A 60,948-nucleotide genomic window follows, 5' to 3' on the forward strand; every position below is an offset into this window, starting at 1 on the left:
CTGACACATGAATTAAGTTTCCAGTCTTTAACCGATTTTTTTTATTTCTTAGTAAATTAATTTATTTGAATTCAAATAAATAATAGCACCAAATATAATTAAATAATTCCACGGCGATCTATTTTCGTTTGTCACCAACTTGAATATGTATTTTAAATGTGTGTATTAAATGCTCCCTTGTTTTATAATCCACTGATCCGAATAGACAGTCACACCTGGTAAGGTGTGCCCTAGAGGCGTGGTTAAATACCGAAGTGCGAATAAACAATTTACCTTTCAACAAGCCATCTACGAGTATTGCCACAGAACCGTGAATACATACATCGTATAAACCTAGTCATAGCAGAGACAGTAAAAGGTCAATAAGAGTACACCAACATATTGTCTTTACAGATTATTGTACTTTAATTTGTTCACCTTATCAGTCCGAAAATGCATTAATTAACAATAAATTTATAACTTTTTGTGTTGTCTAAAAAAATAATTCGAATATATACGTTTAACATAGAAAATTTATCTCATGAATCAATGTGTACAATTGCACGTCTGTGCGTTTTCTCTTCTTATTATCGGCTGGTTATTAGATAAAGCATAAGTCATCGGCGCGCTTACGATTACGTTAAAATATGATTAAAAACCAAGACTTTTAATGATTGTATTTTAAATCCCGGCATGCAAAAACCAGGAGAAAACGTCACGACCTACAGGAAATTGTTAATATTTTTTCATTAATTATTGAATTTCTCCTTTATTACTGCACATATAGCGATAAAACTTTGTGAATATATATATTATGTCATAATGAACATATTTAAACCATAAGTAAAAAATCGCAAATTTTCCCTTTAAGAAAATTAAATACCCTGTAGTCTTCAGGCTTATAACCACAGGTTAGGAATCCAGTTCTGTTCTCCCTGATTTACGTTCACCCTGATACCTTTTCGCCCTGGGTCCATTATGTTGTTAATAATCTTTTAGCTAGAAATTGTTTTTTAAAATATTTGAAACCCATCACCTTGACATATATATATACAAATGATTTAAACATATACAAATTTACATGTACATGTATTTCTATATATCTGTATATAGCTATAACTTATATAAATAAGTTTGTATACTGTGAACTTAAATATTCAGTAACAATTCAGTGCATGGCAGGTTCAGGTTGGTTGTTGCCAGACTCCACAACCCTTGACAAAAAAATCTAATGTTGGTTTCAGATGAATACATAATTATTTAGTAGAAATATGTATTTCATGTAATTATTTTAATAATTTTTATGTTTTGGTTTATTGAAATCAGATAATTAAAACTTAATAGCTCTTCATCTGAGACATAATATTTCATTGGAGTGTGCTTAAGGAATTTTAGGTATTCCAATGAGGGTGGTAAATGGTTATTTTCCTGCAACATGTTTTGCTATTTTTATTTCACATGCAGCCGTGAAAAAGGTTCGTTATTCACTGTGTTTAGTGAAATCAGTAAAAAGATCAATGTGCAAGAAATTTTTAATTGTTTGGTCATCGTGAAATGGCAATTTTATTTCGCGTTCTTCCATGCAGATACACCCTCTTTATGCCCCTCTCCAATAGTTGCATCAATAAAAACATAAAACTATCGATATAAACTGTTAGATATGGGATCCAAAGTCCATCATAAACTTTTATAAGACATTATAAGTACTGGCCTAGAGATCAACTTGGGATATTTTTTTAATTTGATCTGTTGGCCTAAAGACTTGATTTATACAGACCTAAAAGCAGGGGCTGCTAAACCTGGGTATGGTTGCAGCAATACAAATATTTGGTGAATTTTCAACAAACTTAAACATTATTTTGTTCAAATACATTAGGCAACTAGACAACAATAAGAAAAAAAATTATATCAGGGTTGAATGGACTCAGGGCGAAAAGGTATCAGGGTGAACGTGAATCAGGGAGAACGGAACTGGATTCCTAACCTGTGGTTATAAGCCTGAAGACTACAGGGTATTTAATTTTCTTATTAAGGTTCATAATAACTCTGACATACAGTCAGGGATATAACTCTATAGGGTTTTTACAGGAAAATAACATACATTTGTTATTGTAGACTAAAAAATCAAAGAACTGTGATAACATACGTACATGTATGTTACATGTTTCAAAGGGACAGTATACATCATTAGTTCCGTTAAAATTTGTAAAAACTTTTGTCTATATGTATACTTAACTATTGAAAGATATAACAGTTCATAGTTTGCCATTTTGCATAATACACCTATATGTTTTCACGGAAAAAATATGCCTGAAATAACTAAAGGGTGTTATCACAGCTTCTCTATATCACTTCAAAGGATTTGCTCAGACATAGATCATGCTTAATAGTACAAATGTACAATGTATTTTAATTTATTGTAAGAAATAATGACCAGAGCATGTAATGAGGTTCTGCGCAAGTTTCTCCGTAATTCCCAAGCCTTGTTATTACAGCTAAAATTATCCCTTAATAGCCTCGTCTCATTGATTTACCAAGGTTAATCAAAAATGTATTAATTAAACTTAAGAAATTAGTTATCAAGGCTATGCATGTAGTTTCTGTGCCAAGTCTCAAGAGTTCCCTAGAGCCCACTATAAATAATTTTACAAATAACAAACATATGTTATTACAGATTTAGAAACTTTAGGAAGAAAATCTGTAATAAAACACGGAACCCGGGTCCGTTCGTGCCCACTCATGTTCGCTCCCTTTCACTTTCGCACCCTTCATGTTCGCACCCAAAGTCTGTTCGCACCCTACGTTTGCGCCCAATTTTAATTGCTTTTTTTGTAATCATGCAAATTTTGGCAAGAGTATTCTTCTGGTCATTGTCTTAAAATAAAGTGAGACCGCATTTTATTTTTGTGTTGAATAAATTTTAATCATGTTTTGGATAGTGTATTGTTAAAAAAAAATATAATCCTTTCTATAAATAAAGTGGGATTCTGTCAACGTTTTATTTTGTGTTGAATAACCCTTAATCATGTTTCTGTTGCTGCATACCTGCCAAGATTTCAAAATGCCCATGGGGGTTTTGCGTGCAAGATGGCTGCCATACTCCTAAAAAACCTTCAAGGGGGCCTTCAAATACAGTGTAATGTTGTTTTTTGGCTTCTTCATACTTTTATAAGCCTCAATTCATTGTAAAATTAATTGTTTTGTTAATATTGTGGACATAATTGCTCTTTAAAAATTTCAATTTGGGAGCCTCCATGGGGGAAATCCCCCGCAAATAGTGACAGTTGGCAGGTATGTTGCTGTATTCCTATAACTTTGTTTAATTGACTTGTTTCAAAACAACTAAGTGAGATTCTGACTACGTTTTTTTTTGTGTGTTGAATAAATTTGATCATGTTTTGGTTATAATAGTGTATTGCTTTATTTTATTGTTAAATTGTTTCAGATCAAAGTGACCAAGCTGTCAAAAACAATTATCTTTTGTGTTTTTCATTCAAAATCTTCAATGTTTTACTCATACCAAGCTATAAATACATTCACTATTTACACCAAAGCAATTTAAAACAACAATCATAATTTCCAATTATTGAACTGGAATTTGAATTAAAATTGGGCGCAAATGTTTTTAGTGCGAACGGACCTTGGGTGCGAACGTGTAGGGTGCGAAAGTGGCGCGCGAACAGACCTGATACCTAACACACGCAAGTTATTTTCTGTAATAACCCTATATATAGAGTTATATCTCTGAAAAATCAATGAAAAAAAAAAAAAAAAATCGGGAACATAAAATAAAAGATTGGAACTCAATACAAATTCATTTTTAACAATTGTTTGATATGAAAAAAACGTTACCTGATGAAAGCATTTCTTTTGTTTACATTGAATATGACGTCATAACTTAAAGAACGTCACAGCTAAATCCCTGACAACAGAACCAAAATCGGGAACATTACGGTATTTCCGTTTCTTCAATTAACATGTTTGAATTAAAAAAAATAATACATTCGCAGGTTATTATGCCTGCCTCATATTCGATATTGTTTCTGTTAAAATGAAGATAAACGTATACGTTCAGTGGACTTTGAGGTGAGTACTTGCAAGTTTTAAAAGTAATAATAAAATATATTATGGAATGCAAAGTAACTGATTTGGTCAACAGAACAGGTCAAGACAGTTCAGTTAGCATAATTTTTCACAGCTCATGAGAAATTATATATTCAGCAATTTTGAATGTCAGTCAGGGTATAAACAATATTGTAAGTTGTTAAAACACAACTTTTATGGCAGTGTAAGATATATTTTGTTAATTTTCGACCTTACCATTCTGCAAAAAGCAGAGAATGCGAAGTATAATTTATGCACTTCCGTTCAGACTCTAGTTCTACTTCCTGTTTCAGTTGGAAAATCGTCTGCTATTGTGTTTAAAACACAATTTGGCTTTTGTAATCAGAAATTACAGTCAAATATAATGTTAGGATACAGAAAAGACGTTATACCAAGAATATATACATTAAAAAGGTTAATCTTCATATAGAAAATGCAGAACTACCAATAATAGATACACGAAACATCATTTTGAGTTACCTCCCATATGTTATGCGGAACGTTTCTTGGTTTTTCTGATTTTCATTTTGTTTACAAATGACAGGATGGCAGAAGTGTCCAGGCCACCACCCCCTAAAAGACCAACGATAATACGTGCCCAGAATACGCACGATTCTGAAAAAGGTATCATTGTTGTTGGATGTCAAAGTCATTAATCAATTTATTACTTCTTGACTTTTCTATCCTTTGGCTTTACTTTTAGTGGCTTTAATAATAATATGAGGCAGGCATAAACTGTAAATGGGGACGAAGTCTGTATGAATTATATTTTTTGTAACTTACATATTTGTTAAAAAAAAGAAATGGAAATACCGTAATGTTTCCGATTTTGGTTCTGTTGTTAGGGATTTTAGTTGTGACGTTATTTAAGTTATGACGTCATATGCAATATGCAATGTAAACAAAGAAACGCTATCATCAGGTAACGTTTTTCCATATCAAGGAATTATTAAAAAATGAAATTAGTATTGCATTAGTATTGCATTCCTTCCTATTTTATACTAGACTGATATATTTTACTCAAAGTTTCATACAACATGTACAAACGAGACCGGAAAAAGGAAGTACATTGTAGATTTCTGCGCAGATGCGGGAATTCAAAACATGACATCAATAAAATTGAACGATTTTGAGTTCATTAGTACAATGAAAATTTCAGGAAAATTTTCCTAGATTTTTTTTTTTTTTTTATATTGATTTTTCTACTTTTATTGGGGACTTTGTCCCCATAATACCAAGGATTTGTCTTACTATACAAATCCTTGATAATACGCAACTTTGCAAGTACAATTTCCCCATTCACTACATCATTACATAGACAAATTGATAGAGTTCAAAAAATGAATGACTAACGTTTATATTTTATGGAGGGATAAGCCATGCTTATTTTGTCCTCAAATTTGGCCAACCTAATATTAGAGCAAGATATATCACAACGTTTTGTACTTAAAATGTCATGTCTCATGAAAACAGTACGGGTGCCACATGTGAAGCTGGATCTTCTGACCTCAGAGGCGGATCCAGAAATTTACACAAGTGGGGGCCCACTGGCTCCTTAGAGAATACCAGCTCCAGTCATGCTTCAGTATTTCCCTATATTATCAACCAAATTTTTCCCAGAAAAGGGGGGTTTAAATATTCCTCTGGACCTGCATGGAGCACCTGAAATCAATCTAAGTTTTTGGTGGGGTTCATTTTATTCAGTCTTGTTTTCTGTAATGTTGTGTTTAAATTAGTACTGTTGTTTATATTTCAGTTGTTTTTGGATTATTTACTTTAAATTTGTCAAGGAATGACTTATGATTCAAGTTATGAACTTAAATATTCCTTTGGTATCTTTTGCCTTTTCATATATAAAAAAGGAAATTTTGTACACTATTTACACAGAGATATATTCATCAATGTTTCATTGAAGTGTCTGTAAACTTAAGACTGCACTTCAAAATACAAATGTATATGTATTATTAAAAGAAAATTTAAGAGATCCTATTGCCTACTTAAGATTTTTTTTTACTTCTTATTTAAATATTATTTTTAGGGTTTAAATATATGCATCAAACACATGACACACTTAATGCCATAGTAATGGAAATATGAAACTGTTTTACAATATGTAACTCTTTAAAAATCTAGGTAAAATGAGTACGGTCAATGTGAATCACTTGAATTCTAAGATAGAAGAGGAAGATGAGATATTTTTATAAAAAATATTAGACAAAATATTTAAAGAACATCTTAATTTATTACAAAAATATTAAACAATGATTTTGAGAATCTTTAATAAAATTACAGCTTACTTATTGCCTTCAACAATGATCTAAACCCATTCCATATAGTACCGGTACACTTTAACAAATGTTTAACAAGCATTCTTACTTAAAAAAAAAACTAACAGTTTGATACAGGGACATGCATTATACCTGTGAACAAATCACAAACAAATAACAATTTGTAGACTGCAACCAACGACCAGTGAGTCTCTTACCTTGAGACACTGGTGTAAAAAATCAAGAACAAACTGTTAAAACAGTCCTAAAAGGCTTGACTCATCAGATTAGTACTAAGCACAAAAACAAGTAACAAAAAGACAAAGGCACAAAGAACTTATCTAAGTTTACTCACAGTTACTGAAAGCTGGTTCAGGGCCAATGTTCAATAAATAAACTTTGTTTTCCAATATAGCAATCAATACACCTCCAATAGATTTACATATTGTAGTTTAGAAACATAATAAGCAGTATGAGAAAAACTTGAACCAATGCTATGCCAAATATAAATGTGAAAGGATGAAGGGCCATAAGTATGTGGAATATGGTGAATTGTTATAAATTATAAGTGGAACTATTTATATGTTTGTTTGAATAGCAGAAAGAAATGATTACACAGGATTTAAATTAACAGAGATGTAAACTGATCTTCTATGTGATTGTATGTTGTTTTTTTTAAGACAATGACAATGATGTGGTACCAAGGAGACCTGTTCCACCTACTGGGGGAGGAAGACCGCCACCTAAACCACCTAACAGACCACCATCATTTAGAAAAGGTAACATTAACAAGTGTTAGGCAATATCAGGTAATAACACCAATGACAGGATAAGCAAAATTTATTCCAATGCATTTAGCATGAGCATTAAAAAAAAGTTGAAGGAATTTTTTCAAAAATAAATCTAAATTATTCATATGTTTATCATTTAGATTATCATGATTATATTTCAAGCAATTCCAACTAATTAAAAATTTACCTCACTCTGATCCTTTGAGAGAAGAATAACTTTTTGTTGCAGACATGAAGATTTTTTTATGTGTTGTCACAACTGAGATATTGAGAAATGAAAAAATAAAACTATCCAGAAAATAATGCAAGGGGAAGGATTTCATGAACATGGAGCTAATTGAAAGCCTTGAGTTCAAAATGGTTTATTAAGCAAATAAAATGTTCATGTAAAAACTGTTTTTAGATTCACATGAAAAGAAAGAAGAAACAGAGAATGTGGAATTAAGACATCCTGGAAACAAATCTGCTAGACCTTCTTCTGTTGGTAGTAAAGTTGACGGTGCTCCTAAAAGGTAATCAAATGAATTCATATGAGTAATATTCTTTTGTGATTGTTTGTTGTAAGATGTTTTTGTTAGAAGTTTGTAAAATTTCTCAATACTTTACTCAAGCCAAAACAGAGAGATGCAAAAAGCCTGTGTTGGGAGTCATTTTAAAATTATATAAAATAAGGAGATGTGGTATGATTTTGTATGAGACAACTATTCACTCTAGTCCAAACGAAGAGGATTTTAGGCTGCTATAGTTTACTGTACTGGGTTCAACAATAAGAATTTCTTTTTGTCACTACATAATGTGATATTGTAAATATATTTTTTTTTAAAACTGACGAAGCTTTTTTTTATATTTAAACCAGGAAGTTAGAAATAACTATTGTCTCAGCAAGACCAATGAGTGAAGTAGGTTTCAGAGATACATCTGCTATCAACACGCCATCATCAAAACCAGACTACAAAAAAGAATCGCCTAAACCAGCTCTTAAAATGGTACCACCTACATCACTTGTCCCTGTAAAGGGTTCCCTTCCTCCAAGACCATCAAAACCAGGTCAGTATCTCAAGAATTTATTGACGTTAGAGAAATACTTATACTTTGAGTATAATATCACATAGTGATGTACGAGTTATAGCTTTTAATTGAAGAATCTACTAATAATTGAAAATATGTTCAGTCAACTGTAATTTTCAATAATCTATGATTGGTCAAAGTTTTAAAAAAAATCTATTTAATGTTACTTTTTATAGAAATCTTTCGACACCTCTATGTTTATGTAAGTAATGGCTTGAGATAACCAGAACTTATCCATTTGTACATATCCACATTTTGATTTACAGTAATCTGTATTTATTTATCTCTATGTTAGGGTAATAATATGACATGAACAAGTATTACATAAGATTACAGTAAGTGTGTATCTAAATTCCTCATTTATTTGCATAAAACTGAACATGATTGTATTCAAAAATCAAATCAGTGCATTCTATCTGGTTATTCAATTAGTCAGTTATAATTTTCCAGTTGATTCCAAATACTAATCTCACACTATTCAAACATAGACTAGACTTAGTGAGATGTGTCAACTCTTCAGGTATTGACAGGAGATTCCCTGTATTGAAAAAAGATCTCCACATGAAAGACCCTATAGTAGGTTACAATAAGAGAAACCTCTTTAAAGATGATATTTGATACATCAGTAAAGTGATTTAATAGATTACATACTTCTTAACATGTGTATTTGCAGAATCTTTGCCACACCACAGACCACCACCACCAGTACCTACAAGAAAAGATGTTCCTCCACAGCAAGAAAATAAAAATCCAACCATTCTCAGGGCACCTGCATCACCCTCACCAAAACCACGCCCACAGAAGTCATCCCCTGAATCTCCATTGGCTAAACCTAGATCCAGTGTTCCTGCTCAAGAATCATCACCACCACTGAAACCTCGTAAAATACCGTCTGTTTCTACTCGTCCATTACCACCTACACCATCTCCCGACAATGGTGAATCAGATCTGGTTACAGAATCTCCAGCAAAACCTCAGCGATCATATACTTGGTCAGGTGAAAATGAGTCCGAAAATGTCTCCCAGTCTTCCATCTCTGACAAACCAAGGAGACCAACTATAATTCGTCCAGCAAAAATGAACAAAAGTATTGAGAAATCTCAAGACAACGATTCTAGTCAAAATGGGATATCTGTCTCATCCTCCCATCAAAAAGATAGTTTTCCCCCTCTTCAAATTAGAAATTCTGAAAAACCACCTGAAAATAAAGAAGAAGAGAAAGAAAACAAAAAAGATGATCATATTAACCAGAAAAATAAAAAGAATATGGATACTGAACCACATCATGTTGCAGAAGCTGATGAGAAAAAGAAACCTCCAATAGCTGCTAAACCCAAACCATCAGTTTTACCTAAACCTAAACTTAAACCACAAGCTAACGTTCACACAGAAGACGATAATCAGACTGCAAGTAAAGACCAGACTGAGCTAAACAATTTTAAAGACTCGGTAGTTTCAGATAAAGTTGAAATAAAGAAAACAAGAAAACCAACAATAATTAGAGCAAATGTACCTAAACAGCCTTCTGAAGAAACTGTACCGAAAATGGTTGAGGAATCCTCCAATGAAAATTTGGAAAAAGAAATCCCTGAGTATGCTGTTGTATTAAAGCCAGCAAAAAACAAATCAGAAATAAAACCTCCAATTATTTCATCTGTTCCATCAGAAAAACCTCCACCACCAGTCCCATCTAAAAGATTTACTCCATCGACTCCAAAATCTAAAGATGACTTAGAAATCCATAGGAATACAGAGACAGAAACAGTTCAACATAGACCTAAACCAATGGCTAGAGCTAGACCTATGACAATGGTGATAACATCATCTTCTAAAATGCAAACAACTATCCCGTCAAAACCACCACCGCCAAGTTTTCTGAGTCCTAATAAACCATCTCCTAATGTGGCAAGTCTGTCTAAGCCTCCTCCACCAGCAGTGCCACAACCCGCCAAACCACAATGTAATACCAGCAAACATCCACAACAAGAGGCTCCAGATGCTGATGCTGAATCAACCAGGCAAGAGAAAGGCAAGTCTTTGTGCAATAGATTTTTACAAGATGATGAAAAAGAGATAAAACTAATTTATTAAACAATGAGAAGAAGACGTTAATATAGTCTTTAAAATGTGTATACAAACCATCAACTTCTCCAAGAGTTGCTGGAAAACAAAAGTCTCAATTGGTAACTTTCTTTAAAATAGATCTTTATACCATATCTTTTTAATGGTAGATATTGTATTACTTAAATATTGTTTTAACATATGTACAATGATATTAGAACTTGTAATGGTGTTTTGAATTGATGTTTGATTTTTTTGTTTTTTGTTTTTTCAGTTCCACCACCAAGACCTTCTCCTGCAGCAAGACCGAAATCCATGTTCCATTCACGCAATATTCATTCAGATGAAGGTAAGTTTAGCAATGAAGTTGAAATAAATTTTGTTTTATATGGGCAATTAAAGTTTGTATATTGAAATCCAAAGTAGGAGGAATTGAGTTTTTAAAAAAATGAAATTTAGAAATACAAGAAAGTTTTCCTGTATACTAGAATTGACAAGACTATATTGTATATTCCATCTCTTCTTTTTACACATGAATGGTTGACCTTTATTTTAATTATTTCATTTTCTTCATAAAAGATAAAAAAAATTATCTTTTGATATCAGGAATATCAACCAATCTTATCTTGTGAAAACATTTCTACTTTCAATACCACAAGTTTAAAATTTTATATGTGAATCTAAAAAGCAGTTTTCTTTCTTACTTGTTTTGAGGAATTTTTTAGGAACAATTTACATAGGATATTAATGTCTTCTTAGTATAAAATGTGCTTTGTGTTTCAGAAAACCTAGAGGAATCAAAAGACAAACCAATAAGACCAAAAGCTGGTCCACTACGGCCATCACATGGACCAGTTAAGTCCCCTGAAACTGACAGTGGGTAAGAAAATAATTTTCAGTTTTGAAGTAATATTAACTGCTACTTGAACAAGATTTTCATTAAAAACAAGACACCAGTCAGCAACTCAGGAGTATATCTATTTGGTGTTCTTTAAAAAATTCATGTTGAAAATAATGTAGCTCTGTCAACAGTGATTACATAAAAAAAAATTGTTTAATCTCACTCAATAAGATTTTTGTAAGAAAGAATTATATATAATAAAAATACATTGCATTTCAATCTAAAATTGCTGTTTTTTTTTTTTTTTTTTTTATAAAAGTTACTTTAAAAATCTTTCTTTTTTTTCAGAAGCTCAACAATAGAGAAAGACAAGAAAATTCCTACTCCAATAGAGGGTAGATATTTTTATGATGCTTAGGAGACTTAATATTTTGTTAATTTGTTTACTTAATTTGCATATTTTTTTTATTTTTTTTCTTTCAATTTAGATGGATTCAGTTATTTTATTTTAAATCTCTTTTATTAATATAGCTCCTCACACCTTCAAGTATTTTTAATCCTTTGCTTCAAATAATTGAGTGTCTCAGTCAGTGGAAATCCAGAAAAGAGATTCAGAATAAGGACACACCAAATAGAAAGTATTATTTCCATTGGTTTAGATATAAAGATATAATGTACTGTACGAGTTAAAGTGAATACTAATGGACATATTTCTAAAAATAACAAAAAGTATCATATGAACAAAAAAATCATCTTTAATAGCAAGGCTAGTCATTTATACTGGTTTCTTGACTAAATTCTAACCTTTGCAAGGCAGAATGATAAAATTACCTTCACTTTTTGTAATTTTGATTACAACAAAAAATAAAACAGTATAATTGCATTACACCTATAAAAGCTAATCTCCACAAAATAGCACATCAGTGCTGAAGTGGCATTAAATACCATTCAATCAATAATTATATCTACATTTTACTAACACAATTAAAGGATTCAGTGCATTTTTGTTATAGAGCCAGGACCAGATCTACCCAGTAGACCAGGACCAGGTCATCCTCTATACCACTATATGTTATGTGTACCACATGGTCAGGCTATACATGATTACGATGGAGCTGGCCCAGATGATTTGTCTTTTAAGGTTAGTACAATTTATTTTTTATTAACTTTGACCAGAATCTGATTTTAGATCCAGAAACAGAGTTCAGTCATATTTATTAATCCAGTCTGAAAACATTTGTTTCTGGAAATTTCACAGTATTGATCTTAACAAAAGATTTTAATTTGAAACTGTATGTAAATGTTATTTAAATTACTACATTTATTTTATAAGGAATTCTGCAAAGAGAAAAGAGAGATATTATATACATTTGTATTTTCCAAATTATTTGATCTTGATAGTACGTATGAAAATCATTTCTCTGTAGGCTGATGATATAGTGATATTACACAAAAGAGTAGATGAGTCATGGCTGTATGGTCAGGTTGGTGAAGCTAAAGGAATGTTTCCTCAAAGTTTTATACACATACTTAGACCTTTTGATGGAGAGGTATGTATATGTATGTTAGACTTAAATTTTTATTGTAAAAGACCTCTTTCTTTTTTATGTCCTTCACTGGGAGCTGGGAAAGTTGTCAATTTTACTTGCCTTTATGGCATCATTTACCAGGTAGAGGAGATTGTATGTATCCCTGCACTATTAACTTTCAACAAGTGATTTAGTGATTGTCATTGTGCCAGATACACTAGAAATCATAGTTGTCCTTTAGTACTGATGATAGTAGTGCAGATTATCAACTATAGGAATTTGATTTGCCGAATAATTTGTGCAACATAGCATCCTATTTCTCTTAACCACTTGCTCAACATGGAAATGAATGTAATCATGCCCCTTAATGCACGAATGATGTTCGCTATAACCAAAGTTTTTGACGGAAAAATGCATCTGTCTCAAAACTGTCTATTGTTCTTACTGATCACTCAAAGGGCTGTTATGAAATTATCTCATCACTTGACATCTTCCATCTGTTGTAAACAATTAAGTGTTTTATTGCGTCATTAGATTGCAGCTGTCTCATTAGTGTATACACATCCCAATCATTTTTTTTTTCATTTTTTAGTGGGTTTTTTTTCAATGACTTCTATAATGGCTATATCTCTACTTTCCCATGTTGCTTATGTCATTTTTATTGTAGGTAACTCCACTACCATCACCTTTAGGAAGTAAGACATCAGACAGTGATTCATCTCCAGCTACATCTGTTAAAGAGAAAGTAGATACGATCAAAACTGGTCCCCGGTGTGTGGCAAGGTTTGACTTTGATGGAGAAGGAGTAGAAGATCTTTGTTTTGAGGAAGGAGATTACATACGACTGATAGAGAAAGTAGATAGTGAATGGGTTAGAGGAGATCTGGGTGGTAAAGTTGGCATATTTCCTCTGACATTTGTGGAAGTGATTGAAGATTTGCCAGATCTTGCCAGTGATGGGATGAATGAAATGGTACAGTCGGAAGAACCATTTCATGTGAAAGAAACTGAAGATACTAATATAAGACAACATGAAGACAATTGGAATAAGGTACACATTTGTAAATGTTTTTGGAAAGATTAGAACTTGTTCTAAATCTTTACTTAGGCACCGGCCGTCCTAACAACAGGACAGGTTAGCTACTGTTACTAAATGTATTCACACTGAAATATAGTTCCCTATGGTCCTGATGTATGTGCACATAATACACATATAAACTGAAAAAAACTGGGTATATTATTGGAGCAGTTCATTCAAGAATGTATGTCATTAAGGTGTGTTGATGTGCAGGCTTTTTAAAAAACATTTTGATTAGGTAACTGGGTATTGATTCAACTAGTATGATTGACAACTGTCATTATCACTAAACAAATCAGAGACAAGGTGGACCTTTAATTACAATGCCCCACCTCCTAAACTGCCAATCAAATTGACCACATTACCTATCAACCTCAGTCTTTCATAATTATACAGACCACTCAATATAATTCTTAATACACAAGTATTTGACCTCATAATTGAATACACAAATGTGTATATTAGATGTTTGATATTTATAAGGATAATAGATTATTTATTGCCAATTACTTTTGATCTACATTACATAAAGTGATTCTGTAAATTATATCTGAAAGATAAATGATTAATGGATTAACAAGATCTTAAAAAAATTAAATATGAATATAAATATGAATAAATAAAAGGTATTCAAGTAAGGCCTATAATTTACTTGATAAATTTCCAATAATCATCTGTAATTAATCAACTTACAATTAAATTAGTACACTTTTTTTTATCAGGAATTGGCTTGAAACAGTTTAAAAATTTTAAAACTTTTAATTATAACAAACCATTGTTTATTAGTTTATTTCCCATCAATCATTATGTCTATTTTAGTCATTTGAGTTTTTATTAGAAGTGAATATATATTTTTGCAAACAAGAAAGAATCCACATTTCAATAAGATAAGTTTTTTAATTGGTTTACGTTGAAAAAGTACATTTTCAATGCCCTGTGTTGAAAAATACTTTAAAAATTGATCAAAAGGCACTCTAAAACTTTTAATCTTCAATGCCATATAACCTCTGTTTCAACTTACAAAATGCCCCAAAACAACATTTTTCAATTTTTTTGTTGACACTTTAAAGTTTTAAGCTGTTGGTCCAGATTTATGTCTTACAAGGATAGTTGGTAACATTTACTAGAAGAATTTTTGTATTTTTTTGTTTTTTTGAAACATGTTCAGAACCGGCAACATACATGACATAATTTCGATAAGATATAAACTGCAGTTTAAATAAAATTGTGCAAATTAAGAGACCCATATTATTTAATTTGACTGCTCATTTTATCCTCATACTGGAAAAGCAGGTTTCCTTCTAAAGACCTGCTGTAAATGCAATTTTCAGCAATTATAGTGCTTTATAAATGTTCATTTTTCCCCACCATACCTTAATATGAAATAATTCAAACTACTCTTCTAATCTTTCCATGAGTGATTTCCATCACTTTGATTAAATGTTATGAGCTAATTTCTTTTAAATGCATGTAGAGTAAGACTGGTTAGCTTGCTTGCTTTGTTTCTATATGTATTATACAATTATAATTGGGATAACATCAAATTTCAATATAATACATACAAGTTTAACTATGCCTGTCTATAATGTTTGCAGATGTCAATTTTAATTACAATGCTTGAGCTTACATTTATATAAGCAAAGCAAGCAAGCCAACCAAAGTCTTACTCCACAAGCATTAGGAAGTTAGCTCTAAATGCAGATTACAGCATGAAAAAATTAAAATTACTGTATGTAAAAAAAGGTAGCCAAACTATTAACATTTAAGGTGCTGAACACATGGTTTATAAGCAATAGGTTAAACTAATTAAACAGATTACAAAATGAAGAAAATAGACTCTTGCATATTAAAAACTGAATTCATAAATAAATGTGTGCATTTATCATTGCGAATCATTTACCTGTGGCAAAAATGGAAAATCTAAATAATATAAGTAAGTAAGTAAGTAAGTAGTAAGTAAATTTTATTTATATTCGGGCATGATATGTACAATTCAACAAGGTAAACATGAGCTCTGTAGAGCTCTTAACCGACTTGATATTAAAAACAAATAACAAATTACAAATTATCATAATATGGTTGCAAATATTACAAGAAATAAATCTACAGCTGCAATTTTGAATGCAAGTTTTCATTATTAGGAACCTGATAGTGTTGCATTATTAAAACATCAACCAATAACCAAATTTGCAGTAAAAAAATGCTTGAATGATTACTGTTACCAAAATTAACTTAAAAAGTATCAACATGGAAGCTCTAAAGTGGACCTAGGTTAAGTTAAATAACTCTCAAATGATTATGGTATGTTTCTATTTACTAACTTGCAACTATTGTTTAAAAAAAGGAGTTTATTTTAACTCTATTCCACCCAAATGTTTAAATAACATTGTGATCGATTGTACTCTTAAAATCATATTTATACAGTTATCTCCCTTTATCAAGCTGTTTTAAAATTATTTCTTTGTTAGGCAGGATTCTTTTGAAATTTTGAAAAATGTGCATAATCCATAAAATTTAAAAGAGACTTTTTTTTCAATTTCAGTTAGAGGATAAATGTTTGTGGTGTGAATCCATTGCAGATTTTCCTGGTGAAAGTCCAGATGATTTGAGTTTTAATGAAGGAGACATTATAGAGATCATAGCAGAAATAGATGAAAATTGGATGAAAGGAAGATTAAAAGATAGGGAAGGCATATTTCCTGCAAGCTTTGTTATAAGAATAGATAACCCTAGTCCTGAAATTATCGGTAAGGGTACATGATGAAATCAGCAAATAATTCTGTTTAGATGTATTTGATAATGTATCTTTTAAAGGCACAATTAGTCTTCTGTAAAATTTCATGTTCAAATAAGATTGAAATATTTGTATAAAGTACCTTTCAGAAACTAAATAAAAGAAGTAATCTAACAACTTTTATAACCATAAGACAGCCAGTAATATTAAAAGTTTTCTTCTTCACAGAAAAAAATGCATTTTGATAATAAATTAATTTAATCACAGCAGTGAATATTAAAAGATGATTCTAATTATTCATATTTTATACATTAAGGTTCACCAATGAAACATGAAGAAGTTGGAAAAGTGGAAGAAGAAACAATTGGAGAAGCAATATATGATTTTGATGGAGAAAATGACAAGGAATTATCTTTCAAGGTTTGGTTTTTTCTTTATTTTTTTATTATATTGTAGTGATTTAACCATATTTAGACATTTCAACAACTTCATGAATTACTCTTTCAGCAATCATTTAGATAGGTGAATTGTCTACCATGTAGATTACAAGGAAAAAAAGAGAGAAACTGAAGATGGCCAGTGGTTTAAACATGTAATAAAATTGATAATGAAAATATGTTCCCTGTTGAAATTTTTACACTTCCAAGTATTATTCAATGAAGTAGTTTTTATTATTTATCTGAAGTAACTTGGAACAAATTTTTCAAAGAAAAAAAATTACTTGAAATTGAACGAACATAATTATTTATTGCTGTTACAAAGTTCACCACTTGTTAATGTAATCACTTGAAGATTTCCTATTATAATAAGACACATCAATTTGACAAGGACTGAAATTTAGGTCACAATGAAGATATTTTATGGGATTAAGGCTTATCATAAAAAATGATCAGGTCAACCTTCTTTTGTTAAAAACATATATAAGTTTATAGCTAACAGTTACTTGACTGCCCATTGACCTTTTTAAGGAGATATTCACATACAGCTTAAGAAATGATATTTTGTTTTATAGACTGGAGACCAGATCAGACTAGGGACCAGAGTAGACGGAGCTGAAGACTGGCAGTGGGGAGAATTAAATGGACAAACTGGAATTTTTCCTGCAGCTTTTATACAAATTCTCAGCTGATTGTTGTTTCTGCTTAGCCATAAATTCACCGCTATGTTTGAGGGAACAAAACTAGGAGTTACTATTAAATTCAGAGACCAGAAATATGTTCATTGTGGGACCAATGATATAGTGAAAATTTAGTTGGACCAAAATGTCTGTGATACCATAAATCCATAAATAATAAATGTTGATAATAATTAACATTGAACCTAAAAAAAGTTAAGAGAAATATTTTGAACTAGCAATAGATTTTATGGTTATTGACACTTTTATCTCCAATTTATTAATGCAAAAGAAAATCCTGAAAATATTTTTATTTTAATTGTTTTCATGGTTATGTTGGCAGTTGATTTAAAACTTCTTTTTTTTTAAAGCAATGAAATGCTTAAATTTAGAAATGATTTTTCTCTATGCCGAAATTATTAGAGAAACAGGTTACACATGTATCTAGATTGCTCACTTTTTTTCAACAAAACTTTTTATAAAAATTTATAAGCAACTAACTTAATATCACTGAAAAAATAACCAATATAAGCCATCATGAAATTTCAGTTAAGAATGGAAACCATAAGCAATAGTTAATAATTGTGTGAATTAACAAATTTTGTATTTTAGTGTATATCTAGTCACCATTATATTGGTAAATAATAGTTTTGTAAACAAGTAATTGAAGATATGTGCCTTTACTTTTGAAAGTTATGCATTTATATGATATGAGATGTTTCAATAAGTGCTTCAAAATTTCACCATTTTTTCCAAATAAGAGCATATAATACAGTAGCAGAGCAAGTTAATCATGCATCATAATTTTAAAAAAACTTAGATTTGAACTGTAGGATTTTTTTTTTAAAGCTTATTATACCCCCGCTTTAAAAAAAGGGGGGGTATACTGTTTTACCTCTGTCTGTCCTTCCGTCAGTCAGTCCGTCCGTCCCATGAATATTTTTCGTCGCATTTTTCTCAGGAACTACAATACAAGGATTTCCGAAATTTGGTTTCAGGGTTTATCTAAGTCAGCTATACCGTGTGATGCGTTTTCAGATTGATCACTTGACAACTTCCTGTTTACCGAACACTTGTATGATTTTACACATGATAGCCAAGTTGAAAATTTTCGTCACATTTTTCTCAGGAACTACAATACAAGGATTTCTGAAATTTGATTTCAGGATTTATATAAGTCAGCTATACCGTGTGATGCGTTTTCAGATTCATCAGCGTTTTCAGATTCATCACTCGACAACTTCCTGTTTACCGAACACTTGCATATTTTTACACTATTAATATTATCCACTTGTGGCAAGGAGTATCATCAGTGAGCAGTAGCTCGCAGTTTCACTTGTTTTTAGCAGACATGATGGACTAGTAATCCTAAACAGAGGGCCCACATGGGGTTTTTGATTATGTGATTACTTGGCCGTTTTTTTAATGATTATTTGATTATTAAGCCAAATATTTCATGATTATTTGATTACCTAGGACTGTATTTTTAGTTTATGATTATTTGATTACTAAAGATAAGCAAATATTTAATGATTATGTGATTATATTGGCAAAAAAATGGTGATTATGTGATTACTAGGACCCCCCATGAGGGGCCTCTAAACACAAAAGAATAATTAACCAACAAATAGAGTTATCTTTTTTTTCCAATGTAAGTTGTGATTTTTTTCAAAAGTATTGTGAAATTTCATGTTTTTACTTCATGAACGCAAAATTAAACTTGATCTTCAAAAGAAAGCCATGAAAGTATACATGTACTTTTCTTTCCATATTTCAAAAGTAACAAGTATTGACCTTATCTTGAGCAAAAACATTAACATAGGATCTAGTCTGTTTTATATGCTTTTGTTTTAAATTTATGATGGTGAAATCAAACATAATATTCACAGTGCAATAGGCACCTGCTAGTAATAATGTACAGTACAACAAACCCTGCTCAAAAAGATGTATTTCGAGAAAATTTATATATTACCCTCAAGAAGTACATTCTTTATATTGTTTTTTGGTCACAACTTTTGTATCATCTTATACTTTTTATATTCAAAGGGATCAAAGCAAAATGTTTTTTTAGAATTTTTATGTCTTTAAAAATTATTGTGTATCAATTGTTTGATTATATTTAGAAGAATATGTATATTATCAGATATGGTGCTATAAATTCATGTTTGTATTGTTTTGAAATAATTGTATGAATTATGTTTTAAAAACATAACCAGTGATAAAGTGTGATAAATGTTGCAGATGATACACAGAACAATAATGTCTCATAACATCATTAACTTTGGAAGACAATATTTCTTAGTCTTTAGATGAAATCTCAAATTGTCTGACTTTTTCTGTAAATATTTATAATTGGATCTTCTGTCTCTTATTTAGAAATCCAAAGTTTTGGTTAAGCTTTGCTTATCATTTGATGCATCATGGCCACAGTAAAATCATGAATTAATTTTTCATTTACATGTGGTTTTGGTTGAGCTTTGCCTTTAAATGTCGGTTTAAATGAATTTAAATGAAATTAAAATTCTAATGCAACAACATTTGTTACATTCATTTTGATTGGATAATGTCACTTATTTACATGGCATCAATTGACAATTGATGCTATGGGACGTTCCCGCAAGCGCAGACAGCATAGGACAGACTTTAAATACATGTTTTAACGTTATTTTCTGTCAGTTTCATTAGAATGGAGATAACAATATTGTATTTTAAGCTCCGATGGCATCAGTTGGGGATTTGATGGTCGCAAATACCCATTTACTGTGTCCGCTAACGCGTCGCCAGTAAACTTAATTTGCGATCATCAAATCCCCAATTGATGCCGTCTAAGCTTAAAATACAATAAAGTTATCTCCTAAATAACAGTTTGGGTATAAGCTGTCAAACACAACAGCCTTCTTTCAATATTTCTTTTGGAGTTTTCATTGTGTGTAGATTATAGATTTTTCTTCCAGAAAAGACATCTAAAAATCATCTGGAAAATTGAATGTACCACTATTTCAGGATGATAGTTGTGGCAAAAATAAGAACTTGTTTCAATTATGAATTTTTTCATGCCACAAAAGAGTAAGGTATCCAAGTATTTGTATTGACTAAAAGTCAATATCTCATAGTTGCAGTATTGCAATATAATTCTCATTTTTACCAGTAAAGTGAATCGAAAACGTTTTTGTGAGTCAGTTGTTGACCTTACAGAACCTATAAAAGAAATTGGGCAACTATTCATTGTTATTGAAAATATTATCAAAGCGTAGAAGCTATTTAGAAATTAGATATTTTTACAGAATTTTTAGATTTTTTTTAGAAAGATCTGTATACATGTCAGCTTGTGCTGCTGCTTCATTGAATTTTGTTGTTATTAAGAGGGACTGGTGTTAGTGATTTTACATTGTTATTTGCTATTTTGAAAATTTTTGTTGCATTTTATAATTGTTTGTTAGGTTTTTTTTTGCAATTTCAATTTGCTAGTTTTTAGAACCATGAACAAGGGCTCTACTTTGGAAAGCTACTAACTTTAATCACTGCCTAGATGTCACACAGCCTTTGAACAATATTCTCTTAGTTTTCAGCAATTTGTTTGGTTTTTCCTTATTTCTAGTTTTAAGTATACATAAAATCACAGTAGAAAATGATAGAAGACATAGAAATTAATGGAGTTTAATATGTTATATATTTCATATGTCTATGGAATATCAGTATTCTGTTATAAATTTGTATGACCCCATATGATATCATCCTAATTTATTTAATCATCTGTGATATTTGCATGTTTCCATAGAATCATGAGGTGCATAATAAAAGCTGAAATTTGAAGAAAATTTCTTGTTTGTTATCAATGTATGGTGATGTTTTTATGCCCCATCTACGATAGTAGAGGGACATTTTGTTTTCTGGTCTATGCGTCTGTTCGTCCTGTTTCAAGTTAAAGTTTTTGGTCAAGGTAGTTTTTGATGAAGTTGAAGTCCAATCAACTTTAAACTTAGTACACATGTTCCCCATGATATGATCTTTCTAATTTTAGTGCCAAATTAAAGTTTTGACCCTTATTTCACGGTTCATTGAACATAGAAAATGATAGTGCGAAGTTCAGGTTAAAGTTTTTGGTCAAGGTAGTTTTTGATTAAGTTGAAGTCCAATCAACTTGAAACTTAGTACACATGTTCCCTAAGATAAGATCTTTCTTATTTAAATGCCAAATTTAAGTTTTGACCCAATTTGACGGTCCACTGAACATGGAAAATGATGAGTGGGGCATCCATGTACTATGGACACATTCTTGTTTTTATTTCAGTTATTTCATTGACAATTGAGTTTTCACCCTTTGATACGTCAAAAAAGTTCTCAAAAACTGAATAACCTGCAGCCATATAATGTGGATCTATAGCATATATGCCCTTCACCAAAAGTAGGACATGTTGACCTATATTTTATACTTCATAGTGAGACTGCCATATTTGTAACCTAGATACATGCTTAAGGTGGCTCGGGACTATTCGACTGCGCATAATTTCACGCATGAATTACAAAAGTATTTGTCGTAAATTTGATATATTTTTTTTAAAATATTTTGATTGATTAGAAAGGTTAAACCATTGTAGTTATGTGACTTATAAAATATTTTCTTTATTATCGGTATTTTTGAAAGGGTCAAAATGACAATACACCCATTTTCACCATTTTCCTGCCAAAATTTGGGTTTTAAGGCAAAATATTTATTTTTCCTTATCGGTGACCTATGTTTTTTATTGGCTCATTCTTTGAAGCTATATTCCAGCTTTTTATATTACAGTTTTGGACCAATTGTCATTGAACGTTTTTTTGAAATTCCGAAAAAAATATGTCAACACCTCTATTTCCCCTATCATTTCATTGAAAAATGGTCCCTTTTACATACCTGTTTAAAAGTACAATTTTGAGCTTAAATGGTCTGTGACCCCCTATTTTTTTTCGACCAATTTGATTCATTTTATTTGAAGAATAAAATGACCAAAAATACGGCACTTCTGATAGAAACTTCGAATACGCCTGAGCCACCTTAACTGGTTGAAGTAGATTCTTCTTCCACTATAATAAATACCCTTTGTTTTTAAATCCAATGTATTTAATAACAATTCAGTTAAATAATAACAAATCAGTTAAAGATAACAACTGAATGGTGCTGCTTTTATGGAATTGTTTGAAGAGAGTTTCACATTTTTCAAGACATTGAAACTTGAAGTCTTTTTTGCAGCAAAATTTTGTTTAAAAATATTGCAACCAGTCCTTTTGAGACTTTGACCTTGTTTTACATTAAAACAACAAATTCTTTTCCAACTTGCTCTTCAAAGGTTGTTTATTTTTGTAAATTTACCTTTGTCTGCCACTGTATGTGTGTATGTTCAAAGATCCCTTAATTATTCAGGGCCCTCGCGATAGCTACGAGGGTACATTGGAATCTGTGTACACTTTTTAACAGGATTAATGGACATGTGTCACAAACCTACATACATCCCATCCCTGACAATCCCAGCCCAATACCAAGGGAGCTTTAGGAAATCTGTTGAGCAATCTTACTAATAGTCAGTAGCCTATAGCTAGTTAGGGCCATTGTTGTTAAGGATTTTTTTAAATAAGTAAAATTCCTCTCTCACTGTGTATATTAATTTTTATTTAAACTAATATAAAATACATTGAGATTAATACATGGCCTTTTCCATATCAGCCTGGGTATCATCCCGAGACCCCCATATCAGCCTGAGACAAACTTTATCATATACTTCCGACAATAGTTTTATGTAAGGCAAATAAACAAATGCAATAACTAAAACAGTCAAAACTTTATAAAGAAGTTAATTTATGAATCAAATATACTATAATTGTCCAACAACAGCATCACTACCTCCATATATATTTATGGTAACATTTCCTAGAGAGGCATTTTGAAACATTGAAAATTTGGAAAAGTTTTATTATCATATTTGTTGTACTATAAAATGATTCATAATTGTCAATGGCATTTGTTAGCAAGTACTAAACTATCCCCACAAAAGTTCCCATAAATTTTGACGCCGTCATAAAAAATATCTGACGTCACAATGGAAAAGTAAACAACCGATACCAAAACAACGGAAGTTACTTGCAAGAGAGGCACTATTATGGGTTCTGTGCACGAGATGCACCTGATATGGGTTATCAGCCCAAGTGGGAAATTATGGCTTGTGTTCTTCCGCTCATTACACATATGCAAAAGCTATCATTTCAATGCTAAGTATATGATAAATTGATTTATTGCATATTGAGTTATTTAAGTTTTGAAACAAGATAATGATGACAAGTAATTAGCTTTTAACATCCAGTGGCAAATACTATATGTATATCACAGAACATGCTTCATTTTAATATTGCTTTTTTCAGGAGTATCCATTAACAGCAGATTTTTAGACAGTTAGTGGGAGGGTTCAGCACTCACAAACATGTTTAACTCTCCCACCTTCTTTATGTGACTTTCCTTAGTCAGAAGCTTGTTCTGTGGTTGACGTTGGTTGATGTCTGTCAAATTTTTTCAATTATTGTTTTGTAATAAATCTGGTCCATGTTTTTTTTTCCATTTGAATTGTTTTATCTTTTTATCATGTCTGTGCCTTCTGTATTGAACATTTCATTATGGGTTCTGCTGATTGTAGAAGGCTGTAGAGTACACTTTACTTGTAGTTGTTTACATATACTTTATTTGGACTTGGGTGGACAGTTGTCTCATCATCAATCATATCACATCTTATTATCATATAGTTCAAAAGATAACTGTAGCCAGGAAGACATGTCACCCTACCAAGACACATTAATTTGATATCTAGCTGGACCACTCTTTTTAACTCCTTAATGCTGATAAAAGTAGTAAATATCAATTTTCATATCTTTGGTTTGACCCAAGAATGGTATCAAACCCAAGACCATCCACATACAGGTGAAATGCTACCACAAGACCACCAAGGCAGTTTAAATTTCAGAAGGCAAGCATCATTATGAAAAAGACGTCTTCTAGCTTTGGATAGGCATATTTGTAGTCATATAGCTATCTCATTCCACCACAATTTTAGACAGTGATGTAGCAGAATAATTTCAATACTTTTTATGCCCCCGCCATAGTGGGGGGGCACTGAGTTTTACCCTTGACTGTCTGTAAGTCCCTACGTCTCAAAATTGATTTCCATTCTCTTAACTTTATTTTTCTTGTATTTGGCAAAAATTAAACAGACAAGTAATGTAAAAATATTTTGCTTTATTTATGCAAAATATAAAAATGACATTTGATGACAAACTGTTGTCCTGAGTATCTTATACAGAGTTATTCCCCTTAGGTTTGTTTCCCTTCTAATGTTCTGATGTATCAACAAATACTTTTTTACTTAATTTTCAAATATTATTAAAAGTTTCTTATAAAATCTTTAAAAAAAATACATTCCAGTTTTTAAAAAATTATAATTTATATAAAACTTTAAATCATTTAAAAAGATTTAATTAAGAACTTTTTTAGGGGTTAATTAACAAAACTTGCTTTGGACAACTGAATCCATAAACCTCATTACTAATAATATCACATTCTGGCACACAACTAACAACAAAACAACAGTAATGTTACTCAACAACTACCAAGAGATTTTTGTTGAACTGATTTATCTCCCTTGGTTAACCTGTAGTGAACATGTGCACAACATAGAAATTGATGAGGAACTATTAAAATTCCTTGTCTGTCTCAAAAAGGGATACAAAAAAAGTTGTAAACAATCATTTTCTGTTAAAAAAGCAAACACAATGCTTGTTCAGAATTATAATGAAACTCCTGCACAATTGTTTGTAACTATGGCAACAATATCTAGTCCCAGTTGTTTTATTCAATGTATCATTGTTTTTTATACTATCAATAAGAATTCAATTATTCAAAGAAATATAAAGTATATAAAAACTTTGCCATTTGTTTCATAATAAACCACATGAAAACTAAAAATGAACAGGATATTAAGCCATTTATAAAACTAGAGACTGTCGAAGCTAAAAAGAACAGGATGCAATGCCATTTATAGAATAAGTGAGCCCATGAAAACTAAAGATGAACTGAATATTAAGCCAATTACACCACAATCGACCAAATGAAAGTTTAAACAGATAATGCAAGTATTACATTTAAATCACAACTTTATAAAACTTCAAATTTCCTTGGGAAGTAGTAGGAAATATACAATTAGACTATACAAATTGTTGGAAAATATGTCTTCACATCTAAGTAATTACAAACATTCTAGGTCTTCCCTCAGCTTTTAATATGGTATAAATGCCTCAAGATATAGTCAGCGAAATAAAGATACTTCACATAATTTTATTTAACTTTTAACTACTGCAGATTCATTTATTTTCGTGGGTACCAACTTTGATGGATTGAGGAAAACTCATGGATATAAGACTTTAACCAATCACTGCATACAAAGTGTTGATTTTTATATTAGTTGGTCATTTGAATTTGTGGTTCACCTGTACCCACGAAACCCTAGAAAATTGGTATTCAACAAATAATAACGACTCCACAGAATTTTTCTGAATATATATCAATAGATAAGCCATATTTTGTCAGGTCAACCAACTTTTCAAAGACATTTTTTTCTAAATCAGTTCAACTTTTATCATCATGGTATTTATTAAAGTAAATGAATATATGGTATACATAGAATATATAAAATGAACAAATAAACAACGAATAAATATGAAGTTTGACAAAAATTAATGTTATGTATAAATGATAAATGTTACTTTATATATTGTACATAGTACATTGCATATAATATTCCATCACATTCTGAATGATATAAAAATATTTCTACTTACAATGTTTGCATAATACGCTACAGACAAATATAACCTAATTTTGCCGTAAACTAAACATCAAGTATGGTAATAACTATATTTACAAATGTTTGACAGACTTAAGCTATTCCAACAATAAATAATCACAAGTCTCCCCTTCCCTTGTAAAACCACAAAATATTGATAGCGTGAATAACAAATTTAACACATGGTGTACACAGAAGTCAAACTAGGAAAATATATTGTATCATATTAAAATATCAACATTTTAATTGACCAAAAAAATAATAACTATAACCATTTTGTACATAACAATCTAAATTATAATATTTTTCATCAAAAGTATGAATAATCAAGCAAAATTTTCTTGGAAATCCTGATAAACTTTTCAGTTTCAAGTTCAATTTTTTTATAATCTTTACAATTCTAGTGCCAACTTTATAACATTTTCAATGCTAGTTTTAACAATTAAACAATAATGCTAATATAAGCATCTAGCTTCATAACAAAACTAGCATAACTATTTACAGAGAGTTATATATAATTAGGATAACCAGAACATCTAGCTTCATAAAAAAGCTTGCTCAATATTTACAATTAGGAAAACCAGAAAAAGCTTTAAGCTTCATAAAAAGCTTGCTCAATATTTACAAATTGGCCTTGATTTAAGGGCAATGGTTGCAAAAGCTTCATGACAAAGCTGCTTACAATACACAGCATTATATACCAAAGTAACTTTTTTCACATATGTTTATAGCAAGTAATTCTTTACACATATTTTTAAGTAAGAAAATTCATTGAGGCATTCAACACAGTGGCAAAAGTTGTGTTTTTCTAAATCAACTATACATTGGTCATATACATGCTACTTTCAGATGCAGCTGAACAAAACCTACACATTCATTACATTATATCAATTTATTGATGATGTAAATATTTAATCAAAAATTGTTTTTAAAATATAGAATATTGAAACTATAAAATCTCATTTTTTACAAATTTTGCCAGTGTACCGATGACATCATTATTTTAGCACCCCATATATTCATGATTAAGGAAAAAATAATAATCATGGAAAGAGTAAAAAAATTTGACTGACCAGCAGAACAAAATATCACATATAAAATATCTAAAAAACTTTTTTGATTAAACTAACACAAATCATATGTACAAATATAAAGGGAGTGTATAAAAAGGAAGCGATCTTTAAAAGACCAAATTTCAAAAGGCATCTGATTTACATCAGAAAGAAAATGAATGATTCTATATACAAAACCCCTTTTATATAACCAATTTTGTTACCTTAAGATAAAGTAAAACAGAGAAAAATGATACCAGTTATTTATGCGTAGCCTTGTCAAGATATAGATATTTTAATTCATATATGAAAGGGACTTATCAGGGTTCTTAAGTGTGAGTGAAAAAATTCGATGTTTTAGTAAGATGAATTCATTGTGAGAAATCTTCCATTCATATCCCCTCAAGGACTTATGAAAGTCTGACATCTATTGATTGATTTTAATACAAGCTTGAAAAGGCAAACTGACTCCTACAACAAGCTTTCACACCTGCTAACTTTTCTGTAATAAACTAAAATGATACTAGCAGAAGCTCAGTTCTCATACTAGTCTACTGTACAGTTAAACATTTTTTTTTCTTCAAAATTTGGCACAAATATGTCATTAAACTGACATTAAAAAAATGTAAATACTGGTACATAATATCAATGTTTTTACTACAAAACTAAGATCTTGCACAGGATAATTTTGGAAAAAATCTTACAACTTAGATTAATAATATGGTTTCAACAATTTAGTATACCTACCATAATTTTTGTTGTAAGATTTTTTTGTGAGCCAGATATACCCTGTACAAGTAAAGCGTAACTGTTTTAAGGATCAATTTATTGATGAAATATATGTCCCTAATCTAGGATTATAATATACATTGTTTACTTATATGGAGTCAGATCATCTAATGTCCTTTATCAAATGTTGATTTAATTCATTACAATGTGAAATATGCCTGAAGATACCTGATAAATATTTTCTATTAATGCCATAATAATTTACTAATATTAAACTACTTGCAAACTATTCTCTGAGGGTATGTCGGTTTGAAAGAGTGTACATATGTTTTATTTTTACTCGACTACATTTGGTAGTTAATTTGTATAAATCACAAAAATCTAATCAACTTATTAAACTGATTTGAAATAAATATCTTTCAAGAAACTTGATATCACATTCCTCATTATTGCTCGAAAAAATTACATTTCAATATTCAATATAATGCTTAATCTAGTAACCACAAAAATGTTTTCAACAACCTTATATCTCTCTCTCCCTTTCAAGTTCACAACCAAAACAACCTACTCTCAATTGGAATAACAACTCGGAATTCTACAAAACGTGGAATGACACACTATCAGCTTCACAAAGAAGCTTGACAAACTATCAGCTCCACAAAGAAGCTTGACAACTGTTATAATCAATTGTGTAAATAGTCACTGACAACATCCCAAATGCTTTGCTGAATCATCTGTGTGTTTGAGACACAGTGTAAGCATGTGTTAACTCTTCAGTATAAAAACATTTTGATGATTCCTTTTACACTTCCTCCCCTTTTCTATCATCATCGTTGAGAAATTCCTCTATGGTCGGGTCATCAGCATTGTCGGTACTCTCGTTTGGTATTACAGGCACAGTCATGTTAGGTGTGGTGAAAAAGGCCATCTTCTCTCTATAATATATGTAACAAAATAAACATCAAGCTTGATAAAAAAAAAACTTTTTTCAAATCTCGCTCATTGCTTTTCGTAAATAAAATAATAATCCTTTTATGTATAACAGCTAAAAGAGTTGTGAGAACTTAGTTCATAAAATGTCAGTATGCCCGTTTTTTAGGTGACCTGTGAATTTGTATCAGCTAGCTATAGACTTGTTTAACAAGTTTTTCTCTAATTTGTGCACTTTTTCCACATTTCTTAATCAATGTGAGAAAAATATTTCTCCTCACTAGTAAAAAATCTGTTCTCGAAAATATTTGGTGGAAAATTTTATTGTGACATTAATTTTTCTTGTTTTCTTCTAAATTTTTCTATTGTGACGTCATGAAAACAGGTGACCATGCCTGATGACATCACATATAAAGTACACAACTTTCTTCAAATCTTTGAAAAGGAAGGATAAAACTCATTTGAGAAACAGATTCCACCATTATAACTCGTGTGTTACAATATTTCTCCACTCTCAACAGTTAAATTTAAATTATTCAAAAGGCTCGGCAAGGCTCACGCTTTAAAAATTAAAATTTAACTGTCTTCAGTGAGAAATATCGTAACACATTTGTTGCAGTTGTGGAATCTATATATCTATCATCCTTTTGCTAACAACAACGGTTCTTCATTTAAAAGGTTGTAAAGAAAGGTATTATTGATATCATCCTTCATCTAACATACAAGCAATCTTCTATTCCCTGTTCTTTGTACATACAGAGGTAGATATGCTGTAATGATTATACTTAAAACAATTGTCACTTATAAACAACATTCACTGCAGAATTCAGGAATTTTCAAGAGACAAAATGAGCTATTCTTATTTATTTAGTACCAATATTTGACAACATGAATCATACCTGAAGTTTAAAGCATTTGAGTTCGGACTATTCCTCTTTAACATTTGTACTTCCTTTGTCACTTTCTTCATCAAATGTTGAGCTCTTCTGTCTTGTTTTGTTAATGTTCTCTTCTCCTTTTGAACCTTCAATAAATACAAAACACATTGGTATACATTGTATGTATCAACTTGTAAGTAAGATGGCTCCACTGGTTTACATATCTTATAAAACTTGTATTGAACTAGATTCATTTGAGCTCGTTTTCTTTTCTTTTAAGCAGTCTAAAAAGGTTTTCACAGGACCATTATATTTATTTATAGTTTATATAGGTTTACAACTTTAGTTTTTAGCAATATAAACTGACGAAACTATGTATATTATACTTGATGAAACATTTCTTCTCTATTATTCCATCTTCCATTTTAATGTACTCAGTTCAATAATTATGTACACAAATTTAGTGGGAATATAAATTGAAATATTTGTGCAATCTTTTCTCAAAAAATGAATACAATGCATGCCCAAAAAATTGAAAGTACAACACATTTCATTTATATCAAACACATCCAGGTCCTTAAACTGACTATAATAGAGACAATTTTTGCAACTATAATGTAATATCTATTCCATTAAAATAATATACCTATTGTTGAAAGAAAATTAAAAATGTTCTAACAATTCGAATTACATTTTTTTTCTCTAATAATGTCCCCCCTATATACTGGTCAATTTTTGATAAAATATTAACACTGAAGCAATCAAAAGACACTCAACTTAATCAAATCATGGCAAGTGATGGTTAAAATGTTTAATAAACAGAATCTAGTTCCATAGAAGGGACACAGTGAGACTCTAGGGATGGACATCAAGTGGAAATGTAACGGACATTCTAAATTTACCTCTATAGGTGGTATAGGCCTAACACTAACAAGACAGATTCTGAATACAACTTTCTTTTATATGGAAAGCACACAGGAGAAAAATTCTAAAACACTTTACACTCTGTGGATGCTTACCAATTGAAAAACCAAAAATCTTTTAATTGATGAAAGTAAAGAATAGGTGCACAAAATAACGCAGTGATATATTGCTAAACTTTTCATTAAAATCAAGACAAGATCAAGAAATATTATACCTCCCCCTTTTAAGGGGGTTAAAGCTATTCAGAAACTATTAAGATAAATAACAACAATAAAAGTAGTGTTCTTTGTTATATGGTTATTTCCCTGTGTATATTGGATATACCATACATAAAAAATGTTATTATGCATATGATTGCATTTATATATATTTTTTACGTGAGGGCTGTTACAACATATTTTAGTGGACATAACTGGTGTAAATAATATACTGCATAAATGGTGATATCAAGTTGTTTCAAAATGAAATTTAGATCTATTTATAAATTTGTAAAATTTGTGTATCTGTTTCCAATTTTAAAGTACAAATTAAAGACTAGCATGCTCATGCTAACATTCATTCGTAAATAAAGAAAATTTAAATCATTCATATCATAACATAATATTTATGCAGTGTTATAAGTTCTTTTTATTTGTTTTTATATAAGTATTAAAATATATTTACACAACACATGATCATATACACAAAGAGTAAAATCTTGACCATGCAATCTTATACATATATTGGGTGTGAGACACGTACAAAAATATCAAAATATTAAAATCATGCCAGGAACTCTTACATGTCTTTCTTGTGTTGTCTTAATCATTTTTAATGTCTGCAATATAAAGACCAACTTAATTTTGAACAAGGATTTCTGAACAAGCTCAACAGCTTAGAAGACATTTTCAATCAAAATATTTTTTTTAACCTAGATGTCAAGTTTCCATCATAATATCTATTGTGAATCAGTTATTTTGATCCATATGGCTACATTTCTTGGTTCTTATCTTCTTTGCATTTAATATAATAAGCATTTTTATTTGGACTTACATATTGATGTGTAGAAAGTTTTACATATGAAGAGCATTTCTACTTCTAAAACACATCTTTTCACATTATAAACACCAATAGTCTATCATTAGTTTATATTTTTTGGCATAAATATGTCCAGAATAACAAGAATGTAAAAATTTTCCACTGCTTGAAGATAAAATTCATGACACAAAACCACATGTCAATGGTATATTTACTTTTTCTCCATAAGAATGAAATAAGGTGGGTAAATAGATTCTCCTTTACTATTGCAAATTTCAATCCAATTTTAATTTCTTTAAAGAAACTGCAAAGGTTAAACTATGTTTGTATATACATCACCAAGTTTGATACATACCAGTTTATCAGCATCCGACAGAAGTTTATGAAAATGTTCATCATCAGCTAACCATGGTGGTAACTCTGACTGTCCTGGAAATAAGAAATATATCCAATTAAAGTATACACTTAGGTCAGCAGTTTACATACATGTAAATAACAAGATTTACATTTTAAACAGTCAAAAGCAGGAAATATTTATTGTAACTTTTGCTTTGTGCTTTATTTTCTGACATTGATATTAATTAACCATTTTGTTTTGGCCTGGTATCATTTTTAAAAGTATTAAAGCTGAAATAAATTTATATTTCTAACAAGAATGTGTCCCCAGTACACGGATGCCCCATCCACACTATCATTTTCTATGTTCAGTGGACCGTGAAAATGGGAGAAAATCTCTACTTTGGCATTAAAATTAGAAAGATTATATCATAGAGAACATATGTACTAAGTTTCAAGTTGACTGGACTTTAACTTCATCAAAAACTACCTCAACCAAAAACTTTAACCTGAAGCAGGACAGATGGACGTACGAACAACGAATGAACAAACAAATGAACGAACGAAACGAACGAACAAACAGACTGACGAACAGACCAGGAAACATAATGCCTATTAATGGGGCATAAAAACGACTTGCAAACATTTGACCAACAGTATACCATACATCTTATTGAACCCTTTTTTCACTACTGACCTTTTGATTTTGCATCTTCCAATAACGTCTTAAGTTGTTTAAGTCTGTTTATTTCATCATGAAGATGCGTGAGTTTTGTCTGTGAAGCCTGTAGATCAAGTTCTAAATCCAAAGATGTACGAGGTGGCACCTTTCTTCCCTTCTCCACAATACTAGGTGGCTAAAAAAAAATATTGTCTTTTTAAGAACTTTTAATTTAATTGCACTACTCCTCTAACCTATTTTTCTCAGATTATCATTTAAAAATACATTTGATTATACTTAAATTTTTTTATAACATGGTCCAGTTTTGAGCCAAACCAGTTTACACATAGATAATTTCAGATTTAAGGAACACCAATATCAGCATTTAGATTTTTCAATTGCAATTATAATGATATTTCTTACAGCTAAAGGTAATGTGCCAGAACATTTTGTGAAATTTTTTTGAAACAAACACTTATTTTTTGTTGCTTATTGCTTAAACATACTTTCTTCCATCTCAAACTTCTGCGCTCCATAGAATGCCGATGAAAAGATCCCTTTTTGAAATTAGGCATTGACCCATCACTGTCACTTCTGTTAAGCTACAATAAATCAAATATAAACGGTTGTGAAATCTTGTAATCAATTTACCAAAAGAAAATTGCATTTACTTGTCAGCATTGAGTAAATCCTCATTAGTATAACTGTATTTAGGTCAACCTTATACAAGATTTAACTTTCTGGACTGAATAAAGTTTTCATTAAAGGAACCATTTTTATAAATCATTGATAAAACTTTTCTGAGGGTTTGTATTATGAAAAGATCCATATAAAGAGAACTTCTGTACTTACATCAGAATTCTACTCTTTTCATTTTATCTATCATACCTACCTTGCATATATAATTAGAGCCTGGTCTGCAGGCTGGAGAGAAGGTCTGTGATCTCCGTATTGTACTACTACGTATACTGTCTTGTGTTCTACGTTTGATTGGTGGACGATCAGAGTACCTTGCTTCTGTGTTAGTCTCTTTGTCACAGCGTTCAGCAGAATCATCTTGTTCAATAAAATCGTCATTGCAAGCAATGTCGACAGCATGATCAAACTCTTCCAGGATCTCCTGAATTTTCTCATTGTAATCCTAAAAATTTAAATTATTCATTCTTCAAAATTTATCAGTGCTGAAACATTTAGCCAATCTAAAAGTAAATGCAAAAAAGATGTTAAAGTGTTAACAAAAACACCAAAATTTCTCTCAAAATAAATTTCATTGACTACATTGTATTTTTTCAATTGTCAAAGACAAATCTTAGATGACTGATTTTTTTACGTTCGAGTATAAAATGATTGAATGAACATAAATAAGACATTTTTACATAATAATGAAATCGGCAACAACACATTTATAGACATTTTGTTAGATTAACTACACAGTAGCCTTTGAAAAGATGTGAAGGGCTGAAGGCACTCAGGCTTAACTTATTGGACAGTTACTTTTTATGTAAACAGATACTAGTATGTAACTAGATACAAATATTAAAACTTACTGCTTCATCTTCCTCGTCCATTTCATCCTCATCTTCATCGTCTCCTATAGTAAATCGACTTCCTTCAGTGTCATTGTGGCGCTGCATTTCATCTGCACCTATAATGTTCATACATTTAGATTTAAACATTTTGTTAAATAGAAATATAAATGTTGTACAAAGTTTGATTAACTTTGTTTAACTGTGGTTGTTGCAAAATTTTCACTTGATATTTTTCATAGAACCATCGTTCTACCATTACTGGCCATAACTGCATTCCTGTAAAAGGTTGTCACAAGAAAAAATGTTGAATGCAATTTTGCAAAACTGACTGTTGTAAAACTTTAATATTTCAACTTTCTCTGCTCAAACAATAAGGTCTATGACCTAGACATCCATTTTCTTTCAAGTTTGATCAGATCAATCTAAAATAAATGATCGGACAAGTCCTTTTTTTACTTAAATGTGATAGATCTACCTTGATTTCTGGTGAGTGTTGATGTCTGAGAAGATATTATAGTTGATTCATCACTACTTTCTTCTTTCAGTACAGCAACAATTGGATGCTTCCCTTTGTGGTGACTAATGAAGAGATAGAAATAATATAAACGAGGTTTGTTTATCAATAAAAGATACATGTTATTTCTAAAATATTTTATAGAATACCAAATAAAATATCAATAATTTGCAAAGCAAGAAGTCACTTGTACAAAATGCAATTATGTTAATTTTTCAGTTGCTTTCATTCGAAGGGTGTTGTTTTCATACAAGATGAAAGCATACAACAAAATTAAATAACTTATAAATCTTACAAATTGAAAGTTTCATTCTTGTTATTTCATCTTCTTGTAAAAGCCTGGACTGTCACAAATTTAAAGTATATGAAGTGCTGATGCCCTTTTAACGAAATGTGCTTTGTTCATAGTTTGTACACCTAAATAAAACAACAAAAAAGATTTTGTTCTTAAATAAAAATGCCCTTATAATTACCTTTTAGTTTTGGAACTCTCTGATCCAAGCCGAGCCGAGGAAGCTTCCAATAACTGTACTACCCTATCACCTCCTTCCTTCTGTTGAAAATATAAAAAAAAACAATGTATCAAATATCAAATATCTCGCCTTTCCATCATAAAACTTTACAATGTGCTCAGAGTACAAAAATTTGTGCCCAAAACAATTGATTGTGCGATTTCTGACTCTTTGAGCAATTTATGACCGCAAGTACTGGTATATTGCTTTAAACATTGAGAATGAAATTTTCCCTTATAGTTTAATTTTGATATATATTTTAATAAATTATTTCAGACATTACTGTGAATTCAATATTTTTCATGGATACCAATATAATCGTAGATTTTCTTGATTGACTTAAATCATGAATTTAACTGTTTAAAAAATTACACATTTTATATAGGCTTGTATGCATCGTGGTAAAAATCAGATATTTAGGAAATATTCATTTTTTTCTCAATCCCTGAAAATAGGTATCCTAGAAAATAAATAAATATACAGTAAGACAGTATACACTTTCACAAAGTTTAACAACTTTTCACTTGTTTCACAAGTTTTTTCTTTAGCTAGTAAATTTCGTGGTTGCCGCCATGACAGGGGCAGACAATTCCCCTTATTAACAATAATGTTCACCTTTATTAACTGATTTTTGTAGTATGTTCTAAAGTTGTTTTTACTTGTATGTTAAGTTTATTTGTTGTACATACCTGTGTTAATGATGAGGGTGCAGAAGATGACCCAGATGAAGTTGAAGATGGCTGTGATGTTTTTGGCTTGCTTCCTACATTGTCTGCTTGCATAAATTTAAAGCTCAACACATTATACCATCTCATAGAAACCATCTTGGGATCAAAGTCTGCAAGACTAACTTGAACACAACCCTGTAAAAACAGTAATTATTTAATAGATAAAGTCTTCCTAAATTCAATGCTAAAATAAAATTTGCAACTTCTTACATAATTTATAGAAATATTTAATCTAATTACTTTTTTGAGCATCCATACTTTTCTAAGGTCATTCTCTCTACTTGTATATCAGACTCATTGGTCAAAGTAAAATTCAGGGAATATTTGGAAAACTTTAAAATGGGTTAATGACTTATGAGGTTAAAGACCATCCTGAAATGAACTCCTGTATAACATTTTATGTATTTTTGTCCCCTCATAAAATCCTCCCTGTCCTAAAAAAGTTTTCTCTGTTATAGATTTGTTTGATGTAACAGATTGAAATTTCTTTTTATGTTTATAAATAATAGTGAATGAGCTTGGTAACTTGAACTCATATGACAAATTGATAAAAAAAATATACTCACCAAACACTCATCACCGAAAATATCATGTTTACTCCACACATTGACTTGAAGTGTCTTGTCTCGTACTTTATGCTCAGGTATTGTCAAATGAAAAGTCTCCGAAAATTTGGGACCCTTCAAATCTGCCAGAGGTTTCGTTTCCCACACAGATGCATTCTTCAAATGAGGTAATAAAGCTGCCTTAATATATCTGTTAGAAAGAAAATAGAAGTTTATAAACATTAATCTTTTTGCTAATAAGCAGTATGGATACAACAATTTGAATGCAACATCGTTTGTAACACTCATTTTGATTGGATAACCTCACAAATTTTCATAGCATAAATAATGCCCTTAGTTTTCTCAATTGTACTGTTTCACATTTTCATCACGGCCTTTTGTAGCCAACTAAACAACAGTGTGGAGGCTCTACAGTTGCCAAAAACTACATACATCCACTTCATTTGAACTTTGGTGGATAGTTGTCTAACTGGCAACCACTTCATATCTCCTTATTTTTTTGAAAATGAACAATTTAGTCCATCAAACAAACATTGTTATCAGTCCTGTATTAGATACTTATCCCCATCACAAATGTTACATACCATTTATTAACTCAAACATCAACACATGCAATACTACTTACACTTTGCCTCCAGATGGGAAAGCTAATGCTGATAAATTTCTTCCTTGTTCAATACCTATTAATAACTGACTGTCCACACCTTCATATCTACAATGTTAAGATAAATGTGTAATCCAAATGCATTTTTTTAATTATCCTTATAAAATTTAGGTTAGAATGAAATCAATCTAAAAGCAATGATTCAAAAAAACTTTTACAATTAAACAGCAATTACCTTTTAATAAGGGTTTTATAGCTATCTATAAAGTACAACATGTATAATACAATTGAAAAGTAGTTCATTTAAACTATTATTATTTATTACTTATTACTGAAATGTTAACATTTCTGTGTAATTTTGGTCTCTTGTGGAGAGTTGTCTCATTGGCAATCATACCATATCTTTTTTTTTATAATTATAAATTGAAAGAGGCATAGTTCCATTTTTCTTTTAATTCTATTCATATATATGTCGTGTACATTTTATTATTTTGTATAGGTTATTACCTGTACAAAAACTTTGTAAGAGTAATTACTTGTATGATGCCATCATACAAGTTATTACTTGTACAAATATAATTGTACGAGTAATTACCTGTACAGTTTTTGTTGAGAAAAAGATAATAACTTGTACAACTCGCTATCTTTTAGATTTATTTCTTTCTTCCTTCTATCTGCTTTTTAAGTAAGTTATAAATAACTTCAGCAAACATGACACTTTTGAGCATATTTGGTTGAAAAACTAGGTGCCGATAAAATACGGACTACTGAGTACTGGTGCAAAGTGACAAAGTCATTGAAAGGAATAAATAAAATGAAACTCTTCTTTTAATTATTTTGATTTAATATTTTTTTCAATGGAGGGAAATATTCAATTGTTCCCTGACAGTTGAGTTTTAATTATAATTATTTATTTACTTGTTGTTTTGTTTTTGTTTTTTTGTTGGTTTTTTTTTTTATGGAATTACACAATTCTTAATCATTCAGACCAGTGTCAGTTATTCTACTGTGTTCATGTCATCATCATACTCTTTAAGTCAGCGTTCTATATTTGTACGGACACGTTGAGGTGCAAGTGGTCTATCATACATAAATTAAAGTTCTAGCCAAAGAAGAAATTCCCTTCAATTAACACTATGCAGGTTATGTGGAGCTCCAAAAATAAAAACAAAGTCAGTGAGTTGGAAAGTCACTTCTGCCTTTAACGGGCGCAGTCCACTGAATTTGGTACAGTGATCCTGATAGTACATGATTGATAATCAACATGGTCTTCCTGACAGTAACATCTTTAACTTTGACTTCACTACAAGCATTAAAGACTGTAGTAATGATAGGAGGAGCAACCTTTTCAAAATATTCACACATATGAGTGAAATCCGGATAATTTCTCTTCTTATATTGACAATTTGTGTTTTTTTTAACTCCTTATTATTATTATTTGTATGCCTCCAGAGTGTGCTGTTCTAATCAGAGGGTAAAGTTAATCAACTTTACAATAATAAATAATTTTGTCTCCTTTGGAAATGAGTTTATTAATTTAATTTCTGCTATATTCAAAACATCATGCCATCTTAAGAATTATTTTTGAAGTGCTGTCTTTTTTTTTTTAACTTAACATGGCTTCCTTTACATAACTTAAAGTATCGCTTTATCTTTCACAAGTGAATACTGAATAATTAGAAGATTTTATTTGATATTTTCCATTTTTATCCTTTAATACCCTACTCAACTGTACAAATTTGCTACCATATTTATCAAATAAAAAAAAAATCTAAAATGTTTCAAGTTTATACTGATGCACTTAATAAATTATTTGTTTAAAGGGAAAGTTTTATTGTAGTCAGGAAATAGGCCAAGTTAGAATAATGATTTGTACAAGTTATTATCTTTTTCTCAATAAAAATTGGACAAGTAATTACATGTACAATTGTATTTGTACAAGTAATAACCTGTATGATGGCGTCATACAAGTAATTACTTGTACAAAATGTTTGTACAAGTAATAACCTGTACAAAATAATAACATGTACACGACATATATATTGAATGTACTGTTTTGGTATATTTACTTACTTGAGTTTGATTTGAATTTGAGCACTTTCTAAATTCATCTCCAAGACTTCATCTAAATCATCTCTACAAAGACAAAGGCAAAAGATTTTCAAGCAGGAAAAACAAATGTACTGCAATATTAGATGTTTGGAAAATGATTCGAGACAAACTTTTATATTTGTATTGTAGATCCATATGAGTTACTAAGGGCTTTTCCACAATTAATTGTATGGGGGGAAGGAAGGCACTTTTATTAATATTTGATGGGTGGTGGTTATTTAACCCTTTCGCCGATGAGTCCCGGTTTACCGGGATTCACGCTTCAGACAGCTGACGATGAGTCCCGTTTTACCGGGATCGGAATACCTCTTTTATATTTCCCGCTCAAAACAGTGCAAACATGAGTTATCTTTCTTTGATGAATACCCGGATGAAAGTGTAAACATGGCGCTTCCGTTTGTTGAAAACCGTGTCAAAATCAAAGGAAATTTACGGAATTTACGAGAATTTGAAATGAGGGAACTTTTTTTTTGAAAGAATATGGAAGAATTGAAGCCAAACTAGTATACTTTTTTGACATAAAATGTCGTTTTATGTACAAAACACTTGGAATGGACATCGTTCAGTGTGAGGAATTTGTACAGCCTCATAAAATTTTTCAAAATTTTGCCGTTTTGAGTTAAAAAATTACAATTTGGGGTCAAAGAGCAGAATTTTGAGAATTTCACCTCAATAATACCGAAAATTAGAAAATTTGAATATTTTATGAAGAAAAAATTATCAAAACATGAACAAAACTGTGAACATAGTGTTCGTGAAAGAAATACATACACAAATAATTACAAACAAGTTTTTATTGACATTTATTATGAAGATCTCCCACTTAAGTTATAGTAGCCAGGGAAGCCATCGTCTCAGAGTAGCTTCAGTCTGGGCAGCAATAGGTGAAAGGGTTAAGAAAGATTGCTTGAACATTTAAATGAAATATCCAATTTAAAATGTATGCATGGTGGCATCAAATAAAATATTGGATGTTTGGAAAATGATTGAGACAAAATTTTATATTTGTATTGTAGATCCATATGAGTTACTAAGGGCTTTTCCACAATTAATTGTATGGGGGGAAGGAAGGCACTTTTATTAATATTTGATGGGTGGTGGTTATTTAAGAAAGATTGCTTGAACATTTGAAATGAAATATCCAATTTAAAATGTATGCATGGTGGGGTCAAATAAAAAGTGACTCCCCCCCCCCCCCCTACATTCATTTTTGGAACAGCCCTTATTAATATTTTTTTTTTTAAATGCTTTTTATGAATATTAAGTGTGTTAACTTTATTGGAGTTGTATGATTTTTTGTCATTTTTCTTTTATGTCACAGGTCTGTAAGATTTGCAAACTACCGGTGAAATATTTTCAAAATGCTCCAAACTTAATGAAACGTAATATTATTGTTTACTGGCATGTATAGATGAGACTTTTGACTTCGGAATTTTCAAAATGGCTGCCGTTGCCATGGAAACAGCAGAAATGTGAAACTTTTGACAATGCTGTTATTGTATTGAAAATTTACAGAAAGATATATCGCAATTCATAGATCTGCATAAAAAACATACCACATTAAAATAATAAATTTACCTTTTTGTAATATTTACTGAAGCCTCAAACACCCCACTATCTCCTGCTACAGATTCGTCACTGACTGCTGCAGACACACTCCTCGTATTCCCACCGGATAAGTTATTACACACACCAGAACTAGTCTCACTTATAGGACTTAACGGTGGAATAGATCCCAAGTCTAAATTATCAGGGTATTGTGAACGCCTCACATTATTACTGGCAACACTTTGATATCCAGGTTCACCCTGGAGTGATTGTCCTGTTGCTACTTGTACTGGTGGAGAAAATTCTGCGGTGGGATTCACTTGTAACAATGCAGGATCCCCAGTTAATTTTGATTGTTCAGCCATAATATTTAATTGCAGGCCACTAGGTGCCTCTGCAATAACACCAATGTTTGTATTTACAGAGTATGTAGGTATCTTACGTTGCCGATCTGCACCAGTCATATGTTGTTCATATGAGGGTGGAGGTCCAATATCATACGGTGAGATGGGCGGTGAAACTGACGATAATGATGAGCGGGATGATAACGATTTCATTGACGATGATAAATTACTGGCCATAACACTCTGAAGGTAATTGTTCGTAGCTGCTGCTGTAGTGTCAGAAATATGAACTTCCTGTATGGGTGAAATGCTATGACCTTGAAGAAGTTTTTCTACCCTTCTGTGAAGGTCAGGTAGATCTGAAGTATGCTGTTGTTGTCCATAAATGTCTATCATACTATTTGAATTCAATGAACTACGACTAAGTGAAGATAATGATCCCATAGATCCCAGACTGGATCCCGAGGAAACAGATAATGTACTGACAGATGAATACAAACTGAAACAGTAATTATACATGTTATAAAAACATTCAATATAAAAAGATTGTGACTTTTAAAGATACTACAAATAAGTCATGGATGGTTCTCCAGTTTATAACTTCATGCTATATTATATATATATATAAATGCTATGTTTCTATCAAGACCAAAACTTCTGCTTACATAATCATTTCTCATGGTGACCTAGCTGTCTGTGAAAAAAATATAACCTTATATTCGATAAAAAAAGGTCTTTATTTCTCTTTTTAAGCAAATTATTTTCTAACTAGTTGAAGAAGAAATGTTGAAAATGACAATTCTTGTGTTACAGTTTACATAATCATTAGATTTAAAACGGTTTCTGATACCTGCGTAGCTGTGTTTCAAGAGTAGTTGCCAGGACTGTTGTATCTGACAAGTCTTTTACCAGACTTGTTCTCTCTACTTGTAACTGTAGTCTGAAATGTACCAAATCAGCATTTTAATATAAAATACTAGCTTAAACAATGTTTGGTCTATAGAATTGTATTAATGAATACAAGTTCATATGTCAATGGTCAACTATACACTTGGCTAACAGATCAATATGTAAGTACACTTAAAACAATAGACAACTTTCGAGTTTGATGCAAATCCGTCAAAAACTTTGGTTTTAGTGAACATCATTTGTGCATTTAGGGGCGTCATCACTTCCGTTCCTTTGTTGAGCAATTGGTGGGAAAAATTATAATGTTATATTGCACGAATTATTCAGCAAATTAAATTCTTATAGTTGATATTCTGCACTGCTATTATAAGGCAATAGTGATTAGGTAGCTTTTGAACAAATATTATTTCTTAGTTATACTGCACAATGACAATCACTAAGATGCTTGATGAATGCTAATAGTGCAGGGATACAGGCCATTCTCTCTATCTGGTAAATGACGTCATAAAGGCGCGCATAATTGACGAGTTTTTTTCCCATGACGGACAAACTTGAAAGTGGTCTATTCTCTATGACTTACAAAAAAAAAGTGATTGACTAAGTATCCTATCCAATAATGTTATCATGAACATGCATGAAATATTAGCCACTGGACTTTCAGCAATCAATAGATCCAATTATTATATACTTCAATGCTCCTAATCATGTGAAGATGTTTTTAAACACATTACTTTTCTTTACAAAACTTTCTTCATCTACATGACCTTCGTTCAAAAAATCAATTTTAACATAATACTCCTGACTTTTACCTTTTTGTTTATTTCTAAATACATTTAAATTCTTCAAACAAATAAAGAGTTATAATGTTCAGTAATTACCTGTCAGCAATTTGTTTGTTAGATATTTCTGCAGCATGGTTTATATCCCACTCTAACTGTTGAATCTTCTTCTGGACACAGTTAATGTCATTGCTGCTACGTCCCTTCATATCAATACTCCTTAGTTCACGTAATAATTGTTCCTTCTCACTGATTAACATTAATCTGAAACAACATACAGTCAGATTAAACTTTGTACTTTATTCAGATGGTTTCCTTAATAAATACATGTAAATCAATGCTCACAATGAGTGCTTTTACAAAAAAAGTAATTTTTTATCAGTTTTGTGTTAAGTTTTCTCCTTTTATCAGTGTTGCATGAAGTATTCTCATTTTATCAGTGTGGCTTGAGGTATTCTCATTTTATCACTATTTTGAAGAGGTTCTTTTATTATAAGTTTGTGTAAAGTTTTCTCATTTTATCACTCACTTGGACTCAAATATAGATTTCCTAATGCTTTATATTTTACTCTCTCCTATTCTCTACCCCCCCATCCCCCCCACCCCCCCCCCCCCCCACCCCCCCACCCACATATCTAGTTTTACAACTTCTGTCTAGAGTCATTTCACCTTCTTACCAATGCCTCTTTATCAATTTTCAATCCCAAATAAGACTAAAAAATCCTGTCTACCGTATAGTTTTATTCCCCCTAACATACCTATCCTTGTCCATTTCATTCTGTCCAGGGATCATCTGTTCTTCCACATTGGCCAGTTTATGTTTCAGATCAGACAGTTTGGTTTTAGCCTCATCATACTTCAGTCGCGTTCTAGCAATCTCAGCAATGTAAGTACCACTTCGCAGCCCAACCTGAAATATAAGTTGAACAGGATTTAAGTATATCAACAACACAATACAATAAACACACATATAACATGTAAAGAAACAGGGGCCTCAGTGGCCCAGTGGTATAAGAAGGCAATCTTCTGTATCACTAGCATATCAACAATGAGGCTGTTAGCTAAAATTCTACAAAGGGTAGGTGCTCTTGACTTCAAATTTAGACTGTCAGTTTTCCTTCAGAAGGTTTGGTTCTTTCAAAGCAATCCAGCTACCTCAACCAATACAAATATACTGTCACAAAACAGTAGAATAGTGTTGAAAGTGGCATTAAACAACAATCAATCAATGTAAAGAATCATTTTGCAATTAAAAAATATTCTAGTTCAAAGACTGCAGGAGTTGACAAAAAATTTAGCTAAAAGTTTAAACACCATTTTTTCTGTAAACGATTAATTAAATTCAAACTCTGAACAATGTGGATACATTTCTTTTTTATTCGTACATATTCTACGCAGAGGAGAATGCATATTTTGTGACTTGTAGTTCATACTCGCTATTGTATTTGTCAGTTGAATTTCAGAACTGATTTTTTGCTAGTATTATTACCTCTCCTCTGAGGTCAGTCTGTGAAGCGGTGTTAGACATATGTGGTATGGACAATGTAGATACATCTGGAGAAGATCCGCCATTCTTATGACCCAGAAATTCTTCTTTCAATTTGGCAAGTGACTGAAATTAAAATAAATATTCAACCATTAAATGTTTGTTAGTTTGAATTATTGCCAATTTCAATCTGTTTCAGTTTTGAAATTAATTAATACATTCATTTAACATTACATTTGTTAAATTTATACTTTAAACAAATATCATTTTACATTTTGATAAATCATAATAAACCTTTCAGAAGATATTGTACCTGCATAAGATTCTGTTTTTCATGTTCTCCCTCCGTAAGCGATGCCTGCATCTCTCTAATTTCGCCAACGATAGCTGCAGCTTGTGTGATATTGTAGTTGCCATTCTCTCCAGATAATTTCTGATCAACTCTGAAAATGTAACAAATCAACAGTTTTATACTATGTATGATTCATAATCAGAAACTCCACTTTCTGTTTTGAATTTTTCCTCGGAATTCAATATTTTTGTGAATTTACTTTCTTCCATCCATTTTAGTGAAACCTGATGCAATTCTCAGGTTAAAAGCTTTCACAAACATTTCAAAATGTTTTTGGGGTACTTTTTTTGAACTCTTTACAATCATTCATTTCTCTTTCATGTATTTTATTTTTGTTCAGCATGAAAACCTTTTGACGACCAAAAAACAAGGATGCAGGTTGTATTTTAATTTCCATCCACTATTCCTCTTTATTTTTACATCTAATTAACTTACTTGGACAGTGTCTCCAGTCCTTGTTCTTTATACGTCATCTCAGCTTTGATCTGGTCCAGCTCTCGTCGGAGTCTGGCAACACGTTTCTTAGCATGATGGACATCAGCTTTGAGAAGATCTGGGTCATATTTACTACCTACACTTGAGTTAGAAGCAACTGAAACATATAAAATCTCATTAAATACAGTTGTTCTAGAATATATATTTTTTTAAATGCTGTGCAGATAAATTTTGTTCAACATATAATAGAATAAAACACTGATGACTTAATTATTGAATTTTTGTAGCAAATGAAACGTTCAAATTATTGCATATTGTACTGTAACATATCAATGACAAATAACAGCAAGGTTTATCTTACATTTACATACTAGTGTCATTGATAAAGCAATAAATGGCTACAACTCCTGATTGACAAAAATGAAAATCAATTGATAATGACCTCAATTTTGTCCAATTTTGTTACAAGCATGTTAACATTTTTACGCATACTATCCTCAATAATTAACCTGATTTTCGATTAAAAAAAGTTTATATTCATATAAAAGTAACACTCAGAGAAAAAGACTTCTATTTTCCCTCTAGGAGCCAGCCTTCCACAAATGAAACATTTACATAAGCATATTTCCTTATTATAGCTTCCATTGAATAGTTTCAGCTAAACTTAGTGACCAAACTTGTATCTATGTGCCTGTCCCAAGTCAGGAGCCTGTAACTCAGTGGTTGTCATTTGTTGATGTGTTACTTATATGTTTTTCGTTCATTTTATTGTACATAAATTAAGCTGTTAGTTTTCTCGTTTGAATTGTTTTACATTTGTCATTTTGAGGCCTTTTAAAGCTGACGATGCGGTATGGGCTTTGCTTATTGTTGAAAGCTGTATGGTGACCTTTGGTTGTTAATTTCTGTGTCATTTGGTCTCTCGTGGAGAGTTGGCTTATCGGCAATCATACCATGTCTTCCTTTTGTTTTAATATCTATCCATCTGACCAAAGGACAAGGTCACAAAGATGTAAACTGATTGCCAACTCGACTCTATCAATCAGACCAAAGGACAAGGTTAGAAGTATATGTAAACAACTACAGGTCACTGTACGGCCAGTATGTTTTTAAGCACACAGTACTGTTTTTGCCATTTAAACAACGTTAAATTCATAAATCTACTTGGTTTTACTTTCTCATCATTTCAATGATAATAATAAGATCTCACATGGATTCTTTTAATATTTCTCGAGTTGCAGGGTCATATCTAAGAAATCAAAAATGTTTTTGCAAAATTTTTACTTTCGTACAACTTTAACATGTGATATACTTCGGAGCAATAATGAGGAAATAATTATGTATTGTTTACCCCACCTGTATATACATTTAAAAAGACTGTTTACAAAACCAATGGGCTATTTTAAAACCAACAAAAACTATAACATATGAGATAGGGTTATCAAGTACATTTAATTCACTAAATTTGGACCACAACCCATTTTTTTGCAAAAAACATGCAATACTACAAAAAATAATGACATTAAATCTATCATACAGAAAACATAAATTATGACATGAAAACAAATATTTTTACATTTACAGCAGTTCTGGAATGACATTTTCTTACAGTAAAACCTGTGTCAACATTCCCCATATTTTCAGTGAACCTACATACATAAGATACGTTTCAGATATATGTATACCTAACAAATCAAATTTTACATGTAATGATGAAAACATAATAACTGACATAACCTGACACTAAGATATTTAAAATATAATTAGTAGGAGCTTTTCATGTCATAATATTGTCATAAGTTATTGCTGGGGTTTTCTGTGACATGTATGGAATTTTAAACACAAATCAAACTTAAGAATTCCTAGGTATTATAAGTAATCCTGAAGAGCTGTAATAAATAACTATTTAATTGTAAATAAATGTTAGAAATAAAGATTGTCCCTTTAAAAACATTTAGTTCAAATTTATAATACACTGCAATAAGAGGTCACTGATACAAGATGTCACAGTAAAGACATCTTTTGCAGTTGTCTACATTGATAGAAGTATGACTCTTAAATAATTCACTTGTTTTGCCAAGATACTGATAATCTCAAACTAGCTATAGCTACTACAGACAACCCTGACTCTTATTGGATTACAATAAAGTCACTTGAATATTGACAGCTTTTAGTCCTAGATGAGTTGTTATCTTATAGACTTTTTACTTTCCTAGATGGTAAATTATGTAATCAACTTTCAAACTAGACTTAGATGATGTCCATCTTGTAAGAGAATCTGCAAACCTCAGTACTAGTTCCAGGTTACTATTTATTCAAAAACCAATTATATAATAAACTTAAGACTAGTCTTAGACAATTTTCATTTTCAATTCCAGTTAAACACAAAAAGAAGATGTGGTACGATTGCCAATGAGACAACTCTTCACAAGAGACCAAATGACAGAAACTAACAACTAAACCTCACCGTCCCAGATGACTTCTTACATTATAAAATCCTGACTAGTCCTAGATGATAAGAGGTCTTTTCCTTGATGACTTATCTAATTAACTTACGACTAGTCCTGGATGATTTCCATCCTGTTAGAGTATCTGTCAGGTGTTGATATTCATCCTGAGCTAATATTAACCTCTCTTCTTTCACAGAGTAAATTTCTTTTTTGGCCTGAAAAATATTATTTCTTGAAAGTTATTACATTGTATGAAGTTCTGATTACTATTTGTAGACAGCTTTTTTTTAATACCGTATCATTGTGCACAAATATTAACCAATTTTTCTCTTCTTTCAAACATATTTTGATAATTATTTTGATTTTAATGATAAACATACAAATTTTAAAACCATAGTCTCCTTTTAATATTCTACACGTTTTTTTAAGAAAGGATGGACAAAGTTGATCTACATTTGTATTATCTTTTTAAAATCCCATCTAGAGATTAGTTGACCACAAATATTTTATAGAAATAGAAATATGACATTATGATATCACAAGAATTTCGTAACAAGGTGCATTGTACTATGTACAGCCATTAACCTATGAAGAATTATGGCACCTTCAAACATCAAGAACAGGTCAAAGTACAATCGAAATAATTCTAACAAAAAGTATCATCACGAAAATCACTGTTGCAAAAAAACTAAACAATTCATTTCAATAAATATCCTCTAAATAGATATCTTTGTGGTTTTTTTATGGAATGCAAGATATGTTGTTAAGTATGAAATGATAATAATGTATTCTTTGATAAGTACTTAATTAAATCATACTGTAAAATTTAAAGGATAGAGTTACTTGTGGTAGAAAGCTATTTATATTTTAACAAGGATAATATTTTAATTAAAGTACAAAGTTTTAAATCTCAGACTTACTCTTAAGTGTTCTGAGAATGTGAAAAATGCATAATTACTGATATATTAAATTTCCTGCACTAAAAATATTAAGATTTTTTACAATCATAAACTGTTAGTAAAAACAGATCATGTTGTTTTAATAATTCACCAAACATTAAAAGCCAATTGATAGAATATTCAAGGGAACACAGAACAAAGAGATATCATTTGATAAAAAAAAACTCATGTTGAAGGAAAAACAATCTTAAAACCAAGCACAACTCCTTAAAATCCTCAATTTTAATATATTCGACGGTGTGCCCCTTTTTAAGTTTACAAATTTGGTAGTAAAGTGACCACTGTGGCTGAAACAGTGTGTCACTTACTAGCAATAGCCTTTTAATTTTCTTGCTAAGAAGCTTTTTATTGAGATAAACATTTTCTTTCCAAATACTTCCACATGAAATATAAGTATATTTGATGAGGTAGATGTATATATCAAAGTGACAATGGCTAGAAACTGACATGTGATATCATACAGAAAGTGACAGTATGCACCAACACAGAATACTCTATTAGTAATAAAAACCTTATTTTTTCCAATGGACGATTTGATTAACTCCTGTGATATACATTCACACAAACTTATAAGAATCCTTTTCATGTAATGACTCAACTAAATTATATCTTCCAAATCAACCTTAAATGCACAAACCCTAATAATTCCCTTCCTCCAAGTAATTGGTCTCTCATGAATCCCTAACATGCTAAAAAGTCTTCGAGAATACTGGATTTAAATTGGTGCCCTGTAGAAGAGGTGAGCAATAAGCATACAGCTCCTTTTTTTTAGATTAGTAGATACTGGGTTAATTTTGAATGAATGAATGAAAATTTTCATTGGGTATGCATTCACCTCCAGTTACAGGATTTTCTCGCTGTGTTTAAGACCCATTGGTGGCTGTTGCTTTTTATTCTTTAGTCAGTTTGTTGTCTCTTTGACACATTCCCCATTTCCATTCAGGGGAGTGAATTATTTGGGTTATAAATGCAGCAGCTATATTAAGTACTTTGGAAAGTGGCATTCACATTTAGAAAATTCTAAATTCAACTTTTACCTGCAGGTTATAATTGTTAGCTTTCTATCAGTGTAACCCCCAGTGTAACTTATGATATAACTCCTGGCTATGTGCCTATACTTCTATGTGACATAACTCCTGGCTCAGAGCCTATACTCCTATATATACCTGAAGATCATCTTGTGCAGTAGTAAGGTATTCCTTCAGCATATGTTCTTGTTGACTTCTCCATTCTTGTCTGGGATCTTCTAACTGGTTCACTTCTGAAAATTCATCATTTGTCACCAAATTTATAATATATTTTAGAGTTCTAGACCATTATACAATTGGCAATGTAAGTAATAAGCAGGATTAAGACTTTTTGATTGATTTTATTTTCAATTAAAGTAATTCAGGTCTACATAATAATGGCGCTCAAACCTGCCTTACAAACAAAGTAAGCCTTAAACTTCCAGTATACGAGAATTTATTATGCATATATGATTTACATGATTAATCTTAGTCATAAGATTTTTTGTGAAACACAGGCCAAGAGTATCTATTAAAACTATTTTAATTTACCTTTGAAACAACCTTAAATATTTATCATAATTATAACATATATGAAGCCTTTTAATTTTCTTGTTAAGAAGCTTTTTATTGAGATAAACATTTTCTTTCCAAATACTTCCACATGAAATATAAGATAAGTTTGATGAGGTAGATACAATTCTTCAAATTGTCGATAAATACATGACAATGACCTGCCAAATATATCATTGTTTGACACCCACCTACACAAACTTGTCAATATCAAGCACATGTTGTAGTGTACATCTAAAGTTGTTACAATCAATTAATATGCATCTTAAATACTAAAACATATATAGATTAATGTAACCACAAACCTAACAAAAATAGGCACATTTAATATCTGGACAAATATTAAATAAGAAAAAAAAAATAATTTCTTGTTTCAAAAATTTAAAGGAGAAAAGGGATTGAGATTTTTTCCAAAACATACCTACAATTTATTTGCTTATTCGTTTATGGTATCGACAATGTACTCTTGAATTGTTTACACAGGCTTCTTATTTGTGCAAGGTTAGGTTAAGTCAGGTTTTACTATAAAACATACATTGAAATATATATGTATGTCCTATTTTTCCATGTCTTAGCTGACATAAATTTTATTTTGCACAACTCAAAACATAACGAAGTCGTTGAACTGTGTATTTATAAAAAAAATGTGCAATCACTATTTCAGCTTTCAATTACTTCAAGGGTCCCTGGTCACATTGATTCATAAAAATAATTAATATTCTCTACTATTATAATTAACCTTTCACCTCAAATTCAAATAATATCTGAAACACACCCTAACCCTGAACTGAACAATTTTAGATACATGTAATAAAGAGAAACCCTATAATTAGGATCATTGATCCATGAATTATCATGGTTTTCTTTAGTAAATGTCTAGAACATTGAACCAATCCTTAACTTTGCCTGGCAACAATTTAACTTCTGTAACATCCAAATTCTTCATTCATTCATAGGAATGTTTATACTTGTCAAGGACAAAGAGAAAGGAATGTATACATCATTAGTTGTATATAAACAGCCAATAAAAATAATCTGTAGTGCAGCACACACAGAGAAAATATGCCATAACTCTATATCACTTCACAGTCAACACTGAACAATCAACTCAATAAAACTACAATTAAATGCTTTTATTGAATATAGCTACTGTTAATCATTATCATCAATTAAACCTTCAATAGAGACACAAATATCGGTCAACAGACTTTTAAATATTTGAAGGAAAGTACAATTTTGTTTATTTTAGAAAGTTCTAAAGTACAATTTTTTTTATGGATTTATTATAATATTTATGATATTGTATTGTCTATTTAAACAATATTTAGTGGTGGTTTTATTTCAATCACTGAATAGATTAATCCTCAAAATAAATGAAAATTCATATTGAACTTTACCATGTTAAAAATTAAAGCATGATTAAAATTAAAATGATACTGTCTTAATTCCTTTGAACATAAGCGGATCCAGGGGGGGGGGGGGGCCTGGGCCCCCCCTTTGTGGGAAAAATTTGGTTGATTATATAGGGAATCACTGATGCATGATTGGAGTGGGCCCCCCCTTAGGAAAAGTTCTGGATCTGCCACTGTTGAATTAACTTAAAGGACACTACCAAATTTCAAAATAGAGGTCATGTTTGTCAAGAGCTAATGCCTGAAATTGCCACCGGTTAAGAATGTAAGATTGTTTCAACATGAGATCATCTTCATGTTTATGTGCTCTGCAAATATTTCTTGCTTTCATATATGTGTTTGTTTTAATGCATAATTTATGCATATTTACAGAAGATGTATCCAACAGGAGCCTTACTATAAACCAAGGGCAAATAAAATTACGCCTGGAAGCATAGGCCCTTTAGATTATGCATGGCTCCTCAAAATATGACTTTTTTTTACTCAACTGTTGACACAGTGATATGCCTTGCCCAGATGCAATTCTGAATCTGATAGTATAATGCTTATTTATAATATTGATTATAAAATCGCATCACTTTTTTAAAAAAGTTTTTGTTTTGTACAACACTGGTAGCCACTTTCATGGCTTTGAATTGACTTTATGTTGCATTCAGAATTTTCATTGAGACTGTGGTTCTCCAGAAAAGAGATTAAAATGTGACAAATCTGCAATAAAAGTCTTTTTAATGAATAAATTAAATAATACACATCCATTATATTGCAAATTCATAAAAAAAAATTACACAACCATCTGATCATTATAATGCAAATTCATGAATTTTTTTTTATAATCTTCTCTTTATACATGATATATGTCAATGATGTTTATCAGATCCTGGCTGTGTCCAAGCATTACTTACAAGAATCTGAAAATTCTACATTTTTGGGGAACCATTTGTTTTAAAGCCCTTTCAGGATCCTCTGGGTTTTTTCCTAGAAATATGCACCTTCAAAAATTTGAAATCTAAAACTTCATTGGCTAATGTAATCATTACCAGAATAGAAAGACAAACAGTGTTTTCAGATCCTTGTAAGCAAGGCTTAGAACACAGGAACCATCTTTTAACAAGATCAGCTCTATACAGGCATGTTTCATATAATTAGCAACAATTAGTATCTTGCCTATATAGCTACCTATTAGTTTTAGAGGAACATCGTCTAACCAACTTACGATTTATATGATCAATGTAATATACTCCTATTTCTGGATCATGGCACCCCTCCCAACCATAAGGTAGCTCATCACCAATACAATCAGCAAATGTCTGTGGCTTTATGAATCTATAAAGAAAATAATTGATTTGAATGTTCCTGCACAATTTTTATAATGTCTTATAATATTGGATGTTCTTTTAATATTGTAACATCTATCAATAGACATGATGGTTTTAAAGTTATAAAACTGTCTTTGTTTAAGCTTAAGTAAACTGTTGATTGACATTATGTAGGTTTCTCAGTAACAACTTCATTGAAAACAACCAAAAACTTGAAACCTGTAGCAGGCACTTTCATTTTCTATGGATTGTGAAATTGGGGTCAAAACTCTATTTTGGCATTAAAATTAAAAAGATCATATCACAGGGAACATTGTAACATGTTTCAAGTTGATTAGACTTCAAATTCATCAAAAATTACCTCAATACCAAAAACTCTAATCTGAAGAGGATAGATGAGCGGACGAACAGACAGCCAAAAAGCATAATGTCCCTAGGTGGAACATAAAAATATTCCACAAAATATAGAGTAGATACACAAAATGTAGCACATTAAGACCTTCATTATTTTCAAATTGGAATTTTCCCATGACCAGCACTTTTTTTATTGAAACAGTCATGACGGTCTAGACATCAATACAATTGCAAGATTTTATTTCCAAAAACATTGACAGACCTTTTATACATGTAAGTTGAATTGAATTAGTTTGAGATCATTTTTTTCTTTCCATAATCCTTTGCTTATAATTCAACTTTGACAGTAATTCCTAATTACTCTATACATGCTAATACATGATAAACACCATCCTTCAAAATTTATCATCACCATCCTTTCAGTCAAAATTCTAAAGAAAACACTTCAGTTGTACATGTATCAATTTAATACCACATGTGGTGTGTTAAATGTGTATGCATCCAACTTTTATTCATAAATATTAATAAAATGAAAAACGCTGACATTTTATTATACACAGGACAGTATGAAAAAATCTAATCCATTTAAACGGTGTGTAATTAATATTTTCATATATAACATTTTTTCGTTTGTACATGTAGTGTAAGTGACCTTAGTTCTTTAATGTCTTACTTATTTTTAATTTAATTAAAGGTACGTGAAAGTGGACAAAGGATAAGAAGAATGTACATATGGTTAATGTTACTGACCAAGTTTACAATGACCATTTACTGTTTGTTTACCTGTAGACAACATGCCTTACATTCCACGTTTATACCCAAAGGCTATTTATAATACAGTTATGAATGAAATAAACACAACATAAGTATAGGGTAATATCAAACTATGTTGGTATTAAAAGGGACATGTATTTAATCACAGGATATTTCTATAATCAGATTGCAAGAATTTTAATGTTACATTTATATTTAACATGTTTAATTACAAAATGAACATGTATATTGAAATTCAATCACTACTAAAGAAAATGAATTTTATTAAAACATGATGGTGACTATAAGAATTTATGAAGCAGAGATAGACATCAACAGATGAAAAAAGCAATTCCAGCCTTAAATTAAGATACAATGTACACTGTGGCAACAAATACAATTTTTTGCATGTAGTTTTAATGGCTTTGGAACTGTGGTCATTGTACTAGGTTAAGACCCATATTGATAACCTTCAGTATTAGCCTTCAAAATCAATACAATAACTTGTCTGCCAAAGATCTAGACAGGAAGATACAAAATTCTGCAAACAAGTAAATTGCCAAATAGATTCGGCAAAAAGTTTAAATAAAGATTTTTAGTGTTGTCGCTTTAAACCTTTCAAAAAAGTCTCCTTCCTCCTGGAACTTACTTATATTTTCTATATGGCCTTGATTGGTTAATGTCTGCTTAATGTCCAGTTACAAATATTTTATGCATGCTCAGGACAAGAAAAAATATCAATATATATAATAGGTACATGTAGGTACCGTGATGGTGGCCTTATAACGAGATGAAGGTCTGGGAATAGGACTGCCATGTACACTGGAAAATGGGGGTATCTTGGCTATGGACATAAATTTAGCTTTAATTGATAACAAACCATCTACTGATCCCTCAATATAGCCTTGATGAATATCTTATTCTAAACTTGAGCACGAGATGCCTTCTATTGTATGAGAGACATTCATGTCCAAGTAAGGACCCTTACATTGTGTATGTTTAATTATATACTAGAACACACCCCGCGAAATCGCGGGCATATACAGCTTGTTAACTGTTGTAGGATGGTGTTTGTAAAAGATAATTATGTATCATGGAGAATTTCAGAAAAGGTATCAAAAGCCCTCTCCCTTTTTCCAAAGTTGAAACTGTTCGATATTTGTTTCCTTTCTGTTAAATTCAACTATTTTCGTGTTTCTGGCCTCAGACCACAATTCTTCTTCTTCTTTGCTACAATGCATCTTTTGGTAAAAGTCAAATTAAATTAAAAACTTGCACCGCTTCAAACATGAAATAAATGTAACTACTTATATATAGACCATTATTAGTCTAATAAAATATGCTTCTAGGACAATCGGATCCATCAGTGCTTTTTCTTTTGAGAGCCTTATTAACACGCCAATGGTAGGATATGAATCTTGTATAAATGAGTAAGACCGACTAAGGCTAATTTGAGGGGTTGTTGGAGGGGTCCTGATCCCGAAATTCCGGTCTTAAAAACATGAAATCCCGAGATGCAGAATTTAAAGAAATTTATATCCCGAAATACGGAAATCGAAAAATATATTCCCGGATCCCGTATTGATCAATCCCCAGATCACGAGCTTAAAAACACCCAATTCCGAAGTCCCGAAAAAAGGTCCTGCCTCCCTCTAGCCTCTACCCTAATTTCATTTTTGCCAAATCACTACTTTCACTTTCAACAATAAATTTTTATGCCCAATTTATGTGCATTATGATTTCTAATCTGTACATCCGTGCATTCGTTCGTTCGTGATGTCCGTCCGTCTGTCCCGCTTCAGGTTAAATATTTTGGTCGAGGTAGTTTTTGATGAAGATGAAGTCCGATCTTAACTCGAAACTTAGTAAATATAGTGCCGAGGTGGCATCTGTATACTATGGACACTTTCTTGTTTCCACATGTACTACTTATTTTAATATATATGCAACTGGTATGACCCCTTAAATAGTAAACATTTAAAAGAAAACAGTAGACAAAATACAGAGAGGATCTATATATTAAAGTAGCATAATCGTAGTTTACATGTAGATAAAACGCGTAAAATAATTGTACTCTCTAAGGAGGTACATGTATAATAGTTGTGGTTCTTGCGATCTAAACACCATGATATGAGAATGCTCTGATTGGCTTATTTATTTTTCGATTTTTGTTATCTATAATACGATTGGTTGTGATAAACCGGAAGTCTAATCTATGACTAAAAGTCAGTCTGATGACGGAATCAATATCTGGACTCCTTTTTTGTCGTTTTTCTCCAAAAATAACTCAATCTGAATAATCATAAGAATGGATGACAAATGCGACTATGCATGTTACCTATATAACACAGAGGCATGGTGATTAATTAATCTTGGAAGGAAGAGAAGCGACACACAAAATGAGGTCTTCTCGTTTAATAGTATAGATAGCAGCTTTAAAATTTTAACAAAAAGAGGCCTTTCTTGGTGCAGCTAATGGAGAGCTTTTACTAATCTACTAGATGAAGGGATCCGGAGGCACCACATTTCCCAAACCATAAAGTCTTGACATAAACCATTATGACAACTTGTAATTTCAATTTTCAAACACCAGCTACATATATATATGTTTATATATAATATGTAATCTTTAAATTTCTTTTAATAAATGTGTCTTTTTAAGTTGTAGTTCCAAATGACACTACAGAGCATGAGATTCCTTCTAAAAATTGCAGAGAATAGAACCAATGACATCTGGGGTAGACTAAAGGGGCTAATAATTACATTAATATGTACATGTACAAAAATTCAATACCTGACTTTAACAGTTACAGTAGTTATTCTGGAGGAAATGTTCTTCTATTAAATATATTCAACTTGTGTACAAAAATGTACATTTGTACAGATTCACAATCGACCATAACCTTTGATCTCTAACTATCAGTCCTTGAAATTGATTTGGTCAATGGTTACATTTGTACAATTTACATTTGTACATCCCATTAAAAGTTAACCATATACATTATGCATACAAAGTTATATGAACTTCAATTAAGCAAAAGGAATGGATAACTGCATGGTCACAGTTTGGACATTTGACCATGAAATATTAATATGAGTCAAGGTGTTAAATAATGTCAAAATTTAAGTCTGCAGTGTTTTCAAAAGGAGCTAATCACCCAAATAAAATGACAACCACACACTGCAGACCTACAATTCCAATGTTATAATCGCATATTTTCATCTGCATCTCACCTAAGAAAGGATTCTAAAAAATGTGACAAAAACCTCCTTTTGAAATCCTCTAACATGTGTATCTTGCTTATTTTGTCAACCACAGAGGTTCAAAATACAAGTCTTTTGGAGATTCTCAGATCTAGAGGACCATGAGTCTAGAAGCGATCAGGTTATGTTTGCTAAATGTTCTCCTGATTTCAAATACATCTTATTTCCACTTCGATTGTCAAATGCATACATCTACAATGTATGGTGGCCTGCATATGAATTAATGTATAATCCACTACATTCTTTAATTAATGGTTATACCCGACATTGGTATGTATGTACATGTATGAGGGTAGGAACTTTACTGGCAAATTGATTAAATTTCACTGTGATTCGTGAACGATCTTATCATGTTTCATTAGAGGTCTCAAATAATTATCGTTAATGTTATTTTGGGAAAAAAAAATAACCTGAATCGTCAAAATCAGTCGATATTTTTTTTTATCGTCATAAAGAAAGTTTACATTTTTTCGTCATGCACCAAAAACTACCTTAACATCATGATCATTTGACAAGGATTTATACTGTTATTCATCATAAAGGTACCCCCTTTACGGCCCTCATGTATATATTTGAACCACAGAAAAATGAATAATTGTAAGATCGGACAAGCAGTTCATTCCTGGAAGTATAACATACTAACTAGATATACTGGCATCATTAAGGTGTGATAACTGGGCAATAATTCACAAACCTAAAATGCAGAAGTGACCTGAGAAAATATTTTAAATTCTAGTTTCTACAGAGTTACTTCCCCTGAAAACATGAACTATCGAAACACATGCCAACAAACTACAGAATTTCAGCTGTTCTCGTCGTATTATGCATGTCACCGTACACCTACTACGGATAAAACCTAGTATGCTAGCTATCGTTTGGTCGTTTTGCAGTCTAGGAAGTGTTCATAATAAATAAAAACTTCGAAAACTTAAACTGCTTACCTGTCTCGCGGGTCAATCCAGCTAGTTTGATGTGTATTATGGTCTATAAAGAAAACTTTGCCGTCAAAATCACGGCATTCTTCCCAACCTTCTGGAAGAGGGATCTCTCCCCCACTCCGTCTCTTGGGCATATTTCATTGACAAAACATAAATAAATCCCTATCATCACAAGTCCTCCATGTTTCTCTCCCATATCTCATTAGCATATCTGACGTCACAAACAAATAATTTCAATGACAATTCAACCAATGAGGAACAATCTTTTTATGAAAGGAATGTGTTACAATTTGATAACACAATGTGAATCAATTACATTATTAAAGACGAAATTGAGTATTTAAGGTGAATATGATATTTTTTAAACACAAATTTCCATTTAAAATCACAGTGAGTCTACCGACTGCTTGTCATATTTAGACATATTTCCTGATAAGTGCTAATTTGTAAAATTCTTCCCATTTAAAATTCCTACCATTGAAAAAAATAACAAAAGTTTTTTATCATCAATTTAATAAGGTAGTTATCACTAAAAGTATACGTGCAAGATTGTAATTCAAATGCAGTGGCCTCAATTAAATTTCACCATAGGTATACTCAAAGTTGAAAAGAACAAAGCGAACCACGAACAAATAACTTGACTTAAATAAGAGAAAATACACTTAGAGCGGCACAATTGTTTAATTTAAATTACTTATCATCATCGTTTGTTGATAATTTACATCAATTAATCGTTTATTTATAAAACAGAGCTGATTAATACATTTAAAAAAAAAAAATACCGAGATATTTTCACTGAAAGCCTCTTTATTCATTGCTTGTCATTTCGCTGTTAATAGGGACTCTGGCCTGTAGTATGTCCAAGCTGAGACATCTATTATAATCTCAGGTCCTAAGTGAACAGAAATTTGGATGATTTTATGGTAAAAAGAAAAGAATTTCATCATGAGTGCGTAACACTCTCTCATGACTTCCCACTCAGATCCGCAACTGATCTTGGTAAATTTGCCAATAAATAAAGTCCTAAAAGACAAATTGAATTTATAAGTGAGACAAGAAAAACATAAATAAACATTTACCAGAGTAACGTGCTTTTTATATTGTGGTATGGTGCTGAATGCTGGAGAATAACCACAAAAGACAACCAGAGAGCTCAGACTCTTTGAATTTCACACCAAATGTATTAGGAAAATTTGTAAGTTATATTGGCCAGCAAGATAGGACAAAAAGATGTGATGACCACCAAAACAGGTGAGATTCAGATGCATGGCTAGGACACACTTTAAAAGCAAAGACAAGAATAACATCATCAAAAACATCAGAAGGTAGACGAACAAGAGAAAGACCAAAACAACAATTGACAGTGAATTTAAAAAGCATAGGAAAGACCTGGGTTCAATGGAAAGGATTGCAAAGGACAGACAACAATAGAGAGACCTGGTATCATCCTGATACGCTAACGACACGAAGAGGATTAGTTATAGTTATTTTTAAAAAAGGAAAAATAAACATAAAATCCAGTCATTCGAACACTTACACATTTAACATTTTAGATAGCGACCGAGTGTGTAAAATATAGGATTAAGATTCTACTATAAGTAGAGGAAACACACAAAACTACAACCAATATTTCTTTTCGGAAAAAAAAAGTAGACTTCACCATCTAGAAGAGGAGGTGGTCAGTGCCAAAGTTCAAGTCGACTAAGCGCATTCATGCACCAACGTTGTAAAATTACCTAATTGGTTTCTTCAACAGTGAGATTTATAGCTTTTAAGAGGGACAGAGGATACCAAGGGGTCGATAGTATATCAGAAGAAACACGAAGGAAAGACCGACAAAATATAACACAGAAAACCGAGGACTGATCAAACGAACCATAATAAAAGCCGTGATTGATTTCAGGTGTCGCTGAAAGAAAATCAAATACTAACTGCTCTCCATTGTGGCACACGTCTTATGCAGTGATGTTTCAATTGAAGAAAACAGGACGTAATTGTGGTGACGACAATTGGAACATATACGAAAAATTATACCTACTTGGGTGTCAAATTTAGTATTAATGGCAAATTTACAGATGCCCAACATGAAATGTATAATAAAGGGTTAAAGGCCTTATTTAAACTAAAAAAATGTTTCTCAGGTCATAAACCAAAAATAAAAACTCTCATTCATGTTTTTGACCATACAGTTAAATCCGTCTTAATGTATGGCAGTGAAATATGGGGTGACATTAACTTTCACAAATTAAACACTCAAGGGGATAACTATTTCAAAAAACTATGTGGAGACCTGGCAGTAGAGAAGGCTCATTTAAGCTTTTGTAAATTTATTCTTGGCGTAAGTAAAAAAGCAACAAATATTGCAGTTATGGGTGAACTGGGCAGATATCCTCTATTTTTGGAGGTTTTGTTAAATATGTTTAAATATTATATACGTTTAAAAAAATCTGATGACTTATTATTAAAAGAGGCTTTCAACCTCTCAAAATCTCTACATGATGAGCAGAAAAAGAGCTGGTATACCAGTATTCAAACTTTTTTTAAATACTT

At 31.1% G+C, this 60,948-nt stretch overlaps 3 protein-coding genes across 5 annotated transcripts in view; 1 reads left to right on the forward strand and 2 right to left on the reverse strand.

Annotated features, from left to right (window-relative positions):
- LOC143085453 (E3 ubiquitin-protein ligase HERC2-like) overlaps positions 1-4,311 on the reverse strand; it is a 154,300-nt gene extending 149,989 nt beyond the window's left edge. Inside the window, exon 1 of the mRNA XM_076261800.1 lies at positions 4,300-4,311. The gene's annotated coding sequence lies outside the window, so the exon portion shown is untranslated. The remainder of the gene's footprint in view (positions 1-4,299) is intronic.
- Positions 4,312-4,402: 91 nt separating this feature from the next.
- On the forward strand, positions 4,403-21,384 carry LOC143085459 (uncharacterized). Of its 2 annotated transcripts, none has more exons than XM_076261808.1 (14): positions 4,403-4,497; positions 7,031-7,129; positions 7,545-7,653; positions 7,998-8,188; positions 8,883-10,238; positions 10,545-10,619; positions 11,054-11,150; positions 11,460-11,506; positions 12,125-12,252; positions 12,539-12,661; positions 13,308-13,691; positions 16,261-16,465; positions 16,769-16,872; positions 17,465-21,384. In XM_076261808.1, the coding sequence occupies exons 4-14, from the start codon at positions 8,032-8,034 to the stop codon at positions 17,579-17,581; spliced, it is 2,793 nt and encodes a 930-aa protein (XP_076117923.1). In that variant the 5' UTR covers positions 4,403-4,497; positions 7,031-7,129; positions 7,545-7,653; positions 7,998-8,031; the 3' UTR covers positions 17,582-21,384. The 2 variants fall into 2 exon arrangements, with proteins under 2 accessions (XP_076117923.1, XP_076117922.1); XM_076261807.1 differs by lacking the exon at positions 4,403-4,497 and adding an exon at positions 4,559-4,707.
- A 3,423-nt stretch (positions 21,385-24,807) lies between these two features.
- LOC143085460 (protein KIBRA-like) lies at positions 24,808-58,607 on the reverse strand. 2 transcript variants are annotated; one of them, XM_076261809.1, is made up of 25 exons: positions 58,402-58,607; positions 52,987-53,096; positions 49,948-50,042; positions 47,929-48,037; positions 45,373-45,529; positions 44,899-45,028; positions 44,589-44,711; positions 43,858-44,009; positions 43,199-43,363; positions 42,262-42,351; positions 41,098-41,910; positions 39,481-39,543; positions 37,429-37,515; positions 36,804-36,993; positions 36,199-36,372; positions 35,471-35,550; positions 34,959-35,062; positions 34,502-34,599; positions 33,847-34,095; positions 33,461-33,556; positions 32,991-33,150; positions 32,313-32,386; positions 31,722-31,757; positions 30,038-30,162; positions 24,808-29,143 (listed from the first exon to the last, which is right to left on the reverse strand). In XM_076261809.1, the coding sequence occupies exons 1-25, from the start codon at positions 58,530-58,532 to the stop codon at positions 29,011-29,013; spliced, it is 3,744 nt and encodes a 1,247-aa protein (XP_076117924.1). In that variant the 5' UTR covers positions 58,533-58,607; the 3' UTR covers positions 24,808-29,010. The 2 variants fall into 2 exon arrangements, with proteins under 2 accessions (XP_076117924.1, XP_076117925.1); XM_076261810.1 differs by lacking the exon at positions 31,722-31,757.
- Positions 58,608-60,948: the final 2,341 nt, after the last annotated feature.

Source organism: Mytilus galloprovincialis, chromosome 8 (genome assembly GCF_965363235.1).
Source record: "Mytilus galloprovincialis chromosome 8, xbMytGall1.hap1.1, whole genome shotgun sequence".
NCBI lineage: Eukaryota > Metazoa > Mollusca > Bivalvia > Mytilida > Mytilidae > Mytilus > Mytilus galloprovincialis.

Bases quoted from the DNA above. Each gene is read 5' to 3' on its own strand.
- LOC143085459 (XM_076261807.1), top strand. From the start codon at position 4,629: ATGGCAGAAGTGTCCAGGCCACCACCCCCTAAAAGACCAACGATAATA. The intron at 4,708-7,030 runs GTATCATTGTTG...GTTTTTTTTAAG, and splicing joins TACGCACGATTCTGAAAAAG to ACAATGACAATGATGTGGTA. The intron at 16,873-17,464 runs GTTTGGTTTTTT...TTTGTTTTATAG, and splicing joins ACAAGGAATTATCTTTCAAG to ACTGGAGACCAGATCAGACT.
- LOC143085460 (XM_076261809.1), bottom strand. From the start codon at position 58,532: ATGCCCAAGAGACGGAGTGGGGGAGAGATCCCTCTTCCAGAAGGTTGG. The intron at 48,038-49,947 runs GTATATATAGGA...AATATTTTTCAG, and splicing joins CTGCACAAGATGATCTTCAG to GCCAAAAAAGAAATTTACTC. The intron at 35,063-35,470 runs GTAATTATAAGG...TCTCTTCATTAG, and splicing joins GAGAGTTCCAAAACTAAAAG to TCACCACAAAGGGAAGCATC.